General features: G+C 43.2%; 1 protein-coding gene across 2 annotated transcripts; it reads left to right on the top strand.

The window, feature by feature from the left end:
* Window positions 1–21,033: 21,033 nt before the first annotated feature.
* Window positions 21,034–59,765, top strand: EXOSC9 (exosome component 9). 2 transcript variants are annotated; one of them, XM_075860498.1, is made up of 13 exons: window positions 21,034–21,263; window positions 24,668–24,762; window positions 36,918–37,037; window positions 38,432–38,534; window positions 46,060–46,197; window positions 46,740–46,822; window positions 48,717–48,849; window positions 51,366–51,454; window positions 51,538–51,684; window positions 51,815–52,014; window positions 52,400–52,469; window positions 52,695–52,775; window positions 59,484–59,573. In XM_075860498.1, exons 1-12 carry the CDS (start codon window positions 21,198–21,200, stop codon window positions 52,732–52,734), a joined length of 1,284 nt encoding a protein of 427 aa, XP_075716613.1. In that variant the 5' UTR covers window positions 21,034–21,197; the 3' UTR covers window positions 52,735–52,775; window positions 59,484–59,573. The 2 variants fall into 2 exon arrangements, with proteins under 2 accessions (XP_075716613.1, XP_075716612.1); XM_075860497.1 differs by lacking the exon at window positions 52,695–52,775 and having other exon boundaries at window positions 59,484–59,765.
* Window positions 59,766–72,089: the final 12,324 nt, after the last annotated feature.

Genomic DNA, 72,089 nt, shown 5'->3' with positions numbered 1-72,089 from the left:
GTTGATATGGGTTAAGGGGTTGAATGTCTGGATATATATTTTCGGAAATGCTGTGCCTTCACGACGGTCTGCTGTCCCCCTGTTAGCAGTCTTCCTTGACTGCCTAGTCGGTAGACTATGTTCGGTACTATTGATACCTTGTGTATGTCTTATTTTTGTTCTGTCTTTTACCCCCTTCCCTTTCCTTTCTTTCCTATTTCTGACCTTTGTCTCTATGGCGGGATCCTAATACGCACATGGTTCTACCTCCTGCTCTATGATGGCGGCCATGGAATCTGCTAAAACCTTTAGCTTACTCACACATAATGTGCAGGGCCTTAATTCCCCGATCAAGCGTCGAAAAGCTTTCTTGTATTATAAATCCTCTCATGTTGATATACTATTTTTACAGGAAACGCATTTTTCTACCTCCTCTGCTCCATCGTACTTTCATAAACACTACTCACAAAAATTTTTGGCTAGTGCCTCTACTAAGCACAGGGGAGTGGGCATATGGTTGTCTCGGTCGGTCCCGTTTACACCTCACAACACGATCTCTGACCCGGATGGCAGGTACATCCTGGTCTCGGGTCTGTTACATGAATCTCCAATAACCTTTATTAACTACTATGCCCCGAACTCCAATCAACCGGCGTTCTTCCAGGGTATGTGGCGCAAGATCCATTCATCGATAGAGGGCCCGATAATCATGGGTGGGGATTCTAATATCGCCTTGGACGCGTCCATGGATAAATCCCACGCATTCAGGGTGCGACTTATACCTCCTACGTCAACCAGCATACAAGTAGCACGTTTCTTCCATTCGGTGGACGTCATAGATGTCTGGCGGGATTTTAACCCCACAGCAAGGGATTATACTTATTTCTCCTCAGCCCATAATATCCACACCCGTATTGATCATGTTATGATGTCAACTAGCTTACTCCCTAAGGTCACGGATGCTAGGATTTTAGCTACACCCTGGTCTGATCATGACCCGATTGTGGTTCGGTTGTCAGATTTATGTGGGAGACCGCCTATCTCCTCTTGGAGATTGAATGAGTCATTACTATCGGATCAGGAGATAGTTAAAGAAATCCAAAGGGAATTGGACACATATTTTCTACTTAATAAGGCACCAGACACCTCAATTATGTCCAATTGGGCGGCTCACAAAGCAGTGATTAGGGGGAAATTCATCCAGATAGCCTCGCGTAATAAGAAATGGTTGAAGGAGGTTCTGGCGTTAAAGGAGAGGAAGTTTGCGGACCTGTCTAAGAAATTTAAAACAGACCCCTCAGCAGTTACTAAAGCAAAATTAGCAGAAGCTAGAACAGAATTAAATTTATGTCTGACAAGTTGGGCGGAAAAAAGTCTGCGTTGGTCACAACATAAGTTTTTTACACAAGGGGATAAACCGGGAACATTACTCTCTAGACGCCTCACGCCCCGATTTAACACCTCAACACCACCGAAACTGCGATTGGCGGATGGATCTTTATCACAGAATCCCACAAAAGTTGTAAAGGCCTTTCAGGATTTTTATTCAGCGTTGTACTCAGCTCCACCTCAGTTTGATAAAAATAAGGCTAGGGTCTTGTTGGAAAAAACATTCCCTACTAAACTTTCCCAAGGGGATAGAGAAACACTGGATGCTGAATTTAGATTGGAGGAGGTATTGGATGTTATTAAAAATCTGAAGGCTCACAAAGCCCCGGGGCCAGATGGGTTTTCCTCAGGTTATTACGAACACTTTAGGGAGGTCCTGGCCCCGCACATGGTTGAATTGTTCAATGCTTATCGGGAGGGTAACAATTTGCCCCCTTTTTCGAATCTAGCCTATATACATCTTATCCCCAAGCCTCATAAGGATCATACAGATCAGGCTAACTATCGCCCGATATCCCTTCTGGATGTGGATCTTAAGATTATGACAAAAATTCTGGCGGTTAGATTGAATTCATTCCTAGCCACATATATACATAAGGATCAGGCGGGATTTATACCCCTCCGCCAGGCGGAAGACCAGACGAGACGGGCTGTGGACATTATCTCAGCTGTTCGTTCGGGGTGGGATGGCACTTCCGGACGTCAAAGTATGTTATTAAGCCTTGACCTTCAGAAAGCCTTTGACTCGCTATCCTGGGACTATTTGTTTTATGTCCTTGAGAGAATGGGCTTCGGTACGGGTTTTTTGTCTATTCTTAAGATCTTATATTGTCTTCCTACAGCAAAAATAAATTCTAGGGGATTTATGTCGGGAGCTTTTCCAATATGCAGAGGAACGCGACAGGGGTGCCCGCTATCGTCTTCCCTGTTTGCGCTGGCTATTGAGCCATTGGCCAACCTCATACGAGATTCTCCCGACATTAGGGGGGTGAAGGTGGGAGGAGTAGAACACAAATGTGCCTTGTTTGCGGATGACATACTGCTTTTCATATCGACACCTCTCACATCATTGCCGAATCTCTTTCATATTCTTGATCAGTTTGGCAAGCTGTCTGGGCTTAAGGTCAATCACTCCAAGTCGGTGGCAATGAATCTTACATTGCCAATAGGGGTAGTGAAGCTCCTAAAAATTAACTTTGATTTTCATTGGGATGCACGTAGATTGACGTATTTGGGTATTAAATTGACGCCTACCATAGAGTCCCTTTACGAGGACAATTTCCCTCCACTTTTTCAACAAATAGCTACGGATCTCACTAGATGGTCCCCTCTTAATCTTTCATGGTTTGGCCGCATTGCCTCCATCAAAATGACGATATTGCCCAGATTGCTATATTATTTTCGCACCCTCCCTATTGTGGTCCCTCAGAAGGCGCTTAGACAAATCCAAGGGCTCATCATGGGGTTTATTTGGGGTTCTAAAAGACCGAGAATACAGAGACAAACTTTATTCACCCCTAAAACGGCGGGGGGTCTGGGGGTTCCCAATATCCAACAATACTATCACGCAGCACGTCTGGCGCAATTTACAGATATGTATGCGAGACCATACTGTCCCCAGTGGACGCAAATTGAGACGGCCGCATGTACCAGTTTCCCGCTGGAAACGCTACTGTGGATGGAGTCCTCGGACAGGCCTCCGGTTCTCTCCCCTGTGCTTTCTCAGATGTTACAGCTGTGGGACTCGCTTAGAAAGAGATTCCATATTAAATCACCCCATAATCCGCTCATGACCATCACGGGTAATTCTGCCTTTCCTCCGGGTCTGCGTAGAATGGAATTCCGGTGGTGGCTCAATAAGGGGTTTTACAGGATTAAGGACTTTTTTGTAGGGGGGGACATCAGAACTCTGGATTACTTTAAGGACTCACACTCGATGCCCCCATCGGAGCATTTTAGATATATCCAGATACACCACTTCTTGTTGAACTGGAAATCCAGGAGGGGGGACATCAGCACATTGACCACTTTTGAACGGCTGTGTTGGCTTTCTGGCTTACGACATAAAATTTCCACGATATATTCCGATCTGGTTACTCCGGAAGGTAAACTCCCTTACATGACACGATGGGAACACGATTTAGGTACGGGAGTGGAATTGGAGCAGTGGCGGGAGATGGCATGTACGACCTCAAAACTATCTATCAATACATCCTTGGTGGAAGCGGGTTATAAAGTATTAATGAGATGGTATATGGTCCCTACTCGTATAGCTCGCTTTAACCCATTGGTGGATAAGCACTGCTTTAGACAATGTGGTGCGGAGGGTACACTAATGCATATTCTATGGGAGTGTCCGGTGGTTGCCACATTTTGGAACCAGGTATACCAGCTTATTAACACAGTGATCCAAGTCAAACCCCCCAGGGATGTGATTACGGCTCTGCTATGCGGTCCTATTCCCGAGGTTCGGGCCCCCGCATGTAAATTTCTCCGATATGTGTTTCTGGCAGCTAAAATAACTATTGCTAGGGCCTGGCGAACATCCACGTTGTCTATGGATATGTTGATCGCTAAGATCTCATGGATAATGGTTAATGACCGCCTAACACATCTGCTGGCGGGTACATTAGACAAATTTGATGCCATTTGGGACCCATGGAGGAACCACACATTTTCGTGAATACATAGAGATGGTTAGGAGACCCTTCTACCCTACACCTTTCCTTCCCCCCCTCCTTATCCTTCTTTTGTTTATTGTGTGTGTTTTGTTTTTCTCTCTTATATTTTTTCCTTAGAGGCCATGTTAAGGTACTCTATAAAGCAATGTGATGTCAAGATTGGTTACCTATGTTAGTAATGAAGACATTTATATACTATATATTTGGCAGAAGTGTTGACATCATGAATGATATATAATGTGAGATTTATTGGAGACCATGTTGGTCTAATACTTTGTTTAATTGTATTATTGATATGCAAAAGTTGAGACTCTGCGAGTCTGTGTTATTATTATATTACAAAAAACTGTTTAATAAAAAACTATTGAAAACATAACTGAACAGGTTTGACAATTAATAATTCAGTGCTGGGACTGTCTTTCAGTAATTCCTTTCACAAAGATGTACATGTAAAATAGGTGTATCTTTCCTTTATAAAAAATAAACCCTAAAAACAATTGCTGCATCCATAAAAATTTACGACGGTACCCTTGTTGTGGGAGAACTGCTTTGAGTGGGTTCAAGAGTCTTATTTTCTCGAAGAGTCATTGAATGTTTTGATTGCAACACGACTTTGCTAGGGATCGAGTCCTTTAACTGACGTATCAAGGCAAAAATGAGGAGTAGCAGCAGGAACAGCAAAATGAAAAATAGAGCCACATAGATGAGTAACAGATTCATATTCCAGGGCACGGCAATCCTAAAAAAAACTGTTCAGAGCTTTCCAATAGCAGATCTGTATTCCGATACATCTTGTCTTTCAATAAATAATACATCCATCTTGGAATATACAAGTAAACCCCAAAAAGCTTCTGTCTGTCATTATTTGCTGCAAGTCTCAACATAAGATGGAAAACAGTGGCTTGGGACACCGATTCAAGCAGGGAATATATTTCTAATTACATTTTTTTTTTATTAAGGAATTGGCAAACACATTAAATGCCCATAGGCAGGATTCTGCGATGACATGTTGCAGTTTCTTATCACAAGTGTGGAGACATCTGTCAGCATTAGCAATGTGACTGCCACACAAAAATACATCTTGGTCACACCCTAAAATTTCATTAATCCATTTTATGTCATTAGTGCCTAGAAATGGGACACCTTGGCACTAAAGCTGCAGTAGGTAGATAAGAAGTTGTGCCATGCAGGCTTCTTTTTGTTTTATTCATAATAAAAAAATCTTAGAGTGTTCTCCTTTATAACCGAATTTTAGAAGTTAAAGGGGTTGCCAGTTTCAGCAAATGAATGTTATTCTTTGTATAATTAAAAGTTTTAAAAAATGTTAATATACTTTCATGGTTTTCAAGATCTCTGCTTGTTTTTATTCAGTAGGAACATTCATTGTTTACTTCCAGTGGATAGAATTCTGTCCTGGTCGATGGATGCACACACAGGAGCTTTACCACTTCCATTGACAAATGGATTGTGTAATTCATTAATACATTTCCAGGTACTATAACAGAGGAACGGAACAATGCAGAGTTCTAAGAAAAGGTTTTAGGAAAAAATAATCTTTTTTTTGGAAAAACTTAGAAGTTTTGAATTTTTGCAAGGAATAAACGAGAAAAGCAACCCAACATTTGTAAAGCAATTTCTCCCGATTATGGAAATACCCCATATGTAGTAATAAACTGCTGTTTGGACCCACGGCAGAGCTCAGAAGGGAAGGAGCGCCATTTGGATTTTGGAGTGCAAATTTTACTGGAATGGTTTTCGGTGCCATGTCGCGTTTGCAACACACTGGAGGGACCTAAACAGTGAAAACCCCCAAAAGTGACCCCATTTTGGAAACTACACCCCTTAAGGAATTTTTATAGTGGTTTAGTTCGCATTTTTACCCCACAGGTTTTTTGCTGAATTTATTGGAATTAGTCTGTGAAGATGAAAATCTGCTTTTTTCTGAAAAAACATAGAGTTTTCTAATTTTTATAAGGAATAAAGGAGAAAAAGCACCTCAACATTTGTAAAGCAATTTCTCCTGATTACGGCAATACCCCATATGTGGTAATAAACTGCTGTTTAGACCCACGTCAGGGCTCAGTAGGGAAGGAGCGCCATTTGGATTTTGCAGCACAGACTTTGCTGAATTGGTTTCTGGGCTCCATGTCGCATTTGCAGAGCCCCTGAAGTACCAGTACAGTAGAAATTCCCCAGGTGTGATCCCATTTTGGAGACTATACCCCTCAAAGAATTAAATGAGAGGTGTAGTGAGCATTTTGATCCCTCTATTTTTTTTCCAATAACATGTAGATTTAGCTCATAATTTCTCTTGAGTAGGGAAATACCCCATATGTGGTTTTAAACTGCTATTTGGACACACGGCAAGGGTCTAAAGGGAAAAAGTGCAATTTAGTTTTTGGAGTGGAGATTTTACAAAATAGTTTTTAGGCTCCATGTTGCATTGCGCTGAGGTACCAGTACAATGAAAACGCCTGAGAAGTTACCCCATTTAGGAAACTACACCCCTCCAGGAATTAATCTAGAAGTGTAGTGAACATTTTGATTCCAAAGGTTTTGCAGAAATTAGTGCACAGTAGATGTTGCAGATTGAAAATGGCCATTTTCCACAGATATGCTATTTCAGTGACTAATGTGTTGTGCTCATATTGTGCCACTTTAGACACACACCCCATAAATTGTCAAAGCGGATTCTCCAAAGAGTGCTAATCCCATTTGTGGTCATAAACTACTGTTTGGGCACACTGCCAGGCCCAGAAGGAGCGCCATTTGGCTTTTGGAGCACAGATTTTGCTTGGTAGTAGTTTTGTTTTGGGGTTTTACTGGTATTTCAGCTTATAATGTGGGGGCATATGTAAGCTGTGTGGAGTACATCAGGGTATATGTAAGCTGTGAGGAGTACATCAGGGTATATGTAAGCTGTGCAGAGTACATCAGGGTATATGTAATATGTGCGGATTACATCAGGGTATATGTAAGCTGTGCGGAGTACATCAGGGTATATGTAAGCGGTGCAGAGTACATCAGGGTATATGTAATATGTGCGGATTACATCAGGGTATATGTAAGCTGTGCGGAGTACATCAGGGTATATTTAAGCTGTGCGGAGTACATCAGGGTATATTTAAGCTGTGCGGAGTGCATCAGGGTATATGTAAGCTGTGCGGAGTGCATCAGGGTATATGTAAGCTGGGCGGAGTACATCAGGGTATATGTAAGCTGAGCAGAGTACATCAGGGTACATGTAAACTGGGCGGAGTGCATCAGTGTACATGAAAGCTGGGCGGAGTACATCAGGGTATATGTAAGCTGTGCGGAGTACATCAGGGTATATGTAAGCTGGGCGGAGTACATCAGGGTATATGTAAGCTTGGCGGAGTACATCAGGGTATATGTAAGCTGAGCGGAGTACATCAGGGTACATGTAAGCTGGGCGGAGTGCATCAGGGTACATGTAAGCTGGGCGGAGTACATCAGGGTATATGTAAGCTGTGTGGAGTACATCAGGGTACATGTAAGCTGGGCGGAGTGCATCAGGGTACATGTAAGATGGGCGGAGTGCATCAGGGTATATGTAAGCTGGGCGGAGTGCATCAGGGTATATGTAAGATGGGCGGAGTGCATCAGGGTATATGTAAGCTGGGCAGAGTACATCAGGGTATATGTAAGCTGGGCGGAGTACATCAGGGTATATGTAAGCGGTGCAGAGTACATCAGGGTATATGTAATATGTGCGGATTACATCAGGGTATATGTAAGCTGTGCGGAGTACATCAGGGTATATTTAAGCTGTGCGGAGTACATCAGGGTATATTTAAGCTGTGCGGAGTGCATCAGGGTATATGTAAGCTGTGCGGAGTGCATCAGGGTATATGTAAGCTGGGCGGAGTACATCAGGGTATATGTAAGCTGAGCAGAGTACATCAGGGTACATGTAAACTGGGCGGAGTGCATCAGTGTACATGAAAGCTGGGCGGAGTACATCAGGGTATATGTAAGCTGTGCGGAGTACATCAGGGTATATGTAAGCTGGGCGGAGTACATCAGGGTATATGTAAGCTTGGCGGAGTACATCAGGGTATATGTAAGCTGAGCGGAGTACATCAGGGTACATGTAAGCTGGGCGGAGTGCATCAGGGTACATGTAAGCTGGGCGGAGTACATCAGGGTATATGTAAGCTGTGTGGAGTACATCAGGGTACATGTAAGCTGGGCGGAGTGCATCAGGGTACATGTAAGATGGGCGGAGTGCATCAGGGTATATGTAAGCTGGGCGGAGTGCATCAGGGTATATGTAAGATGGGCGGAGTGCATCAGGGTATATGTAAGCTGGGCAGAGTACATCAGGGTATATGTAAGCTGGGCGGAGTACATCAGGGTATATGTAAGCTGGGCGGAGTGCATCAGGGTATATGTAAGCTGGGCGGAGTACATCAGGGTATATGTAAGCTGGAACGGAAGAATTTGATCCAGCGCTGTTTCGTTAAAAGCAAGTAATATTCCAACTTTATTTCAGACAAAAGTAAAATCCACTAGGAGTAAGGCAACATTGTGCCACGGCTAAGGATAGGTGATCTGTCGGAAACGCGTAGGCCTACTGCTGAGACAACCACCCTTACTCCTAGTGGATTTCCGTTTCTGCTGTGTTTGTACCTTGTGCCGCCACGTGGATCTGTGCACAGTCCAAATCTGAACATACATACTGGTGAGCTAGAGGAATCCGTGGTACTGTACAAAATATCCGCACTCCAGCTAGGGATGTCACGATACCAGAATTTGGACTTCGATACCGATACTTCGTTTAGTATTGCGATTTCGATACCAATTCGATACTTTGCCAACAATAACAAAAAAAAAAGAAAATTATTCCGTTTTCGCATGTGAGGCACGAGGTGTGATGAATTTTGAATGTGCCTCACATTAATAGTAATTAATCCCATCATGTTTCTCATAACGGGTTAATGTGTAAGGTACATGATGGGGTTAATTACTATTAATGTGAGGCACATGGAGGTTAAATTCATCACACCTCGTGCCCCACAATAAGTGATAGAAAGCAGTTTTCATTTAATTTTTTTACAGCGTACACATCATAAATGATGCAAAAAAATTGTTGTGAAGGTTATTACGGCCGCGCCAAAACCGAATATGTGTGGATGTTTTATGTATTGAGACTTATTTGAATGTTTATTGTAAAAAAGGTGTATGTGTGTGTGTATTTTTTTAATTTAAAATTATTTTAAGTTTTTACTTCATTTTTAAACTTTAATTTACTGGCATATATCTAAATGCCAGTACATTAGCCTGTGTACGAATAGTACACAGGCAGTTGTTAGGACATACTTAGGTATGCCCTAACAACAGGAAATATGGTAAGACAGCCCTGGGGTTCTTCAATGGACCCTGGGCTGTCTGCCCATATATGGTATGTCCAAGGGGCATACCTAAGTATGTCCTAACAACTGCCTGTGTACTATTCGTACACAGGCTAATGTACTGTTAGTTCCTCTATATGAATCTCTTGTATAGTTGCTAGCAACTATGTCCACGTTTGATCATAGAATCAGTGCATTGTCTACACAGACCTCTGGAATGCCAGAAGGTCTAATCTATTAACTCTGTGAGCCCCTGATGAATTACTGCAGAGTTACTTATGAGTAAGGAAACGCGTAGGGCTAGATAACTACAGATAGGCAGGATTAGTGTGTTGCTAAACACGAGATCCTCACAGTGGAATCCACAGCAGCAGCAGCTGAAGCTGTATCAGCTACTGGCACACACTGGGCTTGATAAAGCAGCTGATCTGCTAATAAGAGAGCTGCACAGACATCTCTATAGCAGCAGTAGCTGAAATACAAGAGATTCATATAGAGGAACTCCTAGAGCAGCTGCTCATGTTGCTTCAGTTCCTGGCACACACCTTGTGACAAGGAGGGTACCGGTCCCAACTTGGAACAAAAATATTTAAACATAATATTTTTTGAATAACTATAAAAAAATATAAAAATATAAAAATAAATAAAAACCAGGAAAATGCTAAAATAAATTATAAATACTAGAGTGTGATGGTATTAACCATTTAAATCTCATCCTTGTCCTGTCTGAACTTATTACATATGTCAATGTAAAGTGCGCAAGCGCTAGTGAACGAATCTTATGGATACAATTGTATCACTATCTGAAATTGCTTAAAAAAAGAAATAAATCTCACATTAAAGGTTAGGTTCTAACCAAAAAATTCCCATTGGTATTCATCCAGTGAAAAACGCGAGTTTGATTAAAAAAAAGTCTGAAAATCAGGAACTCTTTTCCCTTGAAAACAGCGCCGTATTTTCAGACGGTTTTTGTTAAGCGTGTGAACATAGCCTAATGGTTCGCAATAAAAGTTTATTTTTATAATTTTTTTCAATACACGGCAAACCACAACAGAGTTTGCTGTCAGTGAATGGGAACAATCTTATTTATAACCAAAGGTTTGATAATGTACTGCTTACCAGTGTAACAGAGCTGCAATACACTGTAACATGTGGAAAGTTTTTCAGCTTCTGAATGTTAAAAAGGATGTTACAATTCACTGACAACAAATATAACCTTGCAGAAAAGCATTTAAATCCATAAAAAACGTTGCTGTTTTAAAAAAATAAATAAATCAATAAATAATTGACAAAAACGACCCATTTTCATAACCAGCCAGATACAATAAAGCAGCCGCAATTTGCCTAGACGAGGGATCAATAAGCACAGAAGTAACATTGTTTAATACGCAGTATATGTAACAATTACCCATTATATTTCGAAAATTTGTTTTTGAGGGTTTCAGCAGACATTCTCTATTGATTCTTGAGTTATCCTTGCCTTCCTTGTAAGCCATTTTCCATTTTTATAAGATATTTATGATATCCACTATATTTAGAGACTTAGGGCATTTTACGCCTAGAATTACGCCTGAAAAGACGGCTCCATTATGCCTGCAAACATCTGCCCATTGCTTGCAATGGGTTTTACGGTGTTCTGTTCCCACGAGGTGTAATTTTACGTGTCGCTGTCAAAATACGGCGCGTAAAAAGACGCCCGTGAAAAAGAAATGCAGGACACTCCTTGGGCCGTTTTTCATGGACTCCAATAACGGCCGTAAAATACGCGAGTTGCAACAAAAACGTCTGAAAACAGCTCCGTATTTACAGACGTTTTTTGTTAAACGTGTGAACATACCCTTATTGAACAGTGTGGGCTCTGCTTGTTTCTATATCGCACATGAACATGTCTTGCTTTTTCTTTGGGTGGAGGTCTGTTTCATTTATGTGAATAATTACTGTTCACACAGTGCAATTTTGGTGCAGTATTTGCATTTGTTTTTTTATTAAAATGGTCACTAACCTTTCAACAAACTTGGCATAAATAAATGTTATAGGCAAATATAAGAAACAACGTCATATATCTTATTAGAGAAAAATGCCTCTTTCTCCACTTTTCCCCCTTGCCGCTTGGACAGGTCATTCACTCTCAATTTACTGATAAAGTCAACTCACTGAGGCATCAGTTTACGTGTGGCCCATAGAAGTCCATGGAGAGGGGAGCAGAGTGAGAGAAGCAGAGACACACACAGAGATACTGCCTCCAGGGGCGTAACTAGGAAACACTGGTCCCCATAGCAAACTTTTAACTGGACCCCCCTCCCCTGGGTGCCACACACAGCCCGCCCTTGTAGTGCCCCCTGTAAATAGTGCCATACAGCCCCTCCTGTAGATAGTGCTATACAGCCCCCTCTGTAGACAGTGCTATACAGCCCCCCTGTAGACAGTGCTATACAGCCTCGCTGAAGACAGTGCTATACAGCGCCCCCTGTAGATAGTGTTATACAGACCCCCCTGTAGAGTGCTACACAGTGCCCCCTTTAGACAGGGCTATACAGCCTCCCAATAGAGTGCTATACAGCCCTCCCTGTAGAGAGTGCCATAGTTTTCCAGTATCACAAAGAGGAACAATCGATGCGGCGCTCAGCTGCATCTAATCCCACCCAATCCCAGCCCATACACACTTAGTTCAGCCAACACATTAACATGCTTCCATAGTGCCCCCACACATTATAATGCCCCCAAAGCTGCCACCATACAGTATAATGCCCCATACAGTATAATTCCCACACAGATGCCCCATACCGTATAATGCCCACAGATGCCCCCTTACAGTATAATGCTCCCCCTAGCTGCACCCCACACAGTATAATGCCCCCATAGCTGACCCCACAGTATGATGCCCCACACATTATAATGCCCCACAGTATAATGCTGCCCATAGCTGCCCCCACAGTATAATGCCCCCCATAGCTGTCCCCACAGTATAATGCCATACATAGCTGTCCCAACAGTATAATGCCACCACAGTATAATGCCGCCCATAGCTGCCCCCCACAGTATAATGCCCCATATCGACCCCCAATTGCGACCCCTAGAGCTACGCCACTGTTAGAGTAGCCTATGGCAGACCAGGGAGATACCTCCCTGCTCTGTCATAGTGTTCAATAGCATTGGCATCTAAAGGACGCAGACACTATTGAATGTGGCGTCGCTACCGCTGTAGCAGCCATAGCGGCTGCTAGCGAAGCCTCCGGGCATGGAGGGGCCATGTCGGCTGGCGGCACAGGCCCCCTCATGCCGTGGGCCCCGTAGCAGCCTCTATGGCTGCTACAGCGGTACTTACGCCACTGGCTGTTGCAGCCTCTAGTAAGTGTTCTTTCTCACCCCAGTGTTGAATTAACAGCTACACTTCTCAGTACTGCTGTATAATGTCCCCCCATGCTGCTGCTGTTTTTGAGGGTGTGCTACAGAGAAATTGGGGAGCAGGATGTTCTCTTCTCTATGTGCGAGACAAGATCGCAGTTAGGCTCCACCCACTGGTTCAGGGAAAATTGAGAATTAGAAATAGAGCCTGCAGTGGGGATAACTGCTATAAATGCAGAATAAATGTCATATAATTGCCAGAAATAGTGTTATTCCTCATGTACACACATATGACAGCTTATTCTGAAAAGTTCTCTGAAAGGTTTGGCAACTACACCAAAAAAGTGTGCCAAAGAGGACTTAGGCCTTATATACACGAGCGTATTTAACGTCCGTGATCCGCGCGTGAAAATAACTCGCATCGCACGGACCTATGTAAGTCAATGGGGCCGTTCAGACATTCCGTGATTTTCACGCAGCGTGTATCCGCTGCGTAAAACTCACGACATGTCCTATACTTGAGCGTTTTTCGCGCATCACGCACCCATTGAAGTCAATGGGTGAGTGAAAATCGCGTAGAGCACACGGACAGACACTTCCGTGTGTTGCGCGTGATGCGCGCTACAGTTGTTAAATAAATGAAGGGGAAAAAGAAAGCACCACATTCATTGCAGTTTCTAAGCATCGAAACCGCGTGTCATAAGGATGCCATATGCGTGTAAATCACGCAGCCACGCACCAAACACTGATGCTACATGGAACTGCCACTCGCAAAAAGCAGCGTTTTTTGCGCGCGCAAAACGCACGCGTTTGTGTGAATTTCGCCTGTCACCAGGATTTCACCTATTAAACCAGCAATACCTGGTGTTAGTGGGTGAAAAATAATTTCTATATAACCTATAATTGTCTTCTTAGTCGGCTCTGTAGCTTTAGTATTCAGTTTTTTAGTGTTCACACACCGTATGCTAATGGGCAGAAAAGAGTCATATCTTCGTTTGAAAAGAGTCATATCTTCATTCCTCAAGCCTTTCCGAGTTTACCCCGTGTTAAAGGGCTGGGATAATAACGGGGTTCACTTACTCATGTCACCCACTATTACTACCTACTTTATATTTTAGGGACACTAGGGTTATGCCTAGTTCCCCTACCTTTTTCTTATACTAACGTTTGTCTACTTGCTTTGCTACTAAGTAAGTGTATACGACTGCATAGTAAATAAAGGTTAATATTTATTACTAACAATAATCACACTTCTATATAAAATACACCAAACACAGAACACAGTAACTGATCACCGTATAGTATCAGTATACCCCAATACATAAAACAAGTTAAAATATACTGAGTGTCACGGTCACAGGGTATGTGGACCAACTAGGCCGCTCCGCCGTAGCGGAGAGGCAGCTGACCAGGTCTCAGTCTATACAAAAGTCTACAGCAGTTCGTAACACTCGGGTACCTGAACTAGTCCAGACAGTGGCTGTGGCTTCAGCACGGACGGAGGTCGGTGCAGCAGGTTGCACCAGACGTGGCGGGCAGTACAAGACGTGTCAGAAGACACTGGACGTGGCAAACGACAGCAGGTGCAGTAGGACACGACTCCAACACTAGCAGGCACAGGAACAAGAACACAGCACGGGATACAGGAACAGGTAACAGGGCACGGGTAACAACTGGAACGGGAAACACTAAGAGACCATTTGCAAGACAGATTTGGGATAAACTAACAACGCTCAGAAAAGGATCAGAAGGGCTGGGGCCTTCTTATAGACCAGGGAAGCATGTGGGTTGATAATGATGATTACTTTCATGTGCGCACACTGGTCCTTTAAGAGCGGGCATGAGCGTGCGCGCGCACCCTACGGGACACAGCAGACCGGAGCGAAAGTGAGCGCTGACGTCTTCTAGGAAGGAGATGGGGACTAGCGCTCACAGATCCATGGCTGCGGGCGACAGGAGGTGAGTAGACACGACGGCCCGCAGCCATGGACGCTACACAGAGTATACTCACACTATACGTAGTACAATATAAACACGGTATCACAATCCTAATTTATACCACCACCCACTTACCTAAACATACAGTTCATTCATCCTTGCTTGCTTCTGTGAGACCCTCCCCCACCTGGCTCTAACTAAAATACTTAGAAGTTACGTTACAATACAATACACATGCTCACTGTTTCTGTCCCACTCCCTCCTAGCAATAACTGTCCCTGTGCACTAAAGGGTTAACACGGGATAAGGAGGATAAAGGGTTAACAAGAGGAATGGGTTGCTGCGTAAAGGGTTCACGTAATGTGCAGGCAGGTGAGAAAGGGTTGACCAGGGAAGTGTTGTTGTAATGGCAGGAAGGAGGTGAAGGGAAAGTGAGCCCTAATCTACCCACCGCCCTGTCCCTGCCTACTTGCAACGACCCGCCCTAGGCGACGGGGTACAACTGGGCGGCGGTCCCTACGCTGTCTAAGTGCACGGGAGAACAAACAGGGAACACGCAAGGGAAGGGGCAGTAGCCCACGGAACGCCGCGAGGAAACGGAGCGGTGAATGAGAGTCAGGACCAGGATGAAGTGGAGTATACCCAAGTGAGCACGGAGGAGGAAGCAAGCCAGAGGCAAAGCAAGCAGGTTAAGCGGAACTGCAGCAAGGCAGAAGCACGGCAGAAGCAGGCTGGAGCAAGCAGCAGTGGGGCCAGGAATCCAGAAGAATTACAAGCACTGAGGAGGAGAACAAGGCAGGTAATAAAGGACAGGGGGCGGAGCTAACTCCGACTGACCAGGCCGCGATAGGCTCTCCCACTCCTGAGCCTGCCACCCTGGTTGGTGGGAGATGGTGTCAGTCGAACAGGTCTGGCCTCAGGTGTGGATTGATTAATCCCAGGAGTATACCTAGACGTAGTACCTGGCAGATCCCTAACAGTTGTGTAGGCAGATGGGTAAGATGGGGCACCAGCTCGTTGTGTAGCGGAGAGAAGTAAGGGCTAAGTCTATAGGGGGAGAGAGGTGAAGGGTTAAGTGTGTAGGGGGGAGAGGGTTACGTGTAGCTGCTGCTACACGTGGATACTTAGCTGTTCATGTGGTCAAAAAGTTGGTGAGTTGGTGTCTTTTGAGGGAGGCAGGGAAAGAGAGCGAAGAGTGGGACAGTTGACCTTCTTATACCTTGTCCGTGCACATCTGTGTGACATCACATGCTCATGCACATGCAAGTGGGGGGGGAGGCCATGTGACTGTTTATGACTCCCCCCATGGAATCTAATTACATGGGGGAGGGCAGGCAGTGGGAACTTCCTCCTTCCTGGAGATACAGGATTTGTTTACTGCTTATGGCATCCACCCCCCAGGATGTCTCATTACTTGGAGAGGGGGGGGGGCGGGGCACATGTACATGAATATAAATATATAAAACACTTCCCTTTACACCCCGCCTCTTTACTTTTGATTGACAGCTCCTCACCTTCCCCCAGCACACACAATCCGATGCTTGTGCATTGATGTCCTCTTCCGGACATCGGATTTTTACGATAAAAAGAGCGAATTGTTTGCAGACCGTTATTTACAGTCGGAGGAAGAGTTTAGGAGAGGGGATAAGGGTAATGAACTTTTGATAGCAGCGGCCAGTGAGGGATAAGTAAAGTTCAATACGTCAAATGTTGGTAAGAGGTTCCCTTTAAAGGGTATGTAAACCTTTGAAAGGCTAATTATTTGTTTTTTAATAAAAATAAAAAAAAAGGCTAGTCATTGTGTTTGGTGCAACTTTATAAATACTTTTTATTAGAAATTTGTTTTACTTTTTTAGATACGGCTGCTCTGCTTTCTTTATACAGAGTAGCTGTACCTAGTACTAAATCCTGCTCCAGTTTGGTCCGTGGACTGATGGGTTCAGTGTTTGCGGGTCTGGCGTGTCTCTGACATGCAGGATCCACCTGTTATCCATCACATCAAAGATCATAACTTAGATGTCATAGATTACAGGTGGATCCTGCGTGACCCGCTGACCCTGAACCAGTCAGGTGCACGGGACTGATAGATTCAGGATTTAGCTAACGATACAGCTGCTCTGTATAAAGAATATTGAGCAGCTGTATCTCAAAAGTATTTATAAATTTGCACCAAACACACTGATACAACTTTTTATGAAAAAACAAATTGCCTTTCAAAAGTTTTCATAGTCTTTAACCCGATGTGATGTCAAATCCTGGCAGAAGGGATTTTCTTGCAATGTGAGTCGAGTGACTTTAGACTTGAGTGGAACTAAAGTGAAACTACCGTCACACAACAGTTTACTTCAATATACTTTTATGTGGTACAACTGTTACACAACTGCTGTAGGACAATATTATACATTGCACAACTGTTGCTGTTCAATGCTTTGAAAAGTAGTTGGTGTGTATCTGAAGGACATTTCCATCAGGATAATCCTTGCAGCCGATGGGAAAAGTTTCCTCCCAGCCAGGGGAGCAAGGAACGTCACTGTTGCCTAGCTATGGCCCACAGAAGAGTTTTTTGCTAGGCAGCAAAGCCTATTGTAAATCTAAGGGCATGTGCACACGTAGTGTTTTCAGCCGTTTTTCGGGCCGTAAACGTCCCGAAAAACTGTTGATAAAGCGGAAGCAGAGCGCTTACAAACACCTGCCCATTGAATTCAATGGGAAATACAGCGTTCTGTTCCGACGGGGTGCGTAAAAAAATGCCTGTGAAAAAGAAGTGCACGTCACTTCTTGAGCCGTTTTTGGAGCCGTTTTTCATTGACTCCATAGAAAAACAGCTCCAAAAACGGCCGTAAAAAAACGCCGCTAAAAATGCGAGTTTGCTTTAAAAACACCTGAAAATCAGAAGCTGTTTTCCCTTGAAAACAGCTCCGTATTTTCAGACGTTTTTTATTTTGTGTGTGCGCCTACCCTAAAGATCTTGCCATGACTATGGTCAAAGCAGCGCTGTCCAATACAGTGACTTAGGTTGCACATAGAATGTCACATTTCCTGTACCCTTATCTTATTTGGTAATCTGGTAAGAACATGCACCCTGGCGGTCTTTTTTACTCTTGTTAATGCATCCATCTACTTCTTCTTGTCCCCGTGGGTTACAGATATTATTCTTTAAAGTAGTTTTCTCAGAATTATAATTTATATACATTTTTAAACAAGCTTCACAAGAAGTCCAAAATGCCAACCGATAGGCAGGATTTGGTCGTGTAGAATATGCCCACGTTGACCTTCGCCATTATGATAGACTGCTGGGACTCCAACTGATGCCGAGAACGGGGTCCCAGAGTGCCCTATGTGAGTGGATCGGTACTGCGTATGCTTTGTCACTGCTTCAGTCACTTTCTATGGCTGCTGTAGATAGCACTCGGGATCAGTAGGGGTCCCAGCGGTCGGACCCCCACCAATGAGACATCTATCACCTATCCTGTGGATAGGTGATAGAGGATTATTATGAGAAAACCCCTTTAATATAATGTTGGTCTTTATGCTAATGACTTTCTTAATAGACAACTGGGCGTGTTTTTAGATTTGACCAAGTGGGCGTTGTGGAGAGAAGTGTATGACGCTGACCAATCAGTGTCATACACGTCTCTCCATTCATTTACTCTGCATATAGTGATCCTGCGTTGTTCACTATGTGCAGCCACATACTCACACATTAACGTTACTGAAGTGTCTTGACAGTGAATAGACATTACCTCCAGCCAGGACGGGATGTCTATTCACATTCCCGACACTTCGGTAACATTTGTGTGTGACTTACACAGCATATCGAGATCACGCTGTGCTGTCATTTACAGCGAGATTACGCTTGCTGTGCTGTAAGTCACACACAAATGTTACCGAAGTGTCGAGATTGTGAATAGACCTCACGTCCTGGTTGGACGCGATGTCTATTTACTGTCAAGACACTTCAGTAACGTTAATGTGTGAGTAAGTGACTGCACATAGTGAACAACGCAGGATCGCTATCTGCAGTATAAATGAATGGAGAGAAGTGTATGACGCTGATTGGTCACTGATTGGTCAGCGTCATACACTCCTCTGTACAACGCCCAGTTGTCAAAAAGTAAAAACACGCCCAGTTGTCTATTAAGAAACTCATTAGCATAAAGCTAAAATAGGTCATAAATAAATAAAAAACACTGCTGTTATCTACATTACAGCGCCGATCACATCATGTACAATATAGGCCACTTATAATGTGGTGACAGAGCCTCTTTAAGTATGACTAGGTCTACCTTGACAGAAACAATTGAGCTTTTTATTCATTTATATTTGTTTTCTACTGATATGTTATGTACTCTGTTGTATTATAACTATATGATGCCCCTTTTTTTTTCTCCGCACAGCTCTGTTTGAGAAATGTCTTTTTAATTCCACTGCTACATCACACACATCAAAGTGCATGTGGATTACCTTTGAATAAAAGTTGAATGTGTAAAGCAGTACGTTTCAGTGCACATTTCTTATTTATGAAATATTACATTGGGATTGTTCTCTAGCACCAAACTTCAGAGGGCCGGGCATCCATTTGTATGATTTTTGTCAGGGTGAGATCCAATGAAGAAAACTGCATGGAAAAATTGTGATTGCGGTTTTCCATCGCTGCAGTTCGGAGAACATTTTCTAAAGTAGGACGTACACGGAACTATAGCAGTATATTCATATATAAATATGGGCGCTACTAGCACAGACACAGCAAAAGTCTGAACAATAAGACATCACTGAGCCTCTGCTCTTTCAGAAACTTGGGAGGCATGAGATCAATAAATAAGTGAAGTACAAATTGCATTTGAAGTTGTCACGTATGAGCCACATGACGGTGACTGCTGAAGCTGTTCTGTAGTCGCAGTCCAAATCGAAGCCATTATCTTTCACAAATAAGCATGTAATGCAGAGAAATGTGTGGTAAAATAATAATCATTGGGGTAGGCATATTCATCGACTTCCTGTGACCTCTCCGTTAACCCCTTGGTGACATGCCACATACATGTACATGACAGCCGCGCACTCTATATTGAGAAGGTGTCGGCTGTAAGTTACAGCCGACATATCACAGAAGCAGGCGAAAACCAAGATAACTTTGATTTGTTGAACCAATGAGATGCGACTGCAGCATCTAAGCTAATAGAAAGAGGGGTGGCCCCCTCCGATATTCCATTGCCCCGTCCACAAAGCGATCGCAGGGTGCTGATGGTTGTCATGGCAGCCTGGGGGTCTAATGAAGGCCCTCAGGTCTGCCATCTTTGTGCTCCTATTAAGTCTTGCCAGAGGCAGGGCTTAATAGAAGCGTGTAAAAATCATGATATCCAGCAATACAGGAGTATTGCAGTATATTGTGCAAGCCATCGCTGGTTCAAGTCCCCTAGGGGGACTAATAAAAAAAACTAAAAAACAGATAAATGTACAAAAAAAATGTAAAAAATAAGTAAAAAAGAAAACCTTTTCCCATTTTTTTCCTAAAGTAATGTTGAAAAAAATTAAAATGAACATTACTGGTATCACCGCGTCCGTAAAAGTCCGAGCTATTCTAATATAATGTTATTTAACCCGCACAGTAAACACTGTAGGAAAAAAAAGGACACCGCTAGAATCCGTTTTTTTGGTCACCTTACCTCCCTAAAGAAATGGAATAAAAAGTGATCAATAAGTTGTGTGTACCGCAAAATGGTACCAATACAAACTAGAGCTCAAAACGCAAAAAAAAAAATACTTCATACGGCTCATTCGAGAGAAATATAAAAAAGTTATGGCTCTCAGAATATGACGACACAAAACGTTTTTTTTTACAATTCGATTTTTCAATAGTAAAACATAAAAAAAACTATATCAATTTGGTAACGCTGTAAATGTATCAACTCGTAAAATAAAGTTAACATGTCGTTTTTGCCTCGCGATATATGCCGTAAAAATGAAACTCCGAAAATAAGGGCGGAATCGCTGATTTTTGCCCGTTTCATCCTACAAATATTTTTTTTAATAAAAGTACTTTAATATATAAACAATCAGTACATGAGTAACACCATAATAATGCATTCGTTTCCCTTTTTTTATTTTTGTAAGAGAACTCATCTTTCTATGACACATAACCACACTGCTGCATAGAACTGGCTGATGTCTGATCGACCAAAAAATGGTTGCAAAAACTGGGCGCGCGCACGCACTATAGTCCTAAAGATCAGTGCCTGCACTGACGACACCTCCCAGCTGTCACGCAGTCTGACACTTAGAGCATGCGCATTAATGACCACCCTGTTTTCTCTTACGTTCCCTTACAGCTAAGATCTGACGTCACTAGGGGAGGCGGACAGGGACTGGAGCCGCGCGATCTGATGACGTCATCATACCCGCACGCGTGTGTATTGGAGACTGGAAGTGAAGTTTCTGCCTGCGTTTATTGTGTATATGTATCATTAGAGTAACGCGGGGAGAGGGGGCAAAAATGAGGGAGACCCCGTTGTCCAACTGTGAGAGAGCCTTCCTGCTTCAGGCAATCACTGACAAGAAGGTGCGTGTCTGTATTTATTACTTTCTAATCCTAAGTGAACTTTACTTCACAATATATAGCCATTTCCATGGTAAACTAAGTGCTTATTAGTAGATATGTAAATATGCACTATTCGTATACAGGATTTTTAATCTGCCCACTTTCCTTATAATCATTATGGAGATGTATCAAAATTAGTCTTAAGTGAAAGTGGAGTAGATGCCCATGGCAACCAATCAGGTCACTACTCTCATTTTTCAAGGGGCCTCTATAAATTGAGTGGTTGAATTTGATTGGTTGCCAGTCATATATCATCTCTATAGGAAATTGGTCCACGTCGGGGTACACTTATGTAATTGCATTGGAAATATGTCGGTGTGGCTTAGCACCATGTTCATCGTTCCAGCCCCCGTTGTTTTTTCTAATGCTGGTGAATTTTCCATTACAGTATGTAATGTATCGGGGCTTGGTACACTAACGCCTCATGCACGCGACCGGCCGAGTCCCGTCAGTGATCCGAGGAAAGATAGAACATGTCCTATCTTTCCTCGGATCGGAGACTCAGATCGTTTTTCACGGACCTGATTCACCCGCTAAGGCTTCATGCCCACTTCAGTCTTTTCCTTCAGGGTGCTATCCGATTTTGTCACTGATATCACCCTGAACCCATTCATTTAAACGGATCCGTAGTTCCGTTCCGTCAAAAGTAGAGCATGTCCTACTTTGGTTAGTGCCGTGTGGCCCATAGAAGTCAATGGTTCAGTCAAAAAACGGATGGCACACAGAAGGCTTCCGTGTGCTGTCCGTTTTTGACGGATCCGGTGCCATTGCAACGGCTGGGTGAGCCAAAGTTCACAGACTACAGTACACATTCATTCCTGAAGATGGATGTGGAGAGACTCATAGCATTGGTGCATGATCACACAGAACTGTGGGATACGCGGGCAGAATGCTACCACGACCGCTATAAAAAAGACGCCGCGTGGGAGGAACTTGCCAAGGAACTTTTGACGCACAGATTGCAGCAGGGAACTAGTGGCCAGCGTCACAAAATAAGTAAGTAAATGCACACATTTCACTCCAAAAATCCAAGAAAAACAAAGCAAGCCAAGCAGAGTAATCTCAAACTGTTCTCTATTCTCTGAAAGCTACAGAAAACAGCACCAAAAACTTCTTGTAACCTTTCTATGGGTGTTTCCTCGGACATGTGACAAGTTCAAATTAAGTTTTACTTTCCGTTTTTTAAACGGAAAAACGGGAGCACAACGTCCGTGTAAACAAGAAACACGAAACGGAGTGCACACGGAAACAAAAACGGACACACGGATTCGTCAAAAACGGCCGATAAAACGGTGATGGAAGTGTGCATGAGGCCTCAAGTGAATGGGTCCGTGAAGACTATCGGGTGCCACTCGTATGCTGTCAAAAATGGCCCGAGTGGCACAACGGTCGTGTTCATGAGGAATAAAGCTCCATACTGGCTACGTACAGCGTACGCCGGCTACATTCACACGACAGTCGAGAAAAAATGGCCATTAAAAACTGATCAACTGTTCATGGCCATTTTTCATCAGTGTCTCTCTAAATTTTCATCCATTTCCAGTCTGTCCACTTTTAATGGCCGTTTGACATCTGTTTTTCATGGCCGGAAGGTCACCTATTCACCTAGACACTATTTACAGCCCCCCCCCCCCCCGTAGATGATGCCGCACAGCCTCCCCTCTGTAGATGATGGCGCACAGCCTCCTTCCCCCCCCCCCTGTAGATGATGCCGCACAGCCGTCACACGGCCGTTTTTAACTGTCGTTTTAATGTAAATTTGCCATATAGTGGCGTGCTTTACTCGCCACGGCAACGCATAGTTTTATTGTGGTTTTTTTTTTTAAAAGCAACTAAGATGTATTCTACGATTTAAAGAGGCTCTGTCACCAGATTTTGCAACCCCTATCTGCTATTGCAGCAGATAGGCGCTGCAATGTAGATTACAGTAACGTTTTTATTTTTAAAAAACGAGCATTTTTGGCCAAGTTATGACCATTTTTATATTTATGTAAATGAGGCTTGCAAAAGTCCAAGTGGGCGTGTTGAAAAGTAAAAGTACAACTGGGCGTGTATTATGTGCGTACATCGGGGCGTGTTTACTACTTTTACTAGCTGGGCGTTCTGACGAGAAGTATCTCATGTCCCTTTGTGCTAAGAATCAAAGGGACATGGCACAATGACACTCAATGACTGAGTGGTATGCCAGTATGTTATTGCAGTATAGCATGCACTCAATTTTTAGTTTCTTTTATTTTCCCTCTTCAGTGTATCCGACCTGGAACCCGCAGCGCCTTCCGTCCTAAAATTCGCACAAAATGTGGAATTTCCGCTGTGTAAAAAAAATCACCCCCCCCTCTCTCCTTTGACGACCGCTCCAGCCTCCTACGATGACGTTGCAGGCCATGTGGCACTGCAGCCTGCCATTGGCTGCAGCGGTCACATGGGATAAAATGTCATCCCAAGAGGCCGGACTGCAGGAAGAAGGAGGGCGTTCTGGGTAAGCACGATTTTTTTTTTTTTTCCGGAGTTGCCATTTTTTTGCTGCGATTACGCCACAAAATTCGCAACACTTAGCTTTCTGTTGCGGGTTTTGCATCCCCATAGGATTCAATGCTGAAAACCTGCAACAGAGAATCAACAAAAACGCAGCATAAATTGACATGCTCCAGAATAAAATTCTGCACTGCAAGTCAATTTATTAACGTTTACGCTGTTTTTTTTTTTTTCCAGCGTGGGCATGACATTTACTAAATCTCATCTACTTTGCTGCTTCCGCACACAATTCTGTTGCAGAAAATCTGCAGCGTTTACGCTACGTGGGATCCCGGCGTACAAATACATTAGTCAGTTAGGGGGGCATCGTAATATATTTATAGTGTCTATTATGGATCTTGTAAAAATGGAAGATATGACACCGGTGTGAACAGAGGCTAAGATAACTAATCAATACTCTGCTAATTTAGTCCCTGCTTACACAGAGTTTTTTTGCCGCAAAAAAACGGCTGAAATTGCCTCCCTTTCAATGTGAGGTGGAGGCGTTTTTTTTCCTGCGAGCGGAATAAAACGCTTGCGGGAAAAAGAAGTGGCATGCCCTATCTTGTGTTTTCCGCCTCAAAAACCCCATTGAAATCAATGGGAGAAGGAAAAAAAACGCTGGGAACAGCCGCAGCGTTTTTTGTCACAGTTTTTGACGTGTTTTTTTCCTTTGCCTGTTGAAAAAAGAGGTAAAAAAATTCCTCAAAAAGGCGGCAAAAAACGCCTGTGGTGCAAAACCACTTAAAAAAAGCTGGAGCTTATTTTTCCAGGCAGAATTCCGACTAATTTGCATAGTTTATCATAACCATATATAATGCTATGTGTTTTTTTTTTTTTTCTATCTGCAGCGTATTGATGGTCGACAAACCTATGATTACAGAAATATTAAGATCACATTTGGAACAGAGTATGGCTGCTGTATTGTTGAGCTTGGGAAGACCAGGTAATTCACTTTTAGTAACAAAGTATTTCTATATAATTTGGATGTAACAGCATGGACGGCCACTATACTATTCATTTTAGTCTAACTAAAGGCAATAGGAAATTTAACAGCTCAACTGTGATTTATTTATCTCAACATGGACAGTGCTGAAACATTCCAATGTGGCCAAATGTTGACCAATAGCCAGATACGAATTCTAATATTTTGTGTTTATTTAAGGGGTATTCTCAGAATCTCAAATGATCACCTATCCACAGGATAATCATTTTCTGATCGCTAGGACCACCAACGATCGTAAGAACAGGTGTCCTGAACAGCATGCGCCCGCCGCTCAATTCACAGAGCTGTACTTGGCTGTTTCTGTCATTTCCATAGACTTCAAATGGAGCAGCATAAAGCGTGCTCGTCCGCCGCTTCGTTCAATGTCCTCCTCACTGCAGTCGAGCAGTGAGGAGGATCTCGGAGTTTGGGACCCCCCCCCCCCCGGTTCTCACGATCGTTGGTGGTCCCAGTGATGAGAAAATTATCACCTATCCTGTGGATAGGTGATAATTTATGATTTTTGGAAAACCCCTTTAACCGGTTCCCGAACCGCTGACTGTGTTTTTTTCGGCCAGCAGTCAGGGTCCTTAACACCTGCACCATAGACTATTTATGGCACAGGTTTTAGCTTGCTGCCCGAACGATCGGGCAGCTGAATGTCCGGTCTCCGGCAGTCAGTGACTGCCAGGGACCCTGAGGGGAAGACGCTGCTTCTATCTTCTTTGATCTCTTCTACACAGCTCTCAATGAGTGCTGTGTATATAATTAGAGGCAGCAGGAGCAGGTCACATGATTGCCGGGATGCCGTTAGTGGCAGCCTCCTGCTGGCTCTTACTAGGCCCAGCACAGCCCTATTAGTGACAATAGTCACTATAAGAGGGCTGATTTCCCCTGTAACTGGGGCTTCTGTGCAGCTCCAGTTACAGTGGAAAAACATGGTGTAAAAGAAGAAAAAAAAATGAAAAAGTCCCCCAAAGGTCTTTTCTGACCTTTTGAGGGACAGACCATAATAATAAAAAAATAAAAGTAAAATAAAGTGGGAAAAAAAAAAGAATAATAAATACACATAAAATACCCCCAAAAAAAACCATTCCCCTCGCCAATCATTGCCGTAATGCTAGCCCTGAGCCAATTACCCTAAAATAGACATGTAATATATTAAAATTGACGTTAGACAATGACGATCACAAAAAAAGGTCTATTTTAGGGTAAAACTATGTTATTACCAGAAAAAAAAAGCTAAAATGTAAAAAATTTTTTACTATTATTTTCAAACTTTAAGCCTAAAAATTCTAAAATAGCAAAAAGGATGTGTATAAAAACCTGCACTGTCTACGGAAAAAACAACGTAAAAATCACGTCGCTAGCACAACAAATAAAAAAGTTCGAGCCATTGCAAAAACATCCCATTTGAGGAATATATCAGTAGTCATCCTGGCACGGTTGGGAATATTTCTGGGTCATCTTAAAGTAAATATGTATTAAATACAAGATTATATATAAAGAGGGGTGGTATTGTTTCAAATCACTAACATGGGATAATTTCCATGAATCCAGCTATACAGTCATAGTACATTTTGACTATATGCTCCACCTAATAATTGTCGCGGACAGCATTAACATATAGCTCATAAAATAAATTACAAATTTCCGTTTTTTTTACTCATTAAATTCATATGGTCATCTTTCCGAAATAATGTAGTTACATAAATAGATAATTTTATTTCTGATGGTTGTACATAAAGGTACTAATTATAATTCCAAGTAAAACAAAAAAGAAAAAGACGAATTCCAGAAACATTCAAGGCACTCTTAGGACTCATGCACACTTCAGTTTTTTTTCGTCAAGGTGCTATCCGTTTTTTTTAACTGATAGCACCCTAACACATTCATTTCAATGGGGCCATGCACACTTCCGTTGTTTTAACGGAACCGTTCGGCCGTTTCGTCAAAAATAGGGCAGGTTCTAGTCCTGCCCATTTTTGACGGAACCGTCTCGACCTTTGCATTGATTTGGTCCGTGAAACAACGGACGGTACACGGAAGCCATCCGTGTGTGGTCTGCGATTCACGGAACTGTCATTAGCAGCCGTTCAACGGCACACGGAAGTGTGCATGAGGCCTTAGGGCAGGGGTATCAAACTCGGCCGGATAAGTGGGCCACATATAGAATAAATGTGAAGTTTACGGGCCGCATTACTTTCAAATTTGATACATTACAAAATGATTTGTTAATCAATTAGTTATTTGAACTACTATAATAATACTACATTACTATAATAATAGCGCTAGGTTTAAACTTAACGGAAATTTGCAAGTTTTCTCTACGTGCTTTTTTCAACAATCAAGTTTTACAGTTTAAGTGTCGCTAAATGCAGTCCGGCAGCTCAGTTGGCAGCGTTTGGCAGACGCACAAATGTCAAGATTAGGCAGCCCCTTTATAGATGCTGCCACGGTGCCCCCTGTAGATGCTGCCACGGTGCCCCCTGTAGATGCTGCCACGGTGCCCCCTGTAGATGCTGCCACGGTGCCCCCTGTAGATGCTGCCACGGTGCCCCCTGTAGATGCTGCCACGGTGCCCCCTGTAGATGCTGCCACGGTGCCCCCTGTAGATGCTGCCACGGTGCCCCCTGTAGATGCTGCCACGGTGCCCCCTGTAGATGGCTCCCTCTAGGAGTGGAATCCCCAGCAAGAGCGTTGCCGATGCTTTGGCCAGGGATTCCTCTGCTGGAGCAGCCCCTGATGTCACTGTCCATACACAGTGACGTCAGGGGATACTCCTGGACCAGAATGTGATGACAATTGTTTATTCCCAGTTACGAATCGACGGGTTGGTTCCCATTATACCTCCCTACTTCAAGCAAATATATAGAGGAAGGGATCGTTATAAAATATAACCTTTAATTATTTGCCCATATAAAACGGAATAACAATGTGTTTAGACTGTGCTATTAGGGCCTGTTCACACAGAGTATTTTGACGAGCTTTTTGGAGCGGAAACCGCTCCACAAAACTCGTCAAAAACCGGCCGAAAATGCCTCCCATTGATTTCAATGGGGGGCGGTTTTCTCCCGCGAGCGGTAAAACCGCCTCGCGGGAGAAAGAAGGGACATGCCCTATCTTTGAGCGCATACGCCTCTGACCTCCCATTGACATCAATGGGAGGCAGAGAGAGCGTATTTCGCAGAGTTTTTTGCCCGTAGCACTCAATGGCCGCGGGTGAAAATCGCGGCAAACTGCGTGCAGGAAGGACAAAATCTGCCTCAAAATCCCAAACGGAATTTTGAGGTAGAATTTTCCTCCTGCAAAAAACTCTGCGTGAGCACAGCCTTAAAACTAATAGCATATACAGCACTAAATATTCAGCTTGCCAAATACTTATTAAACGTCCATAACATATACAGCAGGGTTGCTCAGGGTCACTCAGGTTACACAATAGTATTCTGCCTGTCCGTTACGTCTAGTTAAACCCTCACTGTTGACAACATTCCGGGCACCCGTTCTGAGAAGAACGACCTAGTTGTCTCTGGAACCGGTCCCTAAGATAAGGAGCGTAATTCTAACTGCAGCTCATGCTCCTACACGTTTCACCAGTTGTACTGGCTCGTCAGGGAGATAGAGAGCCTAACGGCTTGACAGATAGTGTGGCAATGGCAGCGAGCGCTTGAAACCACGTTCTTTTTGAGTATGGGGGGCTCAGTCAAATGTGATCGCTATTACGTCATCTTCCCTCCCCTTTTTTTTTTGCAAAATCTCTTTTTATTAAACAAATAAACATGACATACAAGGGTAGACATCAAACAATTCAATACAAGTCAAGTATCAGGGTATGCGATTTTAAAACAGAGCATGAGTACAAGTAATGGGTTTAAATACTTCTTCTGATGATGATGTCTAATAGACATCGCAAAGGAAACAACATCCTCACAAAACAAGCGAAACCCCCCAAGATCTCCTGATCTGACATATATCTCAGTAAGAGTACAAGATAGCAGATATATAACACAGGGGGAGAAAACAAGGTAGTGGCATCCTCCGGGTTCACGCCTCAATGTTACATTACAAAATTACCTTGGTCAAGAGTATGCAAACGGGACTCAACTGGGCAGGCCTCTAAATGCATAACATAGTGTGGATAATAAAATATGCTATATTAAAGATTCAGTATTTATAAATACCGTGTAGGCCAGACTCATTAAATGCATAGAGAAAACATAACGCACTTGGTATACACCTTCCTCATGTACATAAATCATATAACATACCCCTTCATATCCCCTTCCCATACCATCCCCAAGAGTACATATCCCACCTAATCTACCCGTATAAAGGGTCGGGTAAGCAGGGCACGTTTGTTCTTGTATCCCCCCCCACCCCCCTGACCAGCCACGGTTTCCACATCTTCAGATATTTTTCCCTTGAATGATTAATCCAGGCAGCCATTTCCTCCAATCTACATATCTGCTGTAGTTTATCTAACCATAGCTCCACCGTTGGCGGGACAGGCTGTCTCCAAAAGGTAGGTATCAGCAATTTGGCTTCAGAGATCATGTGGGTCGGGAGACTATGTACAGACGGAGTAAAGTCAGGCATGGGCAACCAGATCAGTACCAGTGCAGGTGTTAGTGTAATGTTTGTAGAGCAGGTAGAATGTATTATTTTTTCAACACCCCTCCAATAGCTTAACATTTTGGGGCACGACCACCATATGTGGAGGAATGAGCCCGGGCCCTCTCGGCACCTCCAACAAGAACTCTCAGTTACCAGACCTATAGAGGACAGAAAGTCCGGGGTTCGATACCAGCGCGTAACCAACTTGTAGGAATTCTCTCGTATGCGCACACACGGAGAAAACCCCTGGGCGGCTTTCAATATAAACCCCACTTCCTCTGTGGAGAATGACAATTTCAACTCCCTTTCCCACTGCCTCACAAAGTGAGGTTTTTGCGAGAATGTCTCTAATAGAATGCCTCTATATAGTTTAGACAGAACTTTAGTCGGGGTGGCCGGTAATAATATATAATTTTCTAACCAGGTCGGATCTATTTTTAAAAGAGTTGACCGAGCTTTAAACATAGCAACGGTGGCTGCATAGTCTGCCAATTGTAGTGTGTTTGGTTGCTTCAGGTCTGGTCCCCTAAAGACCGAGCATAGGTCAGGTGGCCCCTCCGGCCCCCAGAATTCAGCTATTTGTACCTTGTTTAAGCACCTCCAAAAATTTGCTTTTCTATCGGGCGGTCTGCCCAAATATGAGGGCAGAACGCTCAGGGGAGCAAGGGGCGAAAGGAGCTTTTTTGACATATTTAAGGCTCTTGCTTTTTGACACCGCTATCGTTCCCCTGGTGGTTGGGCTCAAGTATCCCTTTGGAGAATGCGAGGCAGAGCAAACCCATAGCAAGCCAAGCATCTCTGGACCCATGAGGGTTCTTTCCATAACCACCGACAGAGAGGTATTACCCCCATCTGCCAGCTGCGTCCAACGGGCTAAATGATTCGCTATAAAATGTTTCTAGGTCAGGTAAGGAAATGCCCCCTTGCTCCTTCTTTTGTATTAGAAAGGAGTATGCTAATCTGGGCCGCTTAGAGTCCCAAAGGAAGGAGATGAACAGGGATTTAAAGTTCCTGAAGTAACTCTTTGGAACTTCTATTGGTAGAGCACACATCAGATACGTAATCTGCGGGAGTATGTATGTAGCGAGTAAGTTCTTTCTGCCAAACCACGACAGAAAAGGCAGCCTTATGGCTAACAAGTGCTTACGGATCTTGGCAAAGAGGACCTTATAGTTGAGATTAAAAAGCTCCCTCAGGTCAGCGGGTATCATAACCCCCAGGAATTTTATAGCCCTGGGTGGCCACTTAAAGGGGGTGCAACTTTGTAATTTAAGAATGGTTCTGGGGGAGACATTAATATTTAACGCTTCCGACTTGCTGAGATTTATTTTGAAATTGGAGACAAAACCGAACTCGTCGAACAACGTCAGTATATGCGGCAGGGCCGACAGCGGGTTAGTGATGAATAGAAGGAGGTCATAGGCGAACGCTGCAATTTTGTGCTCTACTGCCCCTACCTGCAAACTTTTAACCTCTTCATGTTGCCTAATATGCAACAGTAGTGGCTCCAGGGCTAAAATAAAAAGAGCCGGGGAAAGGGGACAACCCTGCCTCGTACCATTTTTTTATGAGGAAGGGGGCGGACAAAATGCCATTTACTCTAATTTTAGCCGAGGGCTTTGAGTATAGGGAGAATACAGCCCGTATAAAGGGTAAGGGAAACTGAAATTTTTCTAAGGCACTCTGGATAAACCTCCAGTCGACCCTATCAAAGGCCTTTTCCGCGTCAGTTCCCAAGAGGAATCCCCTTCCCCCGCGCAAGATGAATCGCATTTATTACTCTAGTGACATTGTACTTCCCTTCCCGCCGCGGGACAAAACCCACCTGCTCCTCTGCTATCAATTTCGGTAGGAATTTAGCTATTCTGCTAGCCAATATTTTGGCCCACCACTTCACATCAGTGTTTAATAGTGAAATCGGCCTATAGCTTGCACAATCGTCAGGACTCTTTCCTTCTTTTGGAATGAGGGTAATGAAGGCTTCCAGAGCCTGCGGCGGGAGGGAAGCACCATTTAGGAGAGAATTACACACCTCCAGAAATTGTGGGATAAGTAAGCTACTGAATTTTTTGTAGTACGTAATGGGCAGTCCGTCCGGCCCTGGACATTTCCCCGAAGGGATACTAGTTAAACTGGTCTGCAATTCTTCTATCGTGAGGGGAGCCAACAAGGATGCATTTTCACTGTCTGATAAATGGGGAAAAGTCAGCTTGCTAAGAAAGGACCGCACCGCCGCTTCTCTGTCTTCGTGCGCTGAGTCTAAAGGGCTCGCTAATCCTTGGGCATCCAAGTTGTATAAGTTAGCGTAGAACTGTCTAAAGGCTTCGGCCACCTGTGGAGTGGTAGAGACCCGCTGACCCGAGGCAGTTCTAACTGAGGACACAAAGGATTTCTCCGTCTGTGTCTTAAGCATTTTGGACATCAATTTTGAGCCCCTATCCCCATGTAAGTATATACGACATTTGAGTCTCTGAAAGGATCTTGCCACTTGTATGTTTAGCATATCCTTAAGTTTATGACGAAGGGAGTCTAAATCCGTGCGTACTGAAGCTGTCAAAGTTTGCTGATGCAATCGTTCAAGAGCCGAGATCTGCGCCAGCAAAGACTGCATTTTCTTATTCTTGTCCCTCTTCAAACTAGAACATAAGGCAATCAACTCCCCTCGGATAAATGCTTTATGGGCTTCCCATACCACTGGCACTGCAACATCAGGTGTACTATTCAGGCGAAAATACTCCTCCAATCTTGCCCCCATGACCCCCGCGTGAACCTCATCTGAGAGTATGGTGTCATTGAGCCGCCACGACCAGGATCGGAATGGCAAGTCTCGAACGTGTATTTTAGCTAGCACTGGGGCATGATCTGATACTGTAATGTGTCCTATAGAGGACGACTGTAAATTCGACAGGTACGATGAAGACATAAAGATGTAGTCTAGTCTGCGATATACTTTATGTCGATGGGAATAAAAAGTATAATCTCTCTCCTGTGGATGCGAAAGTCGCCATACATCAGTTAGCTGGCAATTGTATAACATCAGTTTAAGTTTGTGCATAGCTCGCTGAGTGTTCACGCGGGCGGCCGAGGTAGAATCAAGATCAGATTCCAGCGCCACATTTAAATCACCTCCCACAACTAACATCCCTTCCCCGAAACCCTTAAGTGTACGTAATGTCCTCAGCAACCACGGAATCTGTTTATCATTTGGGGCATAGAGACATGCTAAAGTCATCCCGGTGTTGCAGAGGGACCCCTTAAGAAGAATATAGCGGCCTTCCGGATCCACCTTTGAGTTTTCTACTTTAAATGGAAAATCTTTATGAATACCTACAGACACACCTCTGGAGGCCGATGTATGGGTACTATGAAACCACTGACTGTATGAAGACAGAGGTAAGCGGGGTATCCGCTCGTGGCGAAAATGAGTCTCCTGTAACATCAAGACGTCTGGCCTGTCCTGTCTAAGCATTTTGAAAACCTGAGACCTCTTTTGCGGCGTACCAAACCCGTTTACATTTAGTGTTAGAAAAGTAATCGGGGCCATGACCCAATAAGAAAACAGTTAGCTTCATAATACACTATAGGCGTGAATACCGGATGAATGCAGAACACACATAGAACTATATACAAATGAGAGAACAAATAAAGATATAGTGAGGCAGCGACATTCCATAGGAGAAAAAGGGCTAAGGGGGGACCTCCCATCCCATAGAGGTTGTCCCTTATCTTAAAATGTCGCGGCCCAACTGTAGAGTTGCGGGGGGGGGGGGGGTGAAACAATGAAACCAACCTCATTCAATGTTAGGAGAGAACACAGACTTCTATGTAAGCTACAAATCTTGTGCAATAGGAGGGCGAACATAGTGCTGAGCAGCAAAATAACACAATGGTAGAGCATAAATCTGACAACATTTCTGCCAACAATTAAAGGATATACAGTGGACAAGTCCCTTCTAGCGGGGGCCTCTTTCGTGCTCAGGGGGCTTCCGGGTGATGTTCAAACCCTCTCCTTGTGTTGTTCCGAGACGGCTTAGGTCGTAGTGCTCGATGGGCCCTCTCAATGATAACCTGCGCCGCTTTTTCTTGTCCCAAAATGATCGAGAAGATGGTCTTTACCGTTGGCAGAATCTCCTCCGTAAGAACCGTCTCGGGGATGCCTCGCAGCCTAATATTTTTCCGCCTGCTACGATTCTCCTGATCCTCCAGCTGTATGTAAGTGTGGTTTAGGTGGGAGAAATGCGAAGCTACGGCGTCTTGCACGGCCTCCACCTGTTGAATAATGGCAGATTGAGTGTCCTCCAATACTGCTACTCTTTGCCCCACTTGCTGTATGTCCGTTTTAATGGAAGACAATTCCTTTAGGACTGGGGACATCGCGCTAGCCAAAGCTTTTTTCAGGAAAGCTCTAGTAATGGGTAAGGGATCTGACCCACCTCCAGCATCCGAGTGCGTACAGGAGCTTTCCTCATCAGAGTCGTCACCTCGGCGTGCTTCCGGCGGGATTGCTTTCTCCGGCGCCATCTTGCTTTTCCCGGCCGGGGAGAACTGCTTTTTATGGAGGAATTTCTCCATTTCCGATTGCGCTTTGCCGGTTTTCGATGTCCCCCGGGAATCACTCGACTTATCCCGATTCGTACGGACCATTTTCGTGCGATTAACAGCCTTCCAGCCGTGGAAATCTGTGTCTCAGTGAGGAGCTCCGGGATCAAGCGACCATCTCACAGTGCGGTTAGCTCCGCCCCCCATCTCCCTCCCCTTGATATCGCGTCCTACACTACCTACATAGTGGGCTGGAGAGATGATATTGTATAGAGGGTTAGTTCAGCCATTCCCCTATATGGCTAATGTGCTTTCCTACCTCAAAGTTACACAGATCAATTATTGGGTCTCATAAGACTAAAATAGATAGTTTACATGGCGTAGCCCAAAGAAATAGAAACATGCGATCGGAACATGAATGGACGTCTAAATTGTTTAATCACATTCCTTATAGGCTCCTACTATTTATGACAATTAGAGCCTTGTTCGGGTATGAGTGCCATAGATGTAGATCGTATAACACGCTGCATCTCCTATCATTTGTTTACAACAATATCTCATGCTGGTCTCCTCATACTACCTAGTTCTTATGTGAATCGAGCAATATTATAGAAGACCAGATATTTGATCTCCTTGAACACCACATATATCATTATCTGTTCTCATATGTGTTCTAAAATATCCCATGAATCAGCATATGTTCTCAGAAGCTGGATTAGATTCGGATTTTAGAGGAAACAGGCCTAATTGAGGTTCTCATATAGACCTTCTGGAGTCACTGATCTTATTCTGTAAATCCAACGACATTCTACTTGAAGTAACTCCCTATCCCAGTTGCCACCTCTCTGGTTAGGTTCGATGTGTTGCATTCCTTGGAATTTGATGGGAGGTCAGAGGCGTAAACGCGCAAAGATAGGGCATGTCCCTTCTTTCTCCCGCGAGCGGAAAACCGCCCCCTCCTCCCATTAAAATCAATGGGAGGCATTTTCGGCCGGTTTTTGACGAAAAATTTGTTTTAATAGCACAATCTAAACACATATTGTTGTTCCGTTTTATATGGGTAAATAATTAAAGGTTATATTTTATACACTATCCCTTTTTCCTATATATTAAAATGTAATGTCAGGGGCAACCCCAGAGCCAGTGTCTCAGAGCGGAGCACTAGTATAGGCTCTGCTCCGGAAGTCTGGGGAAGCCACTGACATCCGTATGATGTCAGGGCTTTTCCCAGAGCTGGAGTCCCGGAGCAGAGCCGCTTCTAGCACCTTGCCTGGGACTCCAGCTCTGCTCCAGACATCGCTGTTCGTATATGGACAGAGATGTCAGGGGCAACCCCAGAGCTGGAGTCCCGGGCAGAGCGCTACTAGCGCTCCTACTGGGACTCCAGCTGTGCTCCTGACATCACTGTCCAGCTCTGGGGAAGCCCTAGACATCGCTGTCCATATGTGGATAGCGATGTCCAGGGACTCCACAGAGTACCGGAGCACAATCTATACTAGCGCTCTGCCCGGGCCTTCGGCTATGGGGAAGCCCCAGACATTGCGTGTCCATTCATGGACAGTGATGTCAGGGAATTCCACAAAGTTCCGGAGCAGAGCCTATACTAGCGGCTCTGTGTCCCCCGGGCCGCAGATGACAGCCTCAGGGGCTGCGTCCTTAAGACCCCTGCCTTAGGGATAAGAAAATATTTAGTTTTTTATTTAATCTAAATTCAATGAAATATTTTATAGAAAAAGAGTCTTACAAAAACAAGTGATACTTTTTCAAGAAAATGTACACATAACAATTTAAAAGAGAGCACATGACCGGACCAGGTTCTACAATAATTATATATAGACACAAAAGACCAATAACCCATCTAAAGATTGTTTTTAAAATTGATATGCTCGTATATGTGGGTAGAGGTATAAACTAATGCACTGAATCAAATAATTTTTCCACTTCATTCCCGACTATCACAAGGCCTCGTTCACATCTGCAACTAGACTTTAAATCGCAGATCAGCATAGTCTGTCCAATCTCAACAGTAGTTGTGTGCAGAGCCCTTAGTCTCGTTCACACCAGTGATCCAGGCCATACAGATTTCCACTGCATGGGTCCACATAATCCGACCATTAACTAATGAAAGTGTGTCCACTTTGTCCGAATATTATCTGTAGTGGTTTGATACTACGGTTACCTTCATCCACACCACAATTTAAGCATGCATGTTTTTTGCAGCACAGCACAATCTGTCCTTTGACCAATGTAATGGTATACAAAGAAGGTAACCAGGTATACTCCTCTGATCCTGGATTTTGATTCCAGCATGCACATTCCGATACTGCCAAGAAGTGCTTTCCTTTTTCCGACGCGGTTTCCGTGTCAAAAACTCTGCGTGAACTCCCCCTTAGAGTGCCTTGCGTGTTTCTGGAATTCGTCTTTTTCTTTTTCTTGCACATTCCATTATCTCCTGATACAGCACCGTGCAATATATTGATTGCATTATTTTAGGGATTTCTATTGGATATATTTAAAACCCTCTCTTTTTTTATTGTTTTTTAACAAATTATAATTCTCTCATAGATAACTGCAAATGAAAAGCCTTATGACAAAATGTTAAATTGATTTAAATAAAGATGAAGTTTTATTTTTATTCTAGATAAATAGGGATGTCTTTTGCTCGTAGAGTCTAACTATTTCTGAATAATAGGACCCTGTCCACAGTACTCTTCGGTCGTCTTGCGGTTGCCTCGGCAACTGTACCACCCAGCGTACACTAGCATCTCTCCATGCCAGATGACCGATCCGATTCCAAACTCCCGCCGGAGGGACTCTTTTTAAGTATCAAATTGAATATATGTGGAGGCATCAATTCTTTATTAGGGTCCTCTGTTGTGTTGATATGACTGGACAAGAATGTCTTTTTGTCAGACATAGAATATAGTATGTTGTGTATTCTAGACTATATATTATTCTTTCAGGGTTCTTGGGCAAGTATCTTGCGAACTTGTTGCCCCTAAGATGAACCGACCTACTGAAGGGATTCTTTTCTTCAACCTTGAACTATCATCTATGGCATCACCTGCATTTGAGCCAGGAAGGTAAGATATTTTGTTGATCTTTTACTAGATTGTAACCTGTTTATTATATTTTTTCTATTCTGCATGCCATATTATGGTGAATGATATTTCCATATTTCCTTGGTCTTCCCTGTCCTAAAGTTACTTGGCTGGGGATTAAGCTTTGGTGGCCTCTAATGTAGGATTCCTCCATTTTTCTCCTCGCTCCTGTAGAAGACAATAGGTGTCCTATGTCAATGCACTACATGGCGTTTGTCTGTAAATGATATTGTATGAAGTAGTGTCCAGAAAATGTTTGCAACCTCACAGAATTCTTGTGCTTACATTTTGGTTGTACCAGGGCATTGAAGGCCGCGTAAATACAGTTTTCACAAAACGTATGTGCTATAACCTTACACCTGCTGCAGTGGCCTGTCCAGTGTATAATCACTTTCCTGCATGATGGTCTTCAGGTCTGTATGATGTAGGCCGAAGTCCTTCTGAAGTGCATACGTAACAGGCCATTTGCAGGAGCTTAGTAGCTCTTGAAGCGTGGTTGTGGAAGCAAATATGTGAGGCGGCTGTTCAGTATTGATAAATTGAGACTACAGAAAAGCATCTTTTAGAAACGCAGTCTGAAAGATATTTGGGCAGATTTACTAGGTTTTAGACGTGTAAATTGAGACCAGACCGTTAGAAGATGTACCAGATTTATCCCAGTGGTGCATGCTGTATGATCTGTTTGGTCCATCTAGCTACTTGCTTGACACTTTCCAACTCCTTTTACCATCTTTTGGTTTGGCTTAATGTTGTGCTCGATCTTTGGTACAATTTGGGGCATTTTAAGCCACACCCCTTGTAGTAGCTAACTTATAATCCTTTTCCGGAAGTGTCTAGAGATGTGTGCAGACATCTGTTTTTAAATGAAATTGTTTTGCATATTTCGACACATTCTAGGCGCAGACACATTAGTAAATCTGCCCCATTCTGCTCAATATTCATATCTGTTTTAATGGGGCTGTCTCGAAAAGGGGGTTGCCTTCATAAGAAAAAGCCTCCGATAACTGATTCTCCCAGCAATATCAGCTGGATCCGGCTTCTCTCACAGCTAGCGATCAGCTGTTATTGCCAGAGGGAAGCTGTTGCCAGCCACACACGTTTCATTAGATGCCAGCCACACACGTTTCATTAGATGCCAGCCATTCAAATAAATGGCCGTCAATGTGATGCAAGTACGCGCAAGGTCCCCCTGAGCGGGAGTCACTCTTACAGATTGACCGTCCTTTCTGGCACAGCTGGGAGTCCTAAGCGGGGGACCCATCTCTATGACGCCCATATTCCCTTATAGGGAATATGAACGGGGGTAGTCCTGATGGGGCAATCCCTTTTAATTGAACATGCTTGTCTGATATTGAATACATGTGCTGATATCCTAGGCCATCTGAACTGCTGGTAAAACTCAACAGACTGCTGGAGAGGTGCTTGAGGAATTCAAAATGCATTGATACTGAATCGCTTTGCGTTCAAGCAGGAGAGAAGGTGAGTGGCTTTCTGAAGTGGTAATTAAAGCAGTTACCGGGATCCTGCATATCTGGCAGTTACCTGCCCTTTTTCTTACTTGTGGCTTATTTCCTTGTAGTTTATAATTGTATCTTTTAATGGAAATCCGTTTTCCATGCATTGAATTTCTGGTGAGCTTGTGCTTATGTAGAGCAGCCAATCTGAACAGGCAGATCTGCAGTGTAAAGCATGGAGGGATAGCTATAAAGCAGCCAACACTAAAAAGCCGGTATACATTACCCAAAGGTAATTCCCACAACTAGCAAACCTTGAAGTGTACCTATACTTTCATAAAACTTTTTAAATGTCATAGTGACATGTCAGAAGTTTTGATTGGTGGGGTCTGAGCACGGAGACCCCCACCGATCGTTAAAACAAAGCGGCAGATGAGCTCTGGTGAGTGCTGAGACGCTTTAGTTTCTGTTCGGCTCTGCTTGGCTTTCCTCATAAAGCTGAGTGAGCCGTGTATTGGCTCAATGGACAATCTGAGTCCATACACTGCTTGCTTGGCTTTCCCGAGGAAAGCAGAGCTGAGCAAAAACTAAGCGACACAGCGCTCACTTGTGAGCGCTACTGCTGCTTCGTTTTATCGTTGGAGGTGGTCTCAGTGCTCGAACTCCCACCGATCAAATCTTCTGACGTCACTATGATATGTCAAAATCTTTTTGAAAGTATAGGTACACTTTAATAATTTTTTGTTTTTTTTTTTCCTTTTGTCAAAATTTAAAGAAGAACTCCGGCATTATTTTTTTTCCTAATAAGCCCTTGCACCTAGTTTGAAAATGTGATGAAGTGAAAGGTTATGAGATGTATTGGCTTACCTGGCACTTTTTCAGAGTTTGCCGCTCCATTCTGTGGTTGTTACGTAATCCCAACTCTGTTTTCAATAGTTTTTTATTAAATAGTTTTGTAAAATAATAATATAGTAATAACACAGACTCGCAGAGTCTCAACTTTTGCATTTCAGTAATACAATTAAACAAAGTATTAGACCAACATGGCCTCCAATAAATCTCACATTATATATCTGTCATGATGTCAACACTCCTGCCAAATATATAGTATATAAATGTATTCATTGCTAACATAGGTAACTATCCTTGACATCACATTACTTTATAGAGTACCTTAACGTGGCCTCTATGGGAGAAAGAAAAGAGAGAGAGAAAAAACAAAACACACACAATAATCAAAAGGAGGATAAGGAGGGGGGGAAGGAAAGGTATAGGGTAGAAGGGTTTCATAACCATCTCTATGTATTCACGAAGATGTGTGATTCCTCCATGGGTCCCAAATGGCATCAAATTTGTCTAATGTACCAGCCAGCAGATGTGTTAGGCGGTCATTAACCATTATCCATGAGATCTTAGCGATTAACATCTCCATAGACAACGTGGGTGTTCGCCAAGCCCTAGCAATAGTTATTTTAGCTGCCAGAAACACATATCGGAGAAATTTACGTGCGGGGGCACGAACCTCCGGAATAGGACCGCATAGCAGTGCCGTAATCACATCCTTTGGGGGTTTGACTTGGATCACTGTGTTAATAAGCTGGTATACCTGGTTCCAAAAGGTGGCAACCATTGGGCACTCCCATAGAATATGCATTAGCGTGCCCTCCGCGCCACATTGTCTAAAGCAGTGCATATCCACCGATGGGTTAAATCGAGCTATACGAGTGGGGACCATATACCATCTCATTAATACCTTATAACCCGCTTCCACCAAGGATGTATTGATAGATAGTTTCGAGGTCGTACATGCCATCTCCCGCCACTGCTCCAATTCCACCCCCGTACCTAAATCGTGTTCCCATCGAGTCATGTAAGGGAGTTTACCTTCCGGAGTAACCAGATCGGAATATATCGTGGATATTTTACGTCGTAGGCCAGAAAGCCAGCACAGCCGTTCAAAAGTGGTCAATGTACTGATGTCCCCCCGCCTGGATTTCCAGTCCAACAAGAAATGGTGTATCTGGATGTATCTAAAATGCTCCGATGGGGGCATCGAGTGTGAGTCCTTAAAGTAATCCAAAGTTCTAATGTCCCCCCCTATAAAGAAGTCCTTAATCCTGTAAAACCCCTTATTGAGCCACCACCGGAATTCCATTCTACGCAGACCCGGAGGAAAGGCAGAATTACCCGTGATAGTCATGAGCGGAATATGGGGTGATTTAATATGAAATCTCTTTCTAAGCGAGTCCCACAGCTGTAACATCTGAGAAAGCACAGGGGAGAGAACCGGAGGCCTGTCCGAGGACTCCATCCACAGTAACGTTTCCAGCGGGAAACTGGTACATGCGGCCGTTTCAATTTGCGTCCACTGGGGGCAGTATGGTCTCGCATACATATCTGTAAATTGCGCCAGACGTGCTGCATGGTAGTAATGTTGGATATTGGGAACCCCCAGACCCCCCGCAGTTTTAGGGGTAAATAAAGTTTGTCTCTGTATTCTCGGTCTTTTAGAACCCCAAATAAACGACATAATGAGCCCTTGGATTTGTCTAAGCGCCTTCTGAGGGACCACAATAGGGAGCGTGCGAAAATAATATAGCAATCTGGGCAAGATCGTCATTTTGATGGAGGCAATACGACCAAACCATGAGAGATTAAGAGGGGACCATCTAGTGAGATCTGTAGCTATTTGTTGAAAAAGTGGAGGGAAGTTGTCCTTGTAGAGGGACTCTATTGTGGGCGTCAATTTGATACCTAAATACGTCAATCTACGTGCATCCCAATGAAAATCAAAGTTAAGTTTTAGGAGCTTCACTACCCCGATTGGCAATGTAAGATTCATTGCCACCGACTTGGAGTGGTTGACCTTAAGCCCAGACAGCTTGCCAAACTGATCAAGAATATGAAAGAGATTCGGCAAGGATGTAAGGGGTGTCGATATGAAAAGCAGAATGTCATCCGCAAACAAGGCACATTTATGTTCTACCCCCCCCACCTTCACCCCCCTAATGTCGGAAGAATTTCGTATGAGATTGGCCAACGGCTCAATAGCCAGCGCAAACGGGGAAGGCGATAGCGGGCACCCCTGTCGCGTTCCTCTGCATATTGGAAAGGCTCCCGACATAAATCCCCTAGAATTTATTTTTGCTGTAGGAAGACAATATAAGATCTTAAGAATAGACAAAAAGCCCGAACCGAAGCCCATTCTTTCAAGGACATAAAACAAATATTCCCAGGATAGCGAGTCAAAGGCTTTCTGAAGATCAAGGCTTAATAACATACTTTGACGTCCGAAAGTACCATCCCACCCCGAACGAACAGCTGAGATGATGTCCACAGCCTGTCTCGTCTGGTCCTCCGCCTGGCGGAGGGGTATAAATCCCGCCTGGTCCTTATGTATATATGTGGCGAGGAAGGAATTCAATCTAACCGCCAGAATTTTTGTCATAATCTTAAGATCCACATCGAGAAGGGATATCGGGCGATAGTTGGCCTGGTCTGTATGATCCTTATGAGGTTTGGGGATTAAATGTATGTAAGCTAAATTCGAAAAAGGAGGCAAATTATTACCCTCCCGATAAGCATTGAACAGTTCAACCATGTGCGGGGCCAAGACCTCCCTAAAGTGTTTGTAATAACCTGGGGAAAACCCATCTGGCCCCGGGGCTTTGTGAGCCTTCAGATTTTTAATAACATCCAATACCTCTTCCAGGCTAAATTCAGCATCCAGTGTTTCTCTATCCCCTTGGGAAAGTTTAGTAGGGAATGTTGTTTCCAGCAAGACCTTAGCCTTATTTTTATCAAACTGAGGTGGTGCTGAGTACAAAGCTGAATAAAAATCCTGAAAGGCCTTTAAAACTTTTGTGGGATTCTGTGATAAAGATCCATCCGCCAATCGCAATTTCGGTGGTGTTGAGGTGTTAAATCGGGGCGTGAGGCGTCTAGAGAGTAATTTTCCAGGTTTATCCCCTTGTGAAAAAAACTTATGTTGTGACCATCGCAGACTTTTTTCCGCCCAGCTTGTCAGACATAAATTTAATTCGGTTCTAGCTTCCGCTAATTTTGCTTTAATATCTGCTGAGGAGTCTATTTTAAATTGCTTGGACAGATCCGCAAACTTCCTCTCCTTTAACGCCAGAACCTCTTTCAACCGTTTCTTATTACGCGAGGCTATCTGGATGAATTTCCCCCTAATCACTGCTTTGTGAGCCGCCCAATTGGACATAATTGAGGTGTCTGGTGCCTTATTAAGTAGAAAATATGTGTCCAAATCCCTTTGGATTTCTTTAACTATCTCCTGATCCGATAGTAGTGACTCATTCAATCTCCAAGAGGAGATAGGCGGTCTCCCACATAAATCTGACAGCCGAACCACAATCGGGTCATGATCAGACCAGGGTGTAGCCAAAATCCTAGCATCCGTGACCTTAGGGAGTAAGCTAGTTGACATCATAACATGATCAATACGGGTGTGAATATTATGGGCTGAGGAGAAATAAGTATAATCCCTTGCTGTGGGATTAAAATCCTGCCAGACATCTATGACATCCACCGAATGAAAGAAACGTGCTACTTGTATGCTGGTTGACGTAGGAGGAATAAGTCGCACCCTGGATGCGTGGGATTTATCCATGGACGCGTCCAAGGCGATATTAGAATCCCCACCCATAATTATCGGGCCCTCTATCGATGAGTGGAGCTTGCGCCACATGCCTTGGAAGAACGCCGGTTGATTGGAGTTCGGGGCATAGTAGTTAATAAAGGTTATTGGAGATTCGTGTAACAGACCCGAGACCAGGATGTACCTGCCATCCGGGTCAGAGATCGTTTTGTGAGGTGTAAACGGGACCGACCGAGACAACCATATGCCCACTCCCCTGTGCTTAGTAGAGGCACTAGCCAAAAATTTTTGTAAGTAATGTCTATGAAAGTACGATGGAGCAGAGGAGGTAGAGAAATGCGTTTCCTGTAGAAATAGTATATCAACATGAGAGGATTTATAATACAAGAAAGCTTTTCGACGCTTGATCGGGGAATTAAGGCCCTGCACATTATGTGTGAGTAAACTATAGGTCTTAGCAGATTCCAGGGCCGCCATCATAGAGCAGGAGGTAGAACCATGTGCTGATTGGGATCCAGCCATAGAGACAAAGGTCAGAAATAGGAAAGAAGGGAAAGGGAAGGGAGTAAAAGACAGAACAAAAATAGGACAGACACAAAGTATCAATAGTACCGAACATAGTCTACCGACTAGGCAGTCAAGAAAAGACTGCGAAAAGGGGGGCAGCAGACCGTCGTGAAGGCACCGCATTTCCGAAAATATATATCTAGACATTCAACCCCTTAACCTATATCATCCCTGAGCATAATAGGCATTCACATGTTAAATATAAGGTAAAGCAAACTTCACATTTTTAAACAAACATATCTGTAGCCGGGATACCAACTCACTGCGACCTTGACACATCAAGAACCTTCCTCGCCTTTTTCGGGCCAGCTTATAAACAAACTTTCATTACTATAAGTGGGAATCCAAAGAAACAAAAGAAAATCCCCTCATCCACCCCAACGTATGGATCCCCGGCTCCCAGTCCGCTGAGAACTGCAACTGGCGGTATCCGGCTGAAACTCAGCATCAGTGTTGTTTGAAGACATCTCCGGCCGATATGAAGAAGAAAGAAAAAGAAACTGCTTCTATATTCGACCTCCTATCCGTCATGGCGGATTCAATTGTTGCCGACGAGAGTCCACCCTCTGTTCCCGAGGTACCTCTGGACGGCCTCCTTGGGTGCGCCATATTGGTGACAACGGGGGATCCTGTAAGGGGAGTCGGGAGGAGCTAGACTTATCCTGGGATGGTAGAATATGTAAGTCCCTCAGCAGATCCTCTCCTTCCTGTAGCGTAGAGAAGCCATATTGCCTGTTATTGCGCATGAAAAGGAGACTAAATGGGAATGCCCACCGGTATGGGATAGCATGGTGTTTGAGGGTCTGCAGGATAGGACGAAGCATCCGCCTTTTTTGAATGGTTTGGGGAGCCAGATCAGCAAATATCTGCACCACTGTATTACAAATGGTGATCACCGGAAGCTTCCTAGCTCTTTCCATCACTTTCTCCTTAATCGAATAATAGTGGAGTTTCACTATAATATCTCTGGGAAGTCCATCCCTCCTCATGGCCGTCAATGCTCTATGGGCCCGGTCAATTTCCATATGTGATTCCGATATATCAGGTATCAAGGTAGTGAGTAGCATACGAACCACCGCCGGTACCTCCGTCTGAGATTCCGGGACCCCTCTGATCCTGAAATTATAGCGTCGGGATCTGTTTTCCAGGTCCTCAATTCTGGTGTTCGCCTCCTCCAATTGCTCCTGCAGGTCCTCCATAAATCTGGTATTCTGGTTAACTCTTGCAGTTATGGAGGTCATTTTGGTTTCAATAGCCTGCATATGAGCCCCCACTTTGTGTAAATCTTGGTGTACAGCGGCTATCTTGGAGCTTATTTCCCCCATCTGAGCTTGCATAGCTCTCGATATGCAGGAAAAGATGGCGTCCTCTGTCAATCCGGAAGTAATCGCCGGCGGCATGGGCGAGTGCTGTGACACGTGAACGGGCGCTAGCTGCGGCAGTCCCAGGTCTGGGATCGGGCCCTCTCCTTGTAAATCCTCCTGTGCCTGCGATAGTGATGTACTGCCATGCTCCCGCAGGAGCACAATATAATCCTGTGATAACACCGATGTGCTGGGCTCTATCTGTGTCACCTGCTGCTGCTGCAGCAGGCCTTGCTCCGCCATGTTCGGCGCCGCCATCAGCATGTCTGCCACGGACCTCTGAGCCTGGGTTTGCTTACCCCGTCTTCCGCTCCCTCTGGCCATAGGTGGATGCCCGGGCCTCTAAGGTACTTCTCCTTTCTTTTATGGGTCTCGATGTCTGCTGTTAGCGATATATATGCTGGGATGCCTTCACGAGGTGCGGAGCCTGGTTAGAACGCGTCCACCATGTTCAGCTGCGCGCATGCGCCCCCCGTAATCCCAACTCTGACCACCCAAATCCTACGGCGACTGTCTCAATGTAAGTCTATGAGACGCTGTAGGATTCAGGGACTCCGAGTGGGGATCACTTGACCTGAAATAAAGCGGCTAGCTAAAAAATAATGTGCCCGGTAAGCCAATACACCTCACTACCGTTCACTTCATCACATTATCAAATAGGGGGGGTTTCGATGAAGTGCTTCTCTAAGCTTGTTCCACTTCTTGTCGTCCGCCCCCCCATGACACTGAGAATTCTTATTGTGATGGTAAGTTTCCAATAATCACTAGATTGGGAATCTATTCATTTGGGTGACTTACAAAGTTTTGATGCATGTTTTTTAATTTTTCCCAGTTTTGGCTAAAACTTTCTAAACCGATTAGAAATCTGATTTATTTCTGCAGTTCTGTCTCGTGAACACATAAAGGACTAGTGCAGGTTGTTAAAGAATGTTGGGGAACATGAGGATCATGCATATTCCCATTTTCCTTCATATCTAATGATCGCTTTCTTACTATAGGTGTGGCAGGTTCGAGTTGATCTGCATCTGTTAAATCATGAAGGCAATATAATCGATGCAGCAAGTATAGCAGCAGTGGCCGCACTGTGTCACTTCAGGAGGCCTGATGTATCTGTACAAGGAGAAGAAGTCACAGTGGTATGTTTTATGCCCAGTATTGAAATCTTTTAAAGACCCAGAAAAAAACGCTGAGCTGAAGCAAAATCCAAAACGACAACATCTGAAAATATAATCTGCATGTGACAGGTTTGGTTACTTGCATAGACTGGAAGCTAGTTGTGTCTGTAGTGGCCGTTTATTTCAGAAATGTTGATATTATGATTTTGCACAGAGACATGTCATAAGTTTTTATTAGGGGGTGGTCTGGGCTCCACCATTCGCTAAAACAAAGCTGCTCTAGTCATTTGTTAGAGCACATTGCATCTTTAGCTCCTTTCGGACTTCTCGACTTCTTGCGTGTATTTTCAAGCTTCTGCTCTCCTGAGTAAGTCTGGGTCAAGCTGACCAGAGCCCGAGGAACGGTTTCAGAGCCGGGTCCCCCACTGATGAAAACTTCTGCAATGACCTATGGGAAGTTGTATCTAATTGGAGATATGTTTTAAGTATTTTGGACATTTCTTACTTTTATCTTGTTTTGTTGGTTTACCTAAAATCCTATTTTTTTTCTTTCTTCTGATCAGTACTCTCCAGAAGAAAGAGACCCTGTTCCTCTTAGCATTCACCACATGCCCATTTGTGTCAGCTTTGCGTTCTTCCAGCAAGGGTATGGAGTATTACCAACTTTTTTATTATTATTGATAATGTGTATGGCCAATACTGTTATATCCTGTTAACTATTAAATAAGCTCCTGCACCGCACCAGTGTCAGAATGCCATGTGCTGCTTATTCATTTCATTCCTGTGATGTTACACTAGACCTGTGGAGGACCTGTTAAGGGGTGGGAGATATTTGGCAGCAAGTGAGCAGTCCGTTCTTGAAGCTGATGTGTCGGAAGAAGGAAATATGGGCAAGTGTAAAGATCTGAGCAGCTTTGATAAGTACAAAATTCTGGCTAGACGACTGGGTCAGAGCGTCTCCAAAACATCAGGTCTGGTAGGGGGGTTCCCAGTATCCAGTAGTTAGTAACTAATGAAAGTGGTTCTAGGAAGGCCAACCTGTGAACCAGCAACCGGGTCAAGGGTGCCCAAGGTTTGTTGAGGCATGTCCAGAGCGAAGGTTAACTGTCTGTCTGGTTCAATCCCACAGGAGAGCAACTAGCATAAATTGCTGTAACGGTTACTGCTGACTATGATAGAAAGGTGTCCAAACACAGTATTGCTGCTTAGCCACAAACTAGTCCGTGTCGGCACATGAGCATCAAAACTAGACCTTGGAAGAAGGTGGTCTCGTATGATGAATCATGTTATCTTTTACACCATGTGGATGGCTGGGTGCGTGTGTGTCTCTTACCTGGGGAAGAGAGTGCGTTCTGGTGCCATATGGGAAGAAGGCAAGATGGCAGAGGCAGTGTGATGCTCTGGGCAATGTTCTGCTGGGAAACCTTGGGTCCTGCTATTCATGTGGGTTTTAGTTTGACACGTACCACCTACCTAAACAATGTTGCAGACCAAGTACAGCCCTTCATGGCAATGGTATTCGCTAATTCCAGGAGCGTTTTTCAGCAGAATAATGCACCCTGCCACACTGTAAGAATTGTTCAGGAATGGTTTGAGGAACATGACAAAGCGTTCAAGATGTTGAGTTGGCTTCCAAATTCCCCAGATCTCAATCCGATCGAGTATCTGTGGGATGTGCTGGAAAAACAACTCTGATCCATGCAGGCTCTACCTCGCAAGTTATAGGACTTATAGAATCTTCTGCTAACGTCTTGGTGCCAGATACCACAGGACACCTTTACAGGTCTTGTGGAGTCCATGCCTCGACTGGCCATAGCTGTTTTGGCGGTACGAGTGGGGCCTACACAATATTAGGCAGGTGGTTTTAATGTTATGACTAAACTGCGTATAATCTAAGGGTATGTTCACACGTAGTCAACAAAAACGTCTGAAAATCCAGAGCTGTTTTCAAGGGAAAACAGACCCTGCTTTTCAGACGTTTTTTTAACCAACTCGCATTTTTCGCTGCGTTTTCGCGGCGTTTTTTACGTCCGTTTTTGGAGCTGTTTTCATTGGAGTCTATGAGAAAACGGCTCCAAAAACGTCCAAAGAAGTGTCCTGCACTTCTTTTGCCGAGGCTGTATTTTTACGCGTCGTCGTTTGACAGCTGTCAAACGACGACGCGTAAATAACAGGTCGTCTGCACAGTACGTCGGCAAACCCATTCAAATGAATGGGCAGATGTTTGCCGACGTATTGTAGCCCTATTTTCAGACGTAAAACGAGGCATAATACGCCTCGTTTACGTCTGAAATTTGGCCGTGTGAACATACCCTAAGAATTGACAAGGTCTTGAAGTAAGTAATAAATTGGGTGTTATACCTTTTGAATGCATTTTGGAGCATGGTTATCTAATGGGATCTGGCTGAAGGGCTCATTGTTACTGAAGTTTTTTATAGTAAACTACATAAAAATAAGTTTTGCTTATAAAAAAGCAGATTTATATTATAACTTTTTTTATTTTTTTCATGATTATATATTTCTTTGAACCTCCCATTTAGAACATTCTTGTTGGTGGACCCTAATGAACGTGAAGAGCGTGTCATGGATGGTCTTCTCGTAATTGCCATGAATAAACACAGAGAGATTTGTACCATTCAGTCAAGTGGAGGGATCATGCTGCTGAAAGATCAGGTGATTCTTCAGTCTCTCGTTCATAGACCACTATCAGCTTTATTATACTTTTAAAGGGGTTTTTCCCACGAGGGACGTTTATGGCATATCCACAGGACCTCTGGGACCCGCATCTATCTCTAGAACGGGGCCCCCTAAACCCTGTTTTAGCTTTGTCTGCTATCACTGACTCCCGGCCACTTCCTGACTTTATGGTTGGGAGTTACGAAAATGGCGCAGCTCGCTGAGCTACGCTGTTTCCGTAACTCCCATAATAGTGAATAGCAGTTGCATTTAATCTACGCTGTTTTCGTAATTGCCATTCAGTTCTATTGGGCTTTCGAAAACAGCACAGGCTCAGTGAAATCATAGTCGGAAATCAGCTGACACACAAAGAGAGCGGGGTTTAGGGGCCCCGTTCTAGAGATAGGTGTGGGACTCGCATCTATCTGAAATTTATGACATATCCTGTGGATATGTCATAAATGTCCCTCGTGGGAAACCCCTTTAAGCTGCGGCTAAGGCCTCATTCACATCTGCGTTGGAGACTCCATTAGGGGCCTCCGTCACAGATCCGGCCGAAATTGCCGGATACAATAGCTGCTTCGCTATTGTTTCCAGTTAAACCTACTGTTTCCGTTTAAACCACAGACGACCCGACGGAACCCATTTCAAGTCCATGGGTTCAGTTGGCCACCGGTGGTGTCTGTGGTTCAACGGAACCGGTGTGTCTGGTATTATAACAGGAAAGTAGAACCCCCAATTCTTTTAAAGAGGCTCTCTGTCACCACATTATAAGTGCCCTATCTCCTATTTAAAAAAAATCTATTTTTACCACTTTATTAGTGTTTTTAGATTTATGCTAATGAGTTGCTTAATGCCCAAGTGGGCGTATTTTCACTTTAGACCAAGTGGGCGTAGTACAGAGGAGTGTATGACGCTGACCAATCAGCATCATGCACTCCTCCCCATTCATTTACTCAGCGCATAGGGATCCTGTTAGATCCTTATGTGCTGTCTTATACTAACACATTAACAATACTGAAGTGTTTAGACAGTGAATTGACATTCCACGGAATGTCTATTCACAATCTCTGCACTTCATTACTGTCTGTGGTAGTTACAGAAGAGGAAGTGTGATCTCGCTGTAAATGACAGGTTACAACGAGATCACGCTTCCTCTGCTGTAACTACCACAGAAACAGTAACGAAGTGCAGAGATTGTGAATAGACATCCCGTGTAATGTCTATTCACTGTCTAAACACTTCAGTATTGTTAATGTGTTAGTATAAGACAGCACATAAGAATCTAACAGGATCCCTATGCGCTGAGTAAATGAATGGAGAGGAGTGCATGATGCTGATTGGTCAGCGTCATACACTCCCCTGTACAACGCCCACTTGGTCTAAAGTAAAACACGCCCACTTGGGCATTAAGCAACTAATTAGCATAAATCTAAAATCGCTAATAAAGTGGTAAAAATAGATCTTTTTTTTTTAAATAAAAAGCATTACTGTCACCTACATTATAGCGCCGATCTCCTTATCTAGGAGATAGAGCACTTATAATGTGGTGACAGAGCCTCTTTAAATATGGTGGATCGTGCACGGATGTGCATAGATACTGTTCATCCCTTCAAAATGGGTAAGTTTGCATTGCTATAGTGCCCACCTTAACATTTGTTTGGCCCCTGTTGATCCTCCCTATACCCGGCATGTGCCTTTAATTTTATAAGATTGTGAGGTCACTGTGGGCTACCAATACACAATCCATTTTATGTGATAGTGCAGTATCTATGTGGACAGTGTTTATAGCCTGCATTCTATGCCAGTACAACGTTTAACTCCGTGCTGAACCATGTACCACAGTGTTAGTACTAGAGTCTTTATTATCATGTGTTTTTAAATGTGTGTTATTTTGTGTAATAAAATTTATATATTTTCATAATTTTTGACTATAAGCTCTATTTTCTCGTCGGTATGCTCTTTAAATATGTATTAGCATTGTCAATGTTGTTTTTTTTTTTTTTTCTTTTTGCGTTGGCAGTGCTTCATTGAGTTGGTTACTTAGTCTCACTTACCACCAGGGTAGATAACTTGTTTTGAAGGGGTTAACCAGGATTTTATGTTTGATGGCCTATCCTTAGGATATGGCATCAAAACTAGATCGGTGGGGGCCTGAATCTCTGCACCACTGTCAATTAGCGGTTTGAAGGGGCCACGGCGCCTTTCGTAGCGACTGTGCAAGGTATTAACGTCATGGGACATTGCTGTAATAGCTTGCACAGCCGCTACAAGTGTAACGGCGTGTAAAAGTACGACCAAAAATGAAACAATGTAAACAATGAAGGGGCCTCTTCAAAAAGCTGATCGGCAGGGGTGCCGAAAGTCAGACCCCCACCGATCTAATGTTGATGGCATAACTTATATACTGGCCAACCACTTTAAAATCCAGAAACCCTTTTAACAATAAATGTCTGTCTGGTTTTCGGGATGCAGTTGCGCTTCTACTCTACCCTACTCTAATCTACATCTAGGTACTGAGGTGCAGTAAAGTAGCTGGAGTGAAAGTGGCTGAAATAACAGAGCTAATCCAGAAAGCCCTGGAAAATGACAGAAAAGCCAGGTCAGTGAAATAAAATATGTGGTTGATGGGGAAAGTAAAAACGATTGTTTTATATCATGTTTGTCTATCTCTTCTTTTTGCAGGAAGGAGGGAGGCAAATTTGGTTTTGCAGAGTCAATGCCTGATCAAAAAATAACTGCTTTAAAAATCGAAAAAAGTCCTGTAGATTCATCAGATGTTGAAAGCAAAGCTGGAAAAATTATTTCTGAATCGGAGTCTCCGTCTGATATGTATCCTTCTGCAAGTTTCTTTGTACATATTGAAAAAAGGATGAATGGTTTAAAAAAACAACAAATATTTAGATGATTACGACCAAACGTTACAAATATAAATCCTATTTCCCTAACAAACTATCATTAGCGTGTCAAAGCCAGTTGTGTGGGCTGCTGGTACTGCCCAGATTGGAGAGGGTGTTGGAAATGCATGGGGTGAATTGGAGGAGTCCGAAGATGATGAGGAGGAGGAAGAAGAAGAAGATGATGAAGAAGATGATGATGACGCTGCTTCAACATCCCCAGAGAGCCTAAAACTTACTGAAGAACCTGCAAAGGAAAACGTTTGTACGTTTATAAAAGAGCATTACGGCAAAGTGGTTTAAATAATTATTATAGGAACATGTTAGTAGTGATTACAGGGTGATTAGAGACCGAGATTGGGGGTTCAGTCTCCATTTCTGAATTCTTTACCCAGTGCGGCATGGACCACAAGAGCTCTGTGATGCTATATCTTCGTACTAGATGCTTCAATAATAGGAATATTCGTTATTTTACAAATAAGTTGACGTTTTCTAGAGAATTATGCAAACCACAGCGCTGGGAGTAAAGGACATGCAGCAAAAACACATACTGAGATATAAAAGTTCCCAGAACAGGTAGGACGGAGTGGCCTAAGAGTTCGCTGCCTCCATTATTTTTCATTCTTAATGTATTTGGTATTTTATTACAGATATCGTGTTGTCTGACAGTGAGGAAGAAGACGTAGTAATACTGCAACCGAAGTCTCTAGCCGAAGACAGGTATTGTCTTGTGAAGCATATTGTATTTTTTTTTTGTAGTTCAAGGAAAAAATAAAACACATGTTAGTCAGAAATAAACCATTGAATGGACGGACTGGACACTGCTATATCCCATGGCACAGGGTGAACTGCTGTTGTGTAGTGCAGGCAGCTCAAAAGCCGTCTATTTGGACTAAATATTGTCATTCACCATCTCTCGTTACAATAGTGCATGCTCTTTTTCAGTGGCCATGGTGGACGAACTGTCATCTCGGGCATTTTCTAGGCCATTTTGACGCGTTTAACTTCTTCCAGTGCCTACATAGTGTATGTATTTTAATGTCTGGGAAATTCAACAATCTCTAAAATTTAGGTCATTTTTAGGTTATAAATTGTATTTGCAATGTTATCAGCTCTTATGGAAAATGACTTCAGGTAATCACAACCATTCAGCCTCAAGTTTGTTTTCCAATTGATCACAAAGATGGGTTTGAGGTCAGAGCTATGTCCAGGTCAATCAAGTTCTTCCATACTAAACCATTTTTCTGTGCACATTGCTTTGATATTCGGGCATTGTCATGCTGAAACAGGAAAGGACTTCACCAAACTGTTGCCACAAGTCCTTATTGTCACTACAGTTTGACTGCCCCAGAGTGTCATGAAGGTTTGCTTTACACCACTGCAGCCAAGGCATGGTGATGGGGCTTATGTGCGGATGTCCAGCTATGGAAACATAATTCATCAATCTCCCAAAGCAGTTTTTAACTTAGAGGCTCTGTCACCACATTATAAGTGGCCTATATTGTACATGATGTGATCGGCGCTGTAATGTAGATAACAGCAGTGTTTTTTATTTAGAAAAAACTATCATTTTTGACGGAGTTATGACCTATATTAGATTTATGCTAATGAGTTTCTTAACCCCTTAAGGACGCAGCCTAGTTTGGGCCTTAAGGCTCAGAGCCCATTTTTCAAATCTGACATATTTCACTTTATGTGGTAATAACGTCGGAATGCTTAAACCTATCCAAGCGATTCTGAGATTGTTTTCTCGTGACACTTTGGGCTTCATGTTCGTGGTAAAATTTGGTCGATATATTCAGTCTTTATTTGTGAAAAATTGCAAAATTTAGAGAAAATTTACAAAAAATAGCATTTTTCAGAATTTAAATGCATCTGCTTGAAAAACAGACGGTTATACCACCCAAAATAGTTACTAGTTCACATTTCCCATATGTCTACTTTAGATTGGCATCGTTTTTTGAACATTCTTTTATTTTTCTTGGACGTTACAAGGCTTAGAACTTTAGCAGCAATTTCTCATATTCTTAAGAAAATTTCAAAAGCCTTTTTTTGAAGGTGCCAGTTCAGTTCTGAAGTGGATTTGAGGGGCCTATGTATTAGAAACCCCCATAAAACACCCCATTTTAAAAACTAGACCCCTCAAAGTATTCAAAACAGCATATAGAAAGTTTTTTAACCCTTCAGGCATTTCACAGGAATTAAAGCAAAGTGGAAATTTAATTTGCAAATTTCATTTTTTCTGCTGAATTTCAATTTTATTCAATTTTTTTTTAGTAACAGAGAAGGTTTTACCAGAGAAACACTACTAAATATGTATTGTCCAGATTCTGCAGTTTTTAGAAATGTCCCACATGTGGCTCTAGTGCGCTCGTGGACTAAAACACAAGCCCTAGAAGCAAAGAAGCACCTAGTGCATTTTGAGGCCTCTTTTTTATTAGAATATATTTTAGGCAGCATGCCAGGTTTGAAGAGGCGTTGAGGTATCAAAACAATGGAAACCCACCAGAAGTGACCCCATTTTGGAAATTACACCCCTCAAGGAATTCATTTATGGTTTTTGTTATCATTTTGACCGCACAGTTTTTTCACAGCACCTATTTGAATTGGGCTGTGAAATGAAAAAAATGATATTTTTTCCAATAAAATGTCATTTTTGATCAAAATTTCTTATTTTCACAGGGAACAACATACCCCATTTTGTTGCCCAATTTGTCCTTAGTGCGGCAATACCCCATTTGTGGTGATAAACTGCCGTTTGGGCCCATGGGAGGGCTCAGACGGAAAGGAGCGCTATGTGTTTGTTGGAGTCCAGATTTTGCTGGATTGGTTTTCGGGTGCCATGTTGCATTTGCAGAGCCCCAGAGGTATCAAAGCAATGGAAACCCACCAGAAGTGACCCCATTTTGGAAACTACACCCCTCAAGGAATTCACTTATGGTTTTTGTTATCATTTTGACCGCACAGTTTTTTCACAGCACCTATTTGAATTGGGCTGTGAAATGAAAAAAATTATATTTTTTCCAATAAGATGTCATTTTTGATCAAAATTTCTTATTTTCACAGGGAACAACATACCCCATTTTGTTGCCCAATTTGTCCTTAGTGCGGCAATACCCCATTTGTGGTGATAAACTGCCGTTTGGGCCCATGGGAGGGCTCAGACGGAAAGGAGCGCTATGTGTTTGTTGGAGTCCAGATTTTGCTGGATTGGTTTTCGGGTGCCATGTTGCATTTGCAGAGCCCCAGAGGTATCAAAGCAATGGAAACCCACCAGAAGTGACCCCATTTTGGAAACTACACCCCTCAAGGAATTCATTTATGGTTTTTGTTATCATTTTGACCGCACAGTTTTTTCACAGCACCTATTTGAATTGGGCTGTGAAATGAAAAAAATGATATTTTTTCCAATAAGATGTCATTTTTGATCAAAATTTCTTATTTTCACAAGGAACAACATACCCCATTTTGTTGCCCAATTTGTCCTTAGTGCGGCAATACCCCATTTGTGGTGATAAACTGCCCTTTGGGCCCATGGGAGGGCTCAGAAGGAAAGGACCACCATTTGGCCTACTGGAGCTTTTCTGGTGCTAAGTCATGTGTGCAGAAGCCCCTGAGGTACCAGTACAGTTGAAACCCCCGAGAAGTGACCCCATTTTAAAAACTACACCCCTTAAGACATTCATCTAGAGGTGTAGTGAGCATTTTGACCCCACAGGTACTGTGTAAAAGATAAGGCGCAGCAGATGGTGCAGTGTGAGATTTGCAATTTTATATATGTATATGCCATTTCAGTGTCCAATATAGTGTGCCCAGCATGCGCCACCGGAGATATACACCCCTTAAATTGTAATGTGGGTTCTCCTGGGTACGACAATACCCTACATGTGGCTGTTATCAGCTGCCTGGGCATACGGCAGGGCTCAGAAGGGAAAGATGAGGGGGGTAAGCTGTGCGGAGTGCATCAGGGTAAATTGAAAATCAAGGGATGTATGATACATTTTAAAACAATCTTTTATACAGAGCCCTGGTTTTTCGGGACACGTGTCACATTGGTATATTGTGTTCTTCCTTATCCCCCTCTTATAGCAGACTCTGCACCTCTTTTGACTCTTTCCCTTTCCACCGGTTTGGGGACCTTCTCCTGGAAAGTGTTGCCCTGGTACGATGCGCCCCCCCTTCCTGGTCCCTAAAGATTAGATCTTGAAATTCCAGGAAAGTTCCCCTCTGGCCTGCACATCGACGTAGCACATACGCATTGTACAAAGCCATCTGTATGATGTGCCCGGCCAGCTTCTTATACTACACCGCATGGCGCTGTAGGGCTTCAGGACTTGATTTGACAAGTCCATCCCTCCCATGTACCTATTGTAGTCCAGGATGCAGTCTGGTTTGGGGGTGGCCTTTCCTTCATATATCCTAAACCTGTAGGTATACCCTGATGCACTCTCGCACAGCTTATACATCTTCACGCCATACCTTGCCCTCTTACCTGGCAGGTACTGGCGGAATTGAACCCTCCCTTTAAAATGTACCAGGGACTCATCAATAGAAAAACACTTCTCGGGGGTGTATGCTTGGGAAAACCGGGCACTGGAACGGTCTAATAGGGGTCTCCGTTTATACAAACGGTCAAAACTGGGGTCATCTCGGGGTGGGCACGGCTCATTATCAGTATAATGTAAGAAGCGAAGTATTGCCTCATTTATTTATTTTTTTAGGTTCCAGTTCATTTCTGAAGTTGCTTTGAGGGGCCCATATATTAGAAACCCCTATCAAACACCCCATTTTAGAAACTAGACCCCTCAAAGTATTCACAACAGCATTTAGAAAGTTTATGAACCCTTTAGGTGTTTCACAGAAATTTAGAGCAAAGTAGAGGTGAAATTTACTCTTTTTATACCATTTTTTTTATAACACAAAAGGATTTATCAGAGAAACGCAACTCAATACTTATTGCCCAGATTCTGCAGTTTAGAGAAATATCCCACATGTTGCCCTCGGGCGGTAATGGACTGAAGCACCGGCCTCCGAAGCAAAGGAGCACCTAGCGGATTTTGAGCCCTCTTTTTTATTAGGCACCATGTCCGGTTTGAAGAGGTCTTGTGGTGCCAAAACATTGGAAACCCCCCAAAAGTGACCCCAATTTGGAAACTAGACCCCTTGAGGAATCCATTGTAGTTTTCATGGGGTGCATGCGGCTTTTTGATCAGTTTTTATTCCATTTTTAGGTGGCGTGGTGACTAATAAACAGCAATTCTACTATTGTTTTTGTATACTTTTTTTTTTACAGCGTTCACCGTGCGCTATAAATGATATATTAACTTTATTCTGCGGGGCGATACGATTACGGCGATACCAGATGTTTATAGTTTTTTTTTATGTCTTATGGCGTTTGCACAATAAAATACGTTTTGTAAACAATCATTCACTTTTTGTGTTACCTTATTCTAAGAGCCATAACGTTTTTATTTTTCAATCAATAAAGCCGTGCGAGGACTTATTTTTTGCGTAACGAACTGTATTTTCCATCAGTACCATTTTTAGGTACATGCGACTTTTTGATCTCTTTTTATTCCATTTTTTGGGAGGTGAAGTGACCAAACAATTGTGATTGTGGTACGGTTTATTAATATATTTTTTTTACGGCGTTCACCGTGCGGGATAAATAACAAAATAATTTTGTAGTTCAGGCCGTTACGGACGCGGCGATACCAATTATGTATAGTTTATTTGTTTGTTTATATATTTTTATTAATAATAAAGGCCTGATAAGGGAAAAAGTGGGACTTTTACTTTTATTACTTTTAAAACTTTTATTTTCTTATTTTTACACATCTTTTTTTAACTTTTTTTTTACTTTATTACTTTGTCCCACTAGGGGACATGAGGGCAGGAGGCCCTGATCGCTATTCTAATACACTGCACTACATGCGTAGTGCAGTGTATTAGAACTGTCAGCTACTCACTGACAGCAAGCATAGTGGGTCCTGACGTTGTCAGGACCCACTAGGCTTCCGTCTATGGCATAGCCGGACGCCATTGTTTGGTGTCCGGTTGCCATAGTCACCATCGCCGGCCGCTATCGCGTAGCAGGCCGGCGATGGCAGCTTAACCCCTAAAAAGCCGCGATCTCTATAGAACGCGGCTTTTAAGGGGTTAATCAGCGGGGACACAGCGATCGGTCCCCGCTGTAGGAGCTGTGACAGCTGCTGAACAAGACAGCAGCGTCACAGCTCCTGTATGTGTCGGGAGGACGGCCGAAACGGCCGTTACTCCCGAGACGTACTATTACGGCATGGAGCGCGAACGATACAGCTGCCATGACGTAATAGTACGTCAAGGAGCGGGAAGGGGTTAATGGACAACTGGGCGTTTTACTATATGACCAAGTGGGCGTTGTACAGAGGAGTGTATGACGCTGACCAATCAGTGACCAATCAGCGTCATACACTTCTCTCCATTCATTTACACTGCAGATAGCGATATAGCTATATCGCTATGTGCAGCCACATACACACACTATAACGTTACTGCAGTGTTCTGACCATGTATATACATTACCTCCAGCCAGGACGTGATGTCTATTCAGAATCCTGACATTTCTGTAGCGTCTGTGTTGATATTTACAGTAAGGCAAGCGTAATCTCGTTTTAAAGGACAGGTTACATCGTAATCTCGCGAGATTACGCTTGCCTTGCTGTAATTATCACACAGACGCTACAGAAATGTCAGGATTCTGAATAGACATCTCGTCCTGGCTGGAGGTAATGTATATTCATTGTCAGGACACTTGAGTAACGTTATAGTGTGTTTATGTGGCTGCACAAAGTAATGTAATAAGATCACTATATGCTGTGTAAATGAATGGAGCGAAGTGTATGATGCTGATTGGTCACTGATTGGTCAGCGTCATACACTCCATTACGTCTACACGACGCCCACTTGGTCAAAAAGTAAAACACGTCCAGTTGTCCATTAAGAAACTCATTAGCATAAAGCTAAAATAGGTCATAACTCCGTCAAAAATTATAGTTTTTCAAAATAAAAAAACACTGCTGTTATCTACATTACAGCGCCGATCATATTATGTACAAGATAGGACACTGATAATGTGGTGACAAAGCCGCTTTAAAGAGATTATAAGTGTCTTATCTTCTACATATTCTGATCGGCGCTGTAATGTAGATAACAGCAGTGGTATTTATTTTGAAAAACAATGATTTTTGAGCAAGTTATGAGCAACTTTAGATTTATGCTAATGAGTTTCTTAAGGACCAACTGGGCGTGTTTTTACTTTTGATCAAGTGGCCGTTGTTAAGAGAAGTGTATGACACTGATTGGTCAGCGTCATACACTCCTCTGTACAACGCCCACTTGGTAAAAAGTAAAAACACGCCCAGTTGGTCATTAAGAAACTAATTAGCATAAATCTAAAATTGCTCATAACTTGCTCAAAAATCATTGTTTTTCAAAATAAATACCACTGCTGTTATCTACATTACAGCGCCGATCAGATTATATAGGTGATAGGGCACTTATAATGTGGTGACAGAGCCTCTTTAATTGTATGGACTCATCTGAGTGTACCTGCAATGGTGTATATGTTACAAAGAAAGAAAAGTTCAAGTACTTTTAGAGTTTACATATTGAAAAATATCTCTGAAATCCTTGAAGATTTACAGCATAGTCTTGTGTTTTGACTGTTACCTTTCCATTCCTTTTGTCTTCTAGCTTGGAAGCTGCTGATTTAGAAGAAGCTCAAGACAAATCCTCTGTTGGCAAAACACCTAGCAGTAATAAGAAAAAGAAGAAATCTGCCCACTAGAGCTAACTTGTGCATACAGGTTTTCATTTTTAAGGACTATTAGAATTTAGACTATTGTGTGGGTACTTCAGGTTGGTCAGACATGTTTCAAATGCCAGAAGAGCTGTTAAATTACATAAACCGAAGTATGTATTGGATATAGACTGTTATTTTTGTACTGTTCTCTAATAAAAAAAGAAACCAATATATACACTTTGTATTAGCTATTTTTTTTCCCTGCTCATGTAAAAAATTGCCTAGAGCAGTAAACTCCATGATTACGTAAGTAAGGAGATGTCTATTTAAAGTGTACCTCCAACAATAGATCTCAGAAATTAGTTATACCATTGCATCCCCACTGAGGTTACCATTAAAGTGGTTTTCCCACCTATCTCTAGAACGACCGTCACAAATAATCGAGCACGTTCTAACGTCTTCCAACTGTAGAGTCACTGTCGTGGCAACCCACAGTTCGCAACGCGGCCACATTGCGTTTCATTACCTGCAATGCAGACAGGACGACACGGTGATCTTTGGCCGTGCAACCTTTGTCCCAGCCAAAGTTGCCGTGTAGCCCAAGCCTTTGTTTCACCGGTAATTCAGTTTCCATTAAAGCACTATGACTACACACTGGAAGCTGACCCTGGACCTTTGTAGGGACAGGAACAAAGATAGATTAACCGGTTAAGGACTAGGCTGTTTTACAGCTGAATGACCAGAGAAAATGTCACAATTTTGCTATGCGCTTCTTTAGATGACTATAACTCTGCAGGTGAATCAAGTTAATCTTTGAATTTTACACTCTTTGTAAAGTACAGATAGGGCTTTGTTTTAGTGGCATTTGTCAGTATACATCATTTTTATTTTTTTCTCAAGCGGGCACAATTGGAAAAAAATGCAAGAATTTAGCAATTGCGTCAGTTTAGGCTAGTATTTTTCACACATAGTATGGACCATGGACAAAATGAATCTCTTTTCACATTCTTCCACTTCTCCCGTGCATGGGGATACCAAATATGTGTGCCTTATTCACTGTGCGGGCATGTGCCAGGGCTTGGCATAAAAGGAGGCTTTTTGGCCTTTTCGGTCCAGGAATGCTGCACTTGATTTTATAGCCGCATACTGATTTCTGGGGGGCCTAATGCTGCTGAAACATTAGAAACACCCCATAAATGACTTCATTCACACAAGTAGACCCCACAAGGTTTCCTTCAAGGGGGTTATCATATTTTTAGACAGTCCAGTTTTCTTCTGAAAGTTTCTTGAATGAGATGGAACAAAATAAAATTTGCATTTTTTAGCAAATGCGTCAGTTTATGCCAGCATTTTTCACACGCAGTATAGACCACGGACAAAATTAATCTCCGTTCACATTCTGCCACTTCTCCCGTGCACGGGGATACCAAATATGTGTGCCTTATTATCACATAGAGATCTAGGACGGCTTACGATAGAAGAGGATTATTTCACAAATCGCCTTTTTTCAAAGCTGGTTTTACAAAACTCAACAGAGTTTCTATAACACTTCCAAAATATCTGCTCTTGAAGCAGAAATCCCAAAATATTCATATAGGGGTATAATGGGAATTTTATTTTTTGGGGTTTTCTAAAATAAGAAATTGCAGGTTTATGCAAATGGAGCTCTCCCCTTTAGATCTTGATGGGGGGACCACCTTTATTGGCTAAGAAGGTGATTCATGTTGCTTTGTTGGCTATTAAGAAGTGCATCTTGCGACACTGGTTACAGGCTTCTTTTCCGGAAATTGCAGAGGTATTGACTACGCTCAAAACTTTATTGAGTTATGATAAATTGGACCTAGAACGACACAAAGAAAAGTCTACGGAGAAATTCTTTTAAAACTTGGCGTAAATTTATTGAAAAGCATTATTTTACAGATGAGATTGGTGTTTTAATGCGTACATTTCAATATACGTCATGGTATAATCTGCAGAGTGTCCAGGGCACTCTAGGCATGTTACAGGCTAGTTAGGAGACTGACCACCGAGATGGAGGAGTTTGGGGGGGGATGTTGGGCTTTGTTCTGATTTATTCATTGTCTTATGACTTGCTGATTACAAGTAAAATGTAAAATTATTTTGGAGTTGGAACACACTGTTACTTAATATTCCTTGTAATGTATGTGTTGCACACATTTTGCACCTGTATGTGTTCTGACTTTGAATAAAAATATATTTTTAAAAAAAATGGAGCTCTCCAGCAGATGAACTTTAGAAAATATGCAAACATGATATCCTCCCCCCCCCCCACCTATTCCCTTCCTCACCCGTGGGGTGAAATCAGGGGAAAAATAAAAATGTATTTTCAACTAATTAACTAAAATCTAATCATTCAGAACAGTGTGGTATTTTTTAAAACATGGGTCAATGCACAGGCCTGGTTGCAAGGGACATAAGGGACAGAAATATCGGGAATCTTTGCGGTGCCTGTCTTTTCTGCAGACGCGGCACTTTTTCTGGGGGTTGCTTCTAGTTGGTGTTGGGGGAATCCGAGTGATGAAACGTCTTTCAGTCAGTCGCGTGACATCCTCAGACTGGGGGTATTCTCTGGTGTCCTGAATATCAAATATGAGGCCTTCAATTATTTTCTCCTGGAAATCCAGGTATGTGTCTGCCTCTTCTTTTTTTTTTTTTTTTTTTTATATATATATATATACATATATATTGTACAAATGAATTGTGGATTGCCACCTGTAACAGATAAATGGCCCCTTTTTTGTACCAGGTTTTTGTTTTTCGCTTTACTATATAGGGCTGTAAAACCTGGTCGCTTAAATCCACCCCCCCATGTACTTGTTATATTCGGACACGCTCACTGGTTTGTTCTTGTGGATATAAAATTATATATTCCCTACCTGCCTATTCTAATATAATAGATAAAAGATAGAAAGGTAGATAGAACAAAAGATAGATGGTATAGATAGATAGGAATCTACCTATACAAAGAATGTTTTATAGTGTAACACTTTTTTTTTTTCCCCACAGTGTTCTTCTGGCAGCAATTATGTCAAGTCTGTTCTCCTCACACTGTAACAATGTGTGAGGAGAAGAAAAGAGGCAGGAAATTTGCTGCCAGAAAAGTCAAAATAAAAACAAATGTGATCGCTGTGGTAGGTTTTCACAGCGATCACATGTTCAGGGACCATCAGATTGGTCCCGGATACCCTGCCCAGTGCTGTTAGTAACAGTGTGGGCACAGGACTCTGTGCACGCGATTGCGTGCGCACTATATTTTGCATTGAAATGCATGCGATCGCTGTGATTGGTTGTCACAGAGATCACATGTTCAGGGACCAAAAGATTGGCCCCTGACACTCTGCCCAGTGCCCAGGGCTGTTAGCAACAGCCAGGACACAGGGTTGCGTGCACGCGATCGCGCGTGTACACTCTAAAATGCCGCCGTAATTATACGGCGGACTTCAGAGACCCTGACCGCTGGCCATAAAAATACAGCCAGCAGTCGGGAACCTGTTAAAGGAAACGTGTCGTGATTTTTTTATTTTATTTTTTTTTTAATTAATTTAACTGTTTTTATGTAATAAAATATTGTATTTACTTTTTTTTATCACAAAATGTAGTTTTTCCCTCTACACCTCAACGACGGCACCACCAGGAGGGATTCCCCACCACTAAGGGACAGGAAACAACAGGAAGCAGTTTAAATTCCCCCTCCTCCTTACCCTCTCCAGTTGTCTCCTGTCTCTTGGGACATGGGAAGCAGGATCCGGACGGAGCTCAGTGGGATCGGTAGTTTTTCTTCATCAATCGCCCCGGTCTTGTCTCTTCCCCTGGACGAACGAGCCGTGTTTTGGCAGGGAACTGGGCTCAGAGTGGCAGATGCCTCCTCTCCAGCTCCTTGGCAGAAGGCCTGCAGTGCAGGCAGCCCCGGGCTTCCGGACCTATCTCCTACAGGTAACGGAGGTCAGCGCTAACCTGGCAGCACTAGACTCAGGGATTTTCCTTACTGCACATGGGGCCGGCGTCTCCAGCATCCGGAAGTGCTTAACGTGCATGTGTGAGGCTTAACCAACTTCTTAAAGGTACAGAGTTGAAATTTTCTAATTTTTTAGGTGCCAAAATCTTTTAAAAACCAGTACTGCTGGTTTGATCTGGGTAGTAGTTTTGAGTTATTCCAGGGCTGCTACTTGCTGAATTCATTGAGTTCAGCGGAAATATTCCGTGCAAAGTCTGCTGACTATCTAAAGCCCCTAGCCCGGTAAGAATGTTGTTATATTTTTATATAACCCTCTCACTCTGTAAGCCTCAAAATATTTGACTGCAAAGACTTATATATGTTTCTTTTTCAGGGAGGTAAAGAGAGACTTCAAAAGATCCGACCTATTAAGAAGTGCGGAATTTGCAAAAAATCGCTTTCTACCACACAAGAAAGCGCTATGCCAGAAACGTTTGGAGAAAGTTGTAATCGAGGTGTCCCCGTCACTTCTAATATCAGAAGTATGATACGAGAGGAGGTGGATACAGCTCTGTCTCAAAGCCTCCCACCATCTCCCATTCCCTCCACTTCTAGATCCATCCTGCAGGAAATGTCGGACTCCGATATCCGTCAGGAAGTGGGGGGAACTAGATTCTGACGGTTCATCAGATGATAATAGTGGAAGACCATCTAACATCTTCCATTCCAGCAGTCAGATGGGCCCAGGCACACTCAAGAATTCTCCAGCGCTTCCTTCTATCATGCTGGGACAAGAAGCAGGAATCTCTAAATTACAAGAGGAGGATTCCCTTCAGGGTAAAACAATCTCTGATTTGGTGGACACAAGAAGAAAATGTATCAAAAGGTGTCCCGTGGGTGTACATCCCTAGATTGTCTATGAGTGAGGCACATAGGTTGTCACATCTGTATCTTCTACATCGGGTATATAAAACGCCTCAGTTCTTATTCGACATTGGACTGAGGGATAATCCTTTATGTAATCAGTGCAAGGTTCATAATGTGGATCTCTTACATATGATGTGGTCATGCCCACATCTGGAAATATTCTGGAGGGAGGTGGTGGAGATAGTTAATGGGGTATATTCTGGTAATATTACAATGACGCCGTATGTGTGTGTGTTGGGTTATGTGAACGATCGAATGGGTTCTGAGGTATTTTAAACTGCTGTAGCTCAGTTGCTATACATGGCAAGGAAATTAATTGGTTGCAGGAGCTTCCTCCTACAAGGGTAGAATATGTTGCAAAGTGAATTCGCTTGTATCCATGGAAAAACCTATGTATTCGAAACGGGGTACCTTAAAAAAAATTGAGGAGATGTGGGCATTATGGCTGGATGGCTCGGGTCTAGCGTCTGTGGAGCTAGTAAGAGATAGGGGGATATTCAGGAACCTTGTTGGAGAAATATAGGGATCTAATGAGACGTATGAATATGTTACGGTTTAATACACTGCTGCGTGATGTACATTGCTTGATGACATGTTGTTCTGGTGTATTGGGGTGGATTTTCCAGGTGTACTAGGTTGGAGGGGAGGGGGGGGTGTTATCTGTTAGGCCCCATGCACACGACCGGGCCCGCGATTACTGGCACAGCCGACTGACACCCGCATTTTCGGGCCGTGCTCCCATACAAAGTATGGGAGCACGGCCCGCAAAATGCAAAAGAACGGACATGTTCCATAATTTTCGTAACATTTCTATGGCACAGACACCCATCCGTAGCGCTACGAAAAGGTGTCCGCGTTGAATGAAAGTGAATTGCGGTCCGAGTAAACAGGGTTTTTACGGTCGTGTGCATGGGGCCTATATGTGTATTTCTTTTGTACTGCTTGTCTGTGCATGTATTGTGAAAAAAAAACTGTGAAAATAAAACATGTGAAAACGTTTGTGTTCTAATAAAAAATTACTTGATCCAAAAAAAAAAAAAAAAGGGTCCCGTGATCACAGAGGTACACAGTAGTACTAAATACAGATGCCAGTCAGTCCGGATGAGGAGCCCATTCAGGTCAGAACATGATCCAGGGATCATGATCCTCTCTCTATCAAGAGCTTCATCAAATTTAATGGGAATGCGTCGAATTAAAACAATTTTTGTAATAAGTTACTTATTTTTATTAGATTTTTCAAGTTTTTTCCTGTTTTTTTATTTTTTTCTTCCACATGGTGGGAAGTATTAAAAATTAAATAATAATTTGACGTGTTTTCCTATGTTGGCCACCAGAGGGAGCACTTCCCAGAATTACTGCAAGGTGAATAAGGGAAAGCAACCTGACTCACAGCTGCTGTAAATGGGGGAGGAAATCTCACCCCCCCCTCCCTATTTTTGGCTACAAGCCAGGAAAAAGGGTCTTCAAATTGCTAAGCATTGTCCGGCTCCCATTTTGGGAGAGCTTTTGCAATGCCGCTGGTAGAAGCAAAAGGACACACCAAAAGGCTAAGGCCTAATTCACATGAGCGTGTTCGGTCCGTGGTATACGGTCCGTGTGTAGGCCGCATTTCCCGGACCGAACACACTGCAGGGAGCCGGGCTCCTAGCATCATAGTTCTCTGACGCTAGGTGTCACTGCCTCTCCGTGGAACTACTCTCCCGCACTGTAATGTTTTCAGTACAGGACAGTAGTTCCACGGAGAGGCAGTGACACCTAGCGTCATAGAGAACTGTGATGCTAGGAGCCCGGCTCCCTGCAGTGTGTTCGGTCCGGGAAATACGCCCGACGTACGGACCGTATATCACGGACCGAACACACTCGTGTGAATTAGGCCTAAGAATGGTGAAAATGAAGTGAATGACTTTTCAATTGATAGGTTCACACTGTGTGCATTTGACATGTTTTTTTTTGGGCGTATTTTACTTGCCAAAAAACGCTTAATTACGCTTTTTATTTACATGATTGGTAAAGTGCGCTGTTAGTACATACAACGTGCTTTTTTTTACACACGCATTTTTAAAAAATGCGTTGTGTAAATAAAGTGTTGAGTCCATTCCTTTGCATGTACAACGTGCCAAATGTTCCCATAGTCAATGGGAGTCCTAATTATGCACCAAAAAGCGCACACAAATTGCGTAAAAAACATCAAAAGCCTCAAATACTTGATTAAGCTTCCCATTTACATCAATGGGAAAGCGAGCTGTCAGTTTTTTACGCAAGCATTTTAAAAAAAATGTGTTGTGTACAAAAAGAAGCGTTGGATCAATTCTTTGGTGCATAAAATGTTCCCAGAGTCAGTGGGAGTCCTAACTACGCACCCAATAACTTGCAAAAAGCACACACAAAAACTGCATGGCCCCATCAAAATGAATGGGTCAGTGTGTTATCCGTTAAAAAAAAAAAGAAGAAAAACGGATAGCACACTGAAGCATTTCACTAAAGTGTGCTTGAGGCTTAACTTTATTTTTTTTTGCAGGTTCCGCTGGACCTATTGGGCTACATTGTAGATTCGGTGGACTACTGCGATGATCTACGGTTTTTGTTTAAATAAAATGGTTAGTGAGAATTGTGTGGGGGAGATTTTATTTCAATAAAATAATTTTCTTATGTCTGTTTTTTTAATACTTTATCACCTTAGTAATGGCAGTTGTCTGTTTGACTACCTCCATTACTAAGGCGGGGCTTAATGTTAGCCATTAAAAAGGCTAATCCTAACCCCCATTATTACCCCGGTACCCACTGCCACCAGTGGTATTGGGAAGAGCCAGGTACGATCCAGTAGACGGCCATCTGTTGTGAAGGTTGAGCATTGTGGGCAGCCGCACGCTGATATTATTCGGCTGTCAGGAGCCAAAAACCGTGACTTTTCCCACCCTGGTAATGCTAGGCTGCTGGTTATAAAAAAAAAAAAAAACATGGGTGCCCCCCACATAATTTTTTAATTACATTTATTTTATTTTTTTTAAAACTATGTGGGCCCCTCCACCCATTTTCATAACCAGCCAGATACAACATAGCAGCAGCCGCCGCCGCCGCCGCCGCCTAGTAATGTCAGGTCCGTATATCAGGGAAGCTCCTTTCTCCCTGTCATTTCACACCGAATAACCACCTCTGTAAATTGAAAGCTGAAGGCATGCCTGGAAAGAAGTGAACGAGTCAGAAATGTTCGCTACACAACTTTCCCTTCATCAGAAAAGAGGAGAACTGAACTTTATTCAGAACAAAGAAACAGACAGAGGAGACACATGCCCCTCCCTCGAGATGTGGGACTTGCTTAAGTCCCATTGGCTCCTCTGCTGTAAGTTTTCCTGTACATTCTTCTGCACACTCCTCTTTGCATTCCAGGGGGCGGTGTCTTCCATAGGCGTGTTATGCAGGCTCTTTGTGCTCCATGAATCCAATCTCTTTGTGTAATATACTGAATATATATATATATATATATATATATATATATATATATATGTAAGGATAATATTTTTCAAACAATATACATGGTAATGATCCCTGACAGTAGTACCAGGGTGGGAAAAAAAATCAGAGTTTCTGGCCCTTTCTCCACCTAATAATACCAGCTTGCGGCCGCCTCCGTACCCGGCCATCACAACATGTATATATATATATATACACACACGTGTACACACACACACGTGTGTATATATATATATATACACATAAATAAATATATATACACATAAATAAATATATATACACATAAATAAATATATATATATATATATATATATATATATATATATATATATATATACACACGTACGTGTATATAGACATACACACATAAATATATATACATACACACACGCACACATTTAGACACGCCGTGTCTTTGAGATCTAGGTCCACAAAATGGCTACTTCTTGCCAGGGACTTTACCTTTCCGTAAATCTGTATTTTTGTCCACAGCTTTTTGTGCAATGGTACACCTACCCCATTCCGTCCGGCATCTGTAGAACATGACTGCATACCACAGAATGTGTAAGCAAGTACACACATGACGTGGGCAAAATGGGGGGCAACCCATATCCATTGCTATATGAACAAGAGCTCATTATTTGATTGTGAAACCCTGACCAGTACATGAATACTTAAATAAATGTATATATAATATACCATACCTATATAATCTATCTTGATATAGCACATAAAACATACAAAAAGTGAATTAATTCATATACATTGCAGAAAATAAAAATATATATGTCAATGAATATTACATAAATAACATCCATCAATTAATAATCATATAAATTCATTTATAGTGCATATATTTAAAAAAAAAAGTAACCTTAATACAGTTCATATATAATTGATTGGCTGCAGCTGTCACTTGGCCTTAATTGTCATCCCGGGAGGTCGGACTGGAGGAAGGAGCCGGGACTTATCGGTAAGTCCGAACTTCTGTTTTTTTTTACACGTATATGTATATTGTGATCGAAAGTCACTGTCCATGGTGCTGAAACAGTTTAAGTCTTTGAGCACCGTGGGCAGTGACTGTCTCCTGACGTCGCGTACCCGAACATTTTTTGCCGGGTTCGGTCAAAACGAGTTCGGCCGAACCCGGTGAAGTTCGGTGCGCTCATCTCTAATTTGACACTCCGTTTGGATGTTTGTAACCAGAAAAGCACGTGGTGCTTTTCTGTTTACATTCATCCTTTTGACAGCTCTTGCGTGATTTTCGCGCATGCAACGCAGGACCGTCCGTGTGGCATGCGTTGTTTTCACGCACCCATTGAAGTCAATGGGTGCGTGTTGCGTGAAAAACGCAAGAATATAGAACATGTCGTGAGTTTTAGGGTGGGACTACAGCTTGTATAACTTTCTTACCAAAGGCCAAGACAGTGACTGAATGAAACTGTAAACTATAATGTTTAATAAAGGTGTGGGGTGAGCTCCATGTAGCCGCCCTGCAAATCTGGTCTAGAGATGCGTTGGCTCTTTCAGCCCAAGAGGTAGATACAGCTCTGGTGGAATGAGCTCCAAAGAACTCTGGGGGATTAGTGTTCTGGCCCACATAGGCTAAGTGTATGGCCTGTTTAATCCACCGTGCTATTGTCGGTCTGCTAGCTGCCGAACCTCTATTTGGACCCTGAAACTGAATAAGGAGATTTTCTGAAGACCTCCAGTCCTTTGTGACCTCCAGGTAGTGGACTAAGCATCTCCTTACGTCTAAACAATTAAGTTCCTGTACTCTTGGATTTTTCGTGGGGGTCACAAAAGGAGGGAAGAATAATCTCTTGATCTTCATGAAAAGGGGAAATTACCTTTGGCAAAAAATCTGGTAAGGTCTTCATAATTACTCTATCGTCCCATACTAAAGTGTAAGGGGGAAAGGCCGAGAGGGCCTGAATTTCACTTACTCTTCGGGCGGTGGTAACCGCTAGTAAAAACGCCATCTTTAGGCCTCATGCACACGACCGTAAAAACTCCCGTTATTACGGGTCGTAATTACGACCCGTAATAACAGTCTCATAGACTTCTATTGGCCACGGGTACCTTCCCGTTTTGTTACGGGAAGGTGCCCATGCCGTTGAAAAAGATAGAACACGTCCTATTTCAGGCCGTAATAACGGCACGGACAGCCCATAGAAGTCTATGGAGCTCCCGTAATGACTGGTGGCTACATGTGTGCACCCGTCATTACGGCAGCTTTGCTAGGCGACGTCAGTAAATAGTCACTGTCCAGGGTGCTGAAAGAGTTAACTGATCGGCAGTAACTCTTTCAGCACCCTGAACAGTGAATTCCGATCAGAATATAGAGCAACCTGTAAAAAAATAAAATAAAAGACGTTCATACATACCGAGAACTTCCTGCTTCCTCCAGTCCGGTCTCCCGGCCGTTGCCTTGGTGACGCGTCCCTCTCGACATCCGGCCCGACATCCCTGGATGACGTTTCAGCCCATGTGACCGCTGCAGCCAATCACAGGTCAATCACAGGCTGCAGCGGTCACATGGACTGCCGCGTCATCCAGGGAGGTCGGGCTGGATGTGAAGAGAGGGACGCGTCACCAAGACAACGGCCGGGTAAGTATGAATTTCTTTAACTTTTATTACAGAAAGGGCTGTCCCTTCTCTCTATCCTGCACTGATAGAGAGAAGGGCTGCCGATTAGTGCAGTGCTATTTTGCAGCCAAAAACGTGCCCGTAAATACGGGTGGAATACGGGTGACACCGGACCCATATTTACGGGCACGGGTCCGTAAATACTGGTGCAAAACGGGTCGAATACGTGTGACACCGGACCCGTATTTACGCGAGTATTTACGGGTGGGAAAAAATACGGTAGTGTGCATGAGGCCTTAGAGTGAGAAACTTAATGGACAGGGAGTCCAAAGGTTCAAAGGATGAACCCATCAAAGCAGTAAGGCCTAAGTTTAAGTCCCAGGGTGGTACTGAAGACCTTATTTGGGGTCTTATCCTGGAGGCCACAATCAGGAACCTTCTAATCCAGGAGTGTTCTGCTAATCTGGAATCATAGAAGGAGTTTAGGGCAGAAATCTGTACCTTTAAAGGGAATGTGTCGCTAGAAATGTTTGGGTTTTTTTTAGTTAAAGAGTTAGTCTATAAATGATTAAACACTGTTCAAATTTTTGTTAATTTTTTCACGAGTCAGGAAATATTATAAATTAGATTCTAATTTATAACATTTCCCAGTGCTGGTCACTAGATTGAGCAATTTCCAAAATTGCAGCATTGCATGTGGTAAAGCAACCACATTGCTTTATGCTGCAAAATTTGTGAATACTCACTCGCTCTAGTGAGCTCACAGAATCCCCCCTCCTTTATCCTGGCTAGTGCCAGGAGAAAGGAGGGGATTGAACAGTCAAACCTCCTACACTGTGTGTCGCCATTTTTTGAGCTAACACACAGTGTAGTAGGTTTACATATTGTAGTAATCACACACTAAAACACGTACATACACAGACCTAACTTACCTGCTCTTGCCGCCGCCGCTCCCTCCGGTCCGTCCGCTCCGGTCTGCTCCTCGTGCTTGCTTCAGAACACAAGTCTGGAAGCCGTGACCGGAAGTCGTCATCTCAAAGTCCGGCCGCGGCTTCCGGTCGACATGAACATGGCGCCGGATTTCGCTCTAGCGAAGACCTAACTTTTGGTCTGTGTGGGAGCGGCTCCCGTTCGCATTCTCTATGGGGATGTGTGTGCCGTATTCCATCACTGTATGTGTTAAGGATCTGCCAGGCACAGCGTCTGTATCCACGCCCATAGGTAATCAGCCTGCACCTGCTTCTATCTCTGTGAGACTGACTCCATCTTCCACCACTCAGGATGGCAGGCTTAGGAGTGGGAGAGCCTATCACAGCCTGTCCAGACGGAGCTAGCTCCCGCCCTCTGTCTATTTATACCTGCCTTTCCTGTTCCTCCTTGCTTGTGATTCTTGTTTTGCTTCCTGGCCCTGCTGCAGCTTCTTTAACCATTTGACCCTGCTTCATATCGACCCTGGCTTACTGACTACTCTCCTGCTCTGCGTTTGGTACCTCGTACACTCCTGGTTTGACTCGGCTTGTTAACTACTTTCCTGCTCTGCGTTTGGTACCTCGTACACTCCTGGTTTGACTCGACTTGTTCACTACTCTCCTGCTCTGCGTTTGGTAACTCGTA

Source organism: Rhinoderma darwinii, chromosome 1 (assembly GCF_050947455.1).
Source record: "Rhinoderma darwinii isolate aRhiDar2 chromosome 1, aRhiDar2.hap1, whole genome shotgun sequence".
Taxonomy (NCBI): domain Eukaryota; kingdom Metazoa; phylum Chordata; class Amphibia; order Anura; family Rhinodermatidae; genus Rhinoderma; species Rhinoderma darwinii.
Note: the sequence above shows the minus strand (reverse complement) of the source record. Positions and strands in the feature narration are given on the sequence as shown.

Coding starts and splice junctions, on each gene's coding strand:
- EXOSC9 (XM_075860497.1), top strand. CDS start 21,198: ATGAGGGAGACCCCGTTGTCCAACTGTGAGAGAGCCTTCCTGCTTCAG. Junction 21,264..24,667: donor AGGCAATCACTGACAAGAAG/GTGCGTGTCTGT, acceptor TTCTATCTGCAG/CGTATTGATGGTCGACAAAC. Junction 51,685..51,814: donor TCGGAGTCTCCGTCTGATAT/GTATCCTTCTGC, acceptor AACTATCATTAG/CGTGTCAAAGCCAGTTGTGT.